Genomic DNA, 68,037 nt, shown 5'->3' on the forward strand with positions numbered 1-68,037 from the left:
ATTTGTCAGCCTGTGAAGCACGATGACAACTTAAGGTCTCAGCGAAACAGAGACTGTGAAAGCTAAGAAAGACCGAATGAGATACCACAAAGACATTGAATTAAAAAAAAGGAAGGTACAAAATCTTATATAAAGATGCATCTATCAAACAAGCTAAACTTAAGTGTAGTAGTCAGCATTGTGAAAGTCAATATAAATCCAATACTGAGTTTCAAAAATACAAGCGTGCATTTGGTTTTGCAAAATCCCACACAAACGCTAAATATCAACAGCAACATGACACGTCGAAGATAACATATGCAAACAATCCATCTTTTCATGCAAGAGTACGTGACTATTCTAAAGCCGAATACAACATAAAGAAGGATTTTCAGAGTGCTGTGCGGGAGTACTCGAAAGCCAAAAATAAAACAAATGCTACATTTCAGAATCATGTCCATAATTATTCAAAAGCTAAATATAAAGAACGTCTTTCAGCTCAGCAGATTTGAGATGGCCTGAAATGCTTAACTCTATTCTAAGACATGTGTTGATGACCTGGACTGGTCAGAGAAATGTGGACTTTTATGTCGCAACCCTATCACAGCAGCCAGACTGTTTGACCATAGATGGCACTGTTTCTTAAGGGATGTGATTTTGTCAAAAAGTCAGCCTACTGGAAAAGTAATAGACTTTCATCGTGTTGAATTTTAACAACGTGTTTCTCCTCATGTCCATTGTTTATTTTGGGTTAAAAACGCACCTGGGATTGACAGAGACACTTGTGAGACGCCACCGGAAGCTGATGCAGAGCTGTGTGAGGTTGTGAACAGCGTGCAGAAACACAGCACAAGACACTCCAAGACTTGCCAGAAGAAAAACACAGTGTGCAGGTTTAATTTCCCACGTCCACCGTCAAGCTGTACTTACATCACAAGAAATGTAAATACTGAGGATTCAAATGTTGAGGATGAAAATGCAAATGCAAGTGACATAATAAAGAAAGTGAAATCTGCATTCACTAACTGACATGCATTTTGATTCAACAGAAATATTCTTTAAGTCTCTTGGGATAAATCAAAGCATGTTTGAAAAAGCTTGTAATGGGTTATGGGTAGAGGTAGGTTGGAAGCTCCACCCCTGCCTGATCCACCTGGATTGAGTGCACCTGCACTCGTTGCACAGCTGCAGCCCATCAGCCTGCTTGGGTTATAAAAGCAGGCTGGGTCCAGCAGCTCAGTTGTGTGAGTGACACCAGAGGGTAAACACCATCAGTTTGCTCTTGGTTGTGTGTGGCATCTTTATTTTGTTAAGGAGGTTTATTTTCTAGTGATGGGTCTGACGACTGTGAAACCTCGGCGCATGCGCCGAGCAAACAAGGCGAAGCCCCGTGTCGGTGCGCGTATCTCTTTAAGGAAAACCACGTGACCGATACAGTTCCTGTGTCGTTTGGTTGTGAACGCGCCAAATTGTATTTATAAACAGAAAATGTATCGACACGTTTGTGGGTTTTGTTGGATGGAGATAGTTTGTGTTGTTTGCTTTGCATTGGTTTTTGGCTCGTCATCGAAAACTATGGATCAACCAAGGAAGAGGAAGTTTTCTCCCGTGTGGGATCATTTTGATCTTATCACGGAGAATAAGGTAAATTATTATTCCGTTCTCGTTTCCACTATTGATCATTCTTCTGTCGGGTTATTCCAATTTCTTTCTGAAGAATATTTTAATTAGTTTACATGGATTAACTTTTATTTCTATTGTAGGTGAAATGTAGGATTTGCTCCCAGGTGCTGTCTTACTGTAACCGGAGCACTTCCACAATGCTGAGGCATTACCGTGGCCGGCGTGAGAAGGAAGAACGAGCTAATACTCCCGTGATCAGCCCTGGTGTTTCCAGAAAGCAGGCGATTGATGAGGCTATAATGAATATGATCATTACAGACTGTCAGCCGCTTAGCCTTGTGGAAGACGAGGGGTTCCGAGAGCTGGTCCAACTCCTTGAGCCCTCATGTGTTCTGCCAAGCAGAAAGGTACGTGAAACAAACTGATGAATGGGTGTTATACATGTTAACAAAGTATATGCATGTTATGTGATTTCATTCATTAATCTACTCCACTTGTGTTATTAATTTTAGGCTATCAAGACCATGATTAGCCAGAGGTATGAGAAGAAAAAGGAGCAAGTTAAAAAAGAACTGAAGAGTGCAGTTGCAGTCAGCCTAACAGCTGACATGTGGACATCCATGAACATGGAGGCTTACCTGGCTGTGACCTGTCACTATGTCGACAGTGAGAACCATACACTGTGTACATCAATGTTGGGAGTGGAACACTTCCCTCAGCAGCACACTGCTGAAAATATGGCCCAAGTAAAGAAAAACTTAATGCAGGAGTGGGCCATAGCAGAGAAAGTGACATGTCTTGTCACAGATGCGGCTGCAAACATGGTTGCATGTGTCAAAAAGCTCCAAATCAGGCACACGATTTGCATAGCGCATTCTTTAAATTTAACAGTTCGAAAATCATGTGACCAAATTGAGACACTCACTGATATCCGAAATAAAACAAGGCATATTGTAACATACTTTAGAACCAGTACTACAGCCAAAGAGAAACTGGCACAAGTCCAGAAATTAATGAATGAGGTGTCAACTAGATGGAACAGCACGTATTTAATGCTGGAACGCATGGCGGAACAGAAGGAGTCGGTGTTGGTATCCCTAGCCTCTTTAAAAAGTGATATACCTCAGCTCACTACAAATGATTATAAAATCATAGAGGAGACACTCCGTGTGCTTGCTCCATTTAATCAAGCGACAGTGGAGCTGTCTGTCTGATCAAAAGTAATCCCAATGCTCAAAATGTTGCACCACTCACTGCAACGCAATGCATTAAATGTAACCACGGAAACCGCAATTAATCTTGTGGAAAACCTGAAAAGAAGACTGCTAGAAACTCTGTGCAACCTGGAGTCATTAAGTGTAATGACAATACCAACACTGCTGGACCCTCGGTTCAAGACGATGGCATTCTTAAGTGCGTCAAAAGCCAATGATGCAGTGAAAAGACTAAAATCAGAGTGTGCGGCAGAAATGGAAGATGCCCAAGCTGGACCTTCAACTCAACCATCTGCTTCCAGTCCAGGTATGTCATGATTCTTAATTGTGTTCATTTGTATTTTAATGTTCATGCAAATCACTCTATGTGAATACAATGAATTAGGAACACAGATGCATTTTATTTTTTCCTCAGGTGACAACCTGTGGCACCAGCTGGACATGGAAGTCAAGGAGAGCAAGGCCAATTCAAATGTCACCACCGATGCCATTATCGAGGTACAAAGATACATCTCCGAGGAGAACACACCAAGATCACAGGATCCACTACAATACTGGAAATCGCAAAGACTAAATTACCCTACCTTGTACGCCGTCATCATCAGTGCCCTGTGAAAAGGGTGTTCTCAAAAGCAGGAGAAATGGTTTGTAAGCGGCGCAATCGCCTTGGCCCAAAGATGTTAACGCAGCTGATGTTTCTAAATAAAAATGTGTGAATGAACCTTGTTCAGTCTGTTTCCAGTTTTTATTGAAGTTGCCTGCAATTACTTTTTAAATCCAGCAGATGTCGCCATTGAGTGATACAGCAACAGTGTCGACACAGTTTGGGAAATGTGCCATACACCCAATGAGGCCTCATCTGCCCATCACTAGTTGTGTGAGTGACACCAGAGGGTAAACACCATCAGTTTGCTCTCTTGGTTGTGTGTGTGTTGGTGTGGCATCTTTATTTTGTTAAGGTTTATTTTCCCCTGACATCAAAACAGAAATTCCTTCTCCCAATGACTCCTTGTTTTTGGACCTTTCTTTGTTCATCCATCCTTTTGATAGATTTAATGGGCGTTTAAGTTTGACTCCATTGCCTTTTAAACCCCAAAAGACCTAGTTCCATTATTTCTTAGTTTCCCCTTTGCAACCTCAGTTTGTGATTTTGTTTGGGAGGGAAACGTAACATGTTCTAAAAAGAAAAGCATTGTTCTAAAACAAAACGCTACATACACCTGAGATGTCCTTTAAGGTTCTCCCTTCACGCCGTAGAAACGCGAGTAATCCGTCTTCAAATGTATCAAGCTGAGGCTCTGTAGTAGACAGCTTTCCAACCACTTCCACCACTAACAGGCATTTTTATAGGGGTCTATCTCTTCACGACAGACACATAGCACCATCAGCAATTGCTGTTAAGGGTGAAATATTTTTCCCCTAACTGTAACTTTTCCCTAAGATTTGATAGTCCTTGCTTCTATAGCTCCATATAACAGGAGGCCATGTTTTACATACGCTGACTCTTCTTTACACCAGTTGATCAGCTCAAGCTGTGACAGACTGCTTGTTTCACCTTTTTTAGAAAATGCTTACTTCAAACTATATATACGTTTTTAAACTGATAGGCCAAGTAATACTAGACTTAATAGAAATAATGTACCACGCACTTTTTCCCGAAATTTGCCATCATGCTGATGCGCGTCTTGTGCACAGTGAAATGGTGAAAGGGAAAGCACTAGCGGAGATCGCTAGCCAGTTTCAATATTATATATACTATATTCAGTCTATGGAGTGACTGCAGCCAAAGATTTGGGACTTTTAGACATTACTTACTCAGTGCGTTTACATGCAGAGCTTAATTTTGAGTTATGCTCAATATTCAACTTTCTCACTACAGTCCTTGTCCCAGTTTACATGCAGCGCAAGAAAATCGAATAATTGTTCTCCTCCTCCACACTAGGTGGCGATGCGTGTCTTTTCAGTGAGTAGTGAATAATACCATTAACTGATATTAAACCCGTTGCAGGCCTGTTTATCGATGCTGGGGTACGGTGGGGCCTAAAAACGGTGTTTTTGGCCGCTTCACTCATAACTGAGCATTGGAAAACAAAACACATGCATGTTAGTACTCACGAATCCAAAAGGGAGATTAGTTTGTGTCAGGGAACAAGCGATGGTAGTCTCACGAGGGTAGTGGCAATGGCAGTTCAATCACCACGCGGGCAATGGCTGACTGAAGTCACTGGGAAGAAGTCAAACAGCAGGGCGGGCCGTCCGTCGGAAAGCGTCTCAACTTCTCTCCTTCTCCAACGTCGGTCTCCTTAAGGCACATTGTTCCAACTGAGCCACAATATCACACGCTATCTTTTGTCGAATTAGCATTAGCTTAGTTTAGATTCGAGAATACATGAATGCATTAACACCGAACTAGCATGTAGCTAACCGCGTTAAACCATCCAGTCTCATCACACTATAACAGGCATACACTTCATATTCACCTCTTGTAGGTCACATAGAAGTTTATATTAAACCAACGAGTAGTCGACCTCCATGAATAAATGCTCCGCACGCCACAATGCTTCCATCTGAGCTGTCTAGTCCATAGCGTCCGCACACCTGCGCCACAAAGTCCCGCTCCTCACACAGCGACTTTACTCTGATTGGCTCGTGACTTTGAACAACCAAAAGGCAACACAGGTGATGTAATCAATGAAATGATTGACAGGTAACGGGTTAGGTCGCACGCTTCTTAAGATCCCCTTTTCTCCTACAACACAGATATTTTATAAACTTAATGAACATAAAGACCTATATTTATATCTTTATCTTTTAACTCTAAATAGTTTATCTTATTTATTAACTGTATATATTATATTTACACTTTTATCTGACATATTTTAACCATTTTTTTTAATATTCTAAACATCCGTTGTTTTAGATCATGAGATAACATTTTATTGTAGTGTGAAATTAATTTTAGGCACTGTATCTTGAATGATTTTTTTATGCAGGGCTATATATATCTATACAGATATAGATATGAACAAGCAATAATAATGTGTTTTGGTTTAAACATAAAATAACAACTACTTAGGAACAATACACTGAAACACTTGACTTAAATTGTGCATAAGCAGTCTTGAAATGTTGATTGTTATTGCGTTGTTTTGTTTGTCTTCAGCAAAATTAATTATGTATGTGTGGATGTATGTATGTATGTGTGTGCGTGTGTGTGTATATATTGCTCTATATTTAATGCATATCTAAATGAAATAATATTGCTGTTTTGTTAATTGTATGTTGATGTTATGTTAATATACCTCTGATACGTTGCTCAGTTATTTATGTCTTAGGTAATTAACAATTTTGTATAAAGTTGCACCTTTTAATTGTATAACAACGTTTTTTTGGTCTTTCCGGTGGCACTGTTGCGTCGTTTATTATTGTCCCCGGGGCAACAACACAGAGAGCACCTCTGCAGTTCCACAACACGCGTGTAGTGCCACTTGGGCTAAAAGCTGTCAGCAAACATCAGTGACATGAGTGCCGACAATTGTAGTGGGGATGTGACCGTGTCTTTGCAGAATCTATTGAACTCCCTCCAGTGCATCAGAGATCGAGTCAGAGGTAAATAAATACGAGCACTATTAGCACCGCCGCTAACCACCGAGGCACATGCTCGCTAAAGGTGCTAACATTAGCATCGACTTTGTTTTTGAGTTTAACGTTAACGATTTAACGAGACAGTTTCATTTCTGTACGCTAACTGAAGGTGTTTAACGTTAACGTTAAATATGTTCAACCAAACTAATACTAAAGAGGGCTGATAAAACATTGGAAACACCCTCGGTATCACTACTGACACCTTTCATAATTTGTACTAGAATAACTGATGATTGAATTTATGTACAAAATGACCGAGCTTGAAGTTTGCTCAAGTTTATTTTTGAACGATTTGTTTAATAAATTATGAATATGACACACATTACGCTATAGCTAGCCATAACTATAACTATAGCTAGCTAGAGTTTAATTATTTTACTCTTATTTTATCTTTCTTTTTCTTTTTACTCGTGTTTTTTAAGAGTGTTTCTTATATGTGCAACTAAGCTACTATATACCTACAAAAATAATATTTCATTGCATCACCCCCTGCATTTATTTCTTTAAATATGAAATACTTAAATTTGTCAAGTCATTACAATCACCAAAAGCGCTACGCAGAGCAGCTGCTAACTGCTAACTACGTGGTTCAAGGTCTAAAGACCAAGGTCCAAGGGTTTTTCATGGCCAGAAGCATACATACACAAAGAATATAAAAATAAATAAATATGTGGCAAATGCAGTGCATGGAGCAGTAGATGGCGGGGCCATGTCAGATCTTTAGCATATTGTTCTGATGGAGTCTGATGGAGCCTTGATATTTTGGCTCTGATGCATCTGAGTCTTTTGCCTGAGGGGAGGAGGCTGAATAGTCTATTTGCTGGGTGGCGAAGTCACGCACGGTGCGGGCTGCTCTGATCCTGCACCAGCTGGTGTAAATGTCCTCTGTGGAGTGGGTAGTGAGTGATTTTCTGTGCTGTTCAAACCACCCGCTGCAGGGCCTTCCTGTCCACAGCAGAGCAGTTCCTGTACCAGGAGGTGATGGAGGAGGTCGGAGTATTCTCCACCACACACCTGTAGGAGGCTGCGAGGACAGCAGGGCTCAATTGAGCCTGCCTCAGGAAATAGAGGTGGACCTTCTTGACCACGCTCTCTGTGTTTGTGGTCCACTTGAAGTCCCTTGACATGTAGACCCCCAGGTACTTGATGCTGTGGACCATCTCTACAGGTTCTCCCTTGATGTAAAGGGGGGAGTGAACGTGGTCACCTCTCCTGAAGTCCACCACCATCTCCTTTGTTTTCGCCACATTAACTCAGAGGTTGTTATCCCTGCACGAATCTATCAGGTCCTCCACCTCCTGTCTTTACGCTGACTCGTCGCATCATCCTCAAACTTCACTATACGACTGCCTGGGCGGAGCAGTCATATGTGAGCAGAGTGTAGAGGAGGGGGCTGAGGACGCCTTGGGGAGAGCCGGTGTTGAGGGTGGTGGTGGAAGAGGTGAAGCCGTGGATTCTTATGGTCTGTGGCCTGTGTCTTAGAAAATCCAGTGCCTAGTTGCGCAGGGACAGTGGTAATCCAAGCAGCAGCAGTTTGTTGACTAAAGTCTGAGGTTCAGTTGTATTAAACAACTGGCTGGAGCAGCCTGACGTAGGTGTCTCTACTCACCAGGTTAGTGAGAGCAGAATGGACGTCTGATTAAAGCGGCAATGACATCCGGCCTCTGGAAGGAATGGGTCCTGAGTAGTGATGTCCAATAATATCGGCTAACCGATAATATGGGCTGATATTAGCCTATTTTTGTAATATCTGTTCATATCGTTATCGGTTTTTCCACTGATGGTGAAAACATATAACATAATGCCCGGGTTGTGCTGCTGCGCGCTTCTGCTGCTGCTTGTGGGGTCCTGAGACATTTCCTGGCACGCGATTGATGACCTTATCAAACTGCACCCGGAGCCAGTCGTTAGATACAAAATGACCCTGGATTTGTAATAGTGATAAGAAGAAGAATTTTGAGCAGTTGCCTTTCAGTAGGAGAGGCTATTTAGTGTTTTCCTCTACCTTTATTTAATTTATTCAAAAAAAAAAACTCAAACTAGAAAATACTTTTGTCATCATTAGATGTTGAGTTGATAAATATCCAGAAATTTAAAAAAGGAATTTATGACTTTTTCTTTTTTTTTTTTTTCGGTAAAGTGCACATTGCACGACAGATAACATCAAAAGGTTTGTGTAGAGCTTAAAAGGGAATGGAATAAAAGAACTTGTACAATTAATTTGTCTTTAAAGAAACAAAAAATGATTAATAATGAAATGAAACCTGTATCTTTTCCTAACTGAATGCTTATTTTCCACTGTAGATGGAGAATCAAATGAGTCCGATGGGGCGTTCAACCTCTCAAACTTCTGGGACACTCTGAGTTGAGTATATGAGATAGACTTTTTTTAATGACTTCTTTTTGTGTATTCAGCAAGTGTACGCATTAATTTAACAATAGATCATGTCAGTTAAAAAGCATCAGCAGCAGTCATTTAGATGTGCTTATTTCAAAGAGATCATAATGTTATAAAAATTAAATTGCCATCTTTTATTTAGACCTCTAATATGATGTACATAACTGTCTCGTTTGTCCTCAGACCAGGCAGTGAAGCCAGTGTCTCAGGAAGCCACCAAACTCAGCCTGGCCTTCTCCAAACCACCTCTGCCTTCACAACAGGTCAGATCATTACTCTAATCATTGTGCTGCTTTATTGAACTGAAAATACAAAACAGTTTAAGGTCAGTTTGGGCCACCTATAGAAAGGCTCGCACTCTCGGCCAAGTTTCCTGATCGTGACGTTACAGAGCTTCTAGATGTGTTTTAAAGCTAAATAATAAGTCAGTGTGTCGGTTTTTCCTCCACTCTCTGCAGGATACAGAGAAGTTGTCGGAGTCCATGATGAAGAGCATCCTCACTCTGTCTACAGTGTATTACTGGCTACCTAAGAGCCAAGGTAACAACCTGTAACCAACACAGTTTCTGAAAAAGCTTTCATCAGTCTACCAGAAGCTAAATGTGTCAACTCATTGGGATATTCTGGGCAGAAATCATATTATGAATGGCAAATGTGAATTTAAGTTTTTGGAATAAATAAATTGCTTTTTCAGGCCACTAGATGGTGCTCCAGAGTTTTTGAGATCAGTGTTTGGCTAGTTGAAGGGCGGCTACATTTTATTTTCGAGGGAGCGGCATCGTACCTGAGAAAGTAAAATGATTCAGGCGTGTTTCAGTTCAGTTGCATTAAACGGTACATTGCGTGCAATGGTTGCAACAAAGAGATGCATTAGATAAAAGTTAATAGGGTTGTCTCGTTCCTGGAAAACAAACACACACACACACATACACACTGGTAGAACCGTAGAGATGTTCAAAACATCCAAGTTTGTATTGAATTTGGATTCAGTCTTGCAAAAGTTTTTCTTCTATTAGATTTCAAGTTTTCGAACATTGTCAAGGTATAATATTTGTCCTTTAAAGTCTTGCCAGCATTAAAAATAAAATGACTGAAGTGAGACTTAAATTATTAGATTACAACAGATTTATACAAAGTTTTTTCTCCTAAACTTCAGCTTGTCTCATTGTCCTCTCTGTGTCTCAGGGATGAGTCTTCGCCGGCAGGTCAGAAATGCTACAGTGGAGGTGCTGGAGGAAGTCTGTCAGTTGGTGGAGGTTATCCTGAACTCGCCGCTACAAAGGTGAAAATCGATGTTCTGATCCAGAGCCACAGGAGAATAGAAAATAATAAATATGTCTGATTTTTTTTTTTTTTTTTTTTTTTAGTCAGCTGTTGTGTTGAATCACTCAAATCAATTTGTTTTATGCCTGGGAAGGTTCTCAGTCTTCCATGTTATGATATATACAAACAAAAGTAGAGTTACTTGAAGACATTCTGCCACTCATCCAAGCAGCTTCCTCAGAGGCCTGAAGACTGTTTGACTTAGTTTCAGCAGTTTTTTTTTTTTGCTTTATTTATATATATATGTATAAGTAAGTACACTGTACTTATTTTTATTATTCTGTTTCTATAACGTCGAATAACTAACTAAAACAAAACTTAAACAAAAGTTAAAAATTATATTAGATACCTAAAATGTCAGAAACCACTCTTAAAAAAAAAAAGTATTTGACTGTATTTTAGCGTTTTAATTTAAAGTCCCATCTACTAACGTCGAGGGGGTGGAGCTTATGACCTGTACTGCAGCCAGCCACCAGGGGGAGCTCTACTTGCTTTAGCTTCACTTTTGAGGAGCTGTTCCATATTTATACAGTCTATGGGTCGACATACTGCTATCACAGAATTCTGCCCACCCTCTTTAAAGTTTTTGTGTATTAATTGAGTAACTCTGAGTTAAAGTCAGTTTTCCTTTCACAAATCGCAAATTATTATAAGTTGTCCCGTGAACAATAACATTATCACAGTCAGTCGAGTTTTCATTGAGCCTTCTACTTCCTTCCTCGCGTATTTTAAATCTTACGTATTTGCATCCAATGCGACTTGATTGGACTTGTCTTTTTAAATGATCGTATCTGGGTCGGGCTCCAAGTCTTTTTTCAACTTATTTATTTTAGTTCTTCCCTACACCGAAACCACATCCCTGTAACGTCAGAGCGTCATCCCCGTCTGTTGTACTGGAGGTTGCATCAACTTGCCAAGAAAAATAATGAGAGGAGATTGTGTAATGTGGATGTTTGGCAATGTCATGGAAAGAGATCATCTTGATTCCACACCTACTGAACGATCACAAAATGAAATACACGGAGTTCACTCAAGCGAAGGCTGCACCACATCAACAATAACAGGCACTGAACGTTTGAAAGATGAGAAATTTTTATATTAAATGACTGGTTTTGCATTATTAGTGCAAAAAACAGATTTGTTAGATTAATTTACTTATTTATTTTTCTCACATCTTGCAGCTCTACAGTAAACTTTCTGGCATGCTCAGACTTCTTTTTTCTGTCCTCTCGTTTCCTCTAGTCTGAGCCAGGAACAGCTGACGTCCACAGGAGGCGTGTGGTCAGCCTGCGAACGGTTCGCCCAGCTGCCTCGAGGTCAGTTTACCTGTGAAGACCAAAAGTTAGAAAATCAAGTTATAGAAGTAGAAATACTAATGTTAGAAGCCTACTTTCTTTCATCAAAACCACACAACGTTTAACAGTCACACAACAGAAAATACCCTGTAATTAAAACTGATTAAGACTTGTTTTAAGTGATAGTTAAGTGAAATGACAATGAATCATCACGTTTTCAACATTAGAAACCTCTAAAAGAGCCAGTGTAAAATGTGTTAAACTGACTTTCAGTAAAAAGTCAACGTTTACACCGACAATGGATAGATGACAAAACTGGAACAGTGTGCTCCAGTTTGTGCAGGTTTAAAAAGGGGAGGGTTGACCTGAGCTAAATATGTTCATGTACACATGCAGCAACAGCAACTGATTTATATCTTGACTTTGTAGCTTGAAGAAGTCTTCTCTGACAAGTATTTATCCCCCCTCCAAGATGAACAACATTCCCCAAACGAGACAGATCACACGTTTTCACACCCCATTTCACATCTGTCGCCTGTCACATAAAAATGTGTAAAAGGAAGCTCACTATGGGACCACATCATAACTTTGCTCATTTTAGGGGGATATTACCTTCTAGACATGACACTGACGATGTATTTGCATATAAGATAATAGCCTTAAAATCGTCATGTGCCGTCACAGAGCATTGCGTTATTGCATTTCACATGCACTCAAACGTGTCATTTGAGCAATGACTCCTGGAAATGATGGAGTTGGAATGATTCACCTTCTTGAAATCTCAGCCACCCGTTCGCCTTCTGTGAATGTCAGGTTTTATGTGAGGGGTTCGGTTTCAACGTCTTTTCCGCCGATTTCACAATCAGAAACATGCACGAAAGATTTTTTTAAATTCTCTTCTTTAAAATTTTGAACACAGATGTTTTTAGGTGCTGCTCTGACTCCTTCTTGTTTCTACATCTCTATCGATCAGTTTCTAATCCAGGGTTTTGTTGTGTGAACATTAGTTGTTTCTGATAATATATATTCAAATTGTGTCACCTTAAAATAAGCAGAATATATATAAAACAGATCAAATGTGATGTATGAAACCTTCCGGGGCGGTAGTGCCATATATCAGCAGCAATGATGGTGCGATGCACATGGACAGTAATCAGTTTTTAAAGCGCGCATGAGATGTTTTGAATAAAGTTTTCTAAAAACACAGATTAATTGATGAGAGACGTGTCTGTTCCGCAGATAATAAGGCAGCGGTCCTGGTGGTTCTGTCCTCTCAGACCGGTGTTGTAAAAGACGCTTTAGAGGAAATAGAGCAGGTACGTGTATTTGTGTTCTCATATCATGCATGTTAAATAAAATGTTGCAATTCCTAAACCTTTTCTGGCCGCTAATACCCACAAAGCCCAGATTTAACCGCAACTTCATGGTTTGATAAACAAAACCGCCAAAACAATAAAAAAATGTGACTGTGTTTCTTCCGGCAGTTGCTCGTATTTCCATGGGGTTTGTTAACAATGAATAAAATATATAAAAAAAAAAAAAATTACAGGCATTCTTGCAGAGACATGTCAGGTCTTATGAGATGCGCTGAATGTCGGATAACCTCCCGCCACCAGGCGCTGTCCGAGGCCCAGGATCCGTTCAACGACGTGCTGGACGACGACCTGGACGGGGACGATCCTCGGGGCAACCAGGACACGTACTGGTCGGAGAGGGACCGGGAGGTCATCGGCCCGTGCCAGGGCCTCATGAAAGCGTCCGCGGCGTGTCTCAGGAAGATGACGTCCGCCGTCAAAGCCAACGGGGACGTCGGCACGCCTCAGAACGTGGCCCAGCTCGACGACTTGGCCGACATCACGAAGGAAATCAGCCCCGGGTAGGAGACCGGCTCAGCTTGCGTTGGCCCGGTGAAGATGGTTGTCGACGTGCGGTGCGACTCAACTGCAGCAGCTAGAATAAAAATCTGACAGATCTGTGTTTTCTCCTCAGTGTTGACGATCTAGCCCTCTGCCTCTACCCGCCTATGGACTACAGCGGCGTAGAAAACAACGTAAGACAAACGCACCCTCTCATGAAATATCATCAGGAAGTTGAGATGTTTGCTTTGATCAGACCTTCACAAAGTTAACTATCTTTAACTATTGCTCAAATCTACGCATTTTTGTGTTGTATTGTCTCATCTGTGGTATCTTTTTTTGACAGTTTACTCATATTACACTTAGATATCTCATCGAAATGTGCTGAATGTAAAGTGACAAAGAATCACAAAGTTTTTCCTTTTTATTGCACCACATAACTTAATATATTTTTATTTACTTAATGTATTCTTTTTTCTTCTTCTTCAACTAAAGACATTTGGCTGCGCAGTGAAATGTCTTCAAGAAAACTCAAAACTTTTTTACTTCATTTTTGTTATTCTCTGTCCCGATGAGACAAATACTGAATTGTTCCCATCTGATCTGATGGATCCTGACTGGGTTTGTCAGGATTAATGACACAAGCTGCCAGAAAGAATTAGAGCTGTAACGGCTGCTTAATCGTTTTCTAAACGACTACCGATTAAGGGTTTGAATACTTTTGTAAGCGAGAGATTCCAGTGTCTGATTTTTAACGCATTTTCAAACATTCACAAAAACAGGTTTTACCTCGCTGAATGTCGACGGATTAACGCTACCATAAAACAAAGTGGCTCGAATGCTTCCTTTTGATCACACCGTTTATTCTACAGGTGTCTAAACTGGCCGTGCTCCTGAAGAAGGTTCTGGAGATCGTCAGGTGAGTTGTCTTTTGTAACCGGGGGGAAACCGGTACAGACTTGAATTTGATGAACGCGATGGAAAACTGGGAAGCTGACGATGTGTGGGGTCAGCTGTGAAGCTGAAGAGCCAGTTTTTGACAAATCGCTGGGTGTGTTGGAGAAAGTTTGAGTAAAAAAGGGAGTGGAATTTCCTGGGGCCATGCCAAGTCATTTTTTTCTGTTGTCCCGGCTGTTTATCGGGAACAGGTTACATGGAAACTGACATTGCATCACCTACGACACATGTTGTTGGTGATGCAATAACACCGTGATTGACACTGATGTCTGATGTCTTCACCCGTAAGTGGGTTGGATATATCAGGCAGAAGGATGACAAACAGACAGGTGTAAGGATTTAAGCAACTTTGACAAGGGCCCAATTGGCTAGACAACAAATTAAAAAAAGGTCAAAAAAAAGGTGTTGACTTGGCCCTCAAATCTACAGAGACCCCCACCTCGTGACTTTTAAAGGCTCAAAGGATCTTCTGCTGACGTCTTAGAGTCATGTACCACAGATGCACCATCACAGACCTAGAGGAGTCCGCGCCTCGATGCTTCAGAATGAGGACCCGCGTAACATCTCCCGTTATAACGCTATAACCGAAACAGAAAACGCTCACCGGTTTATGTCACTGTTATCACACCCTTTCCGTCCTCCTCCTCCAGGTCCAGCCACGTGTGCGGAGAGTCGGAGTTGGCCTGGGTCCAGTTCTTAGACGGAGCCGTCGGACACAACCTGCAGAAAGCCAAAGAGCTGATTGAGCAGGGCAGCTAGCCTCCGGAGCGGCGCATCTGCTGTCTGGCTTTGTTTTCTTTTCTTTCTTTTTTTTTTTATGTGGAATGAATGGCTGCAGCGTGGACATACATGTGTGTGAACTATGTATATAAAAATTAAGACACATTGAACAAATAATTAGAGGCAGGTCTCGTGTCCTTCAGCGCGCTGCACCGCTGGAGGAAGCGTAGTAATGTCAGTGGAATGTCATTAACGTCCAATAACAACAACCGGCCGCCTGCTCTCCAAACACACGACACCTGCTACAGTGTTGCTACATAGACAGTTGGTTTATTAAAATACTGAAATAACACTTTTGCATTGTGTCCTGCTTTAATGTATTTTTTCTGATGTTTATATTGCCAGTTAACTAGTGAACACCGATGCATTTTTATTTAACGGCGCTGCACTAAGCGGAACTTTTGTATCGACACACGTTTCTATCATTTTCACGGTTTCAGTTTTAGCGGGTCAGGCTAAACGGCAGAAACGCTTTTAATTCAGTCCAGCTTAACAGCACAACAAACGCCTCCAAAACCGATCACCCAGATAAATTGCAACATTCTTGACGCTGTTTCAACATCAGCTGGAAAACAGAGCAGTTGTTTTAAGGAGGATGTTTTAGCAAAGGAGAACGCCTGGCAAGATGCTGTACGTCAACATCCAAGTCATTGTCGCCGAATTCAGTTTTCTTGACTCACGTTCACGGCTGAAGCGTTGTAAAGAAATCTGAGGAGGTGATTTTCCAAAAAAAAAACAAAAAAAACGAAGCAAGCATTGAAACGCCAGTAAAATTCAGCTCCTCGACGTCCAAGGGTGATCCAGTCCGCTCACACGTCCATGTTAAGTAGGGCAGAAATAAACATGTTTACAGCTTGGTATAAAAAAAATAAACCCATTGTCTCCGTAGCTTTGCGTCACCCAGACAACACTTACATTTTTGGCCTTTAGACAGGTGGGGTCAGACCAGACAGTGCCACAATGGTGACAATCTGAGTTGTCACATTGCGCTTTGAAACAATATGTATCACATATCCTCTCTGTTTTGTCACAGGGTTTGTCCATCTTGACACAACGCTCAAAGATAACAGGTTCATTGTAAAACTTGTGAAGTTAAAAAATAAAAAAATCTTCAAAACACCAGGACCGGACTGACCCCCGGTCTGCAACGCATCTCACTGCTGTTTGCCGCGGGGCGTTTACTGATGAGAAGGAAAGTGAACGACCTTTTTTTTTTCCGCCCCCCTCGTATGATTTCGAAAAAACGAACGAGTAGTGGCCTTCTCCATTAGGTGATAATTGTTGACACACCTGATGACACTGAAGAAGATTATCTCAGTCATTGTATCATTTTAAACTGTCATTTGTGTTGAAGGCGCGCGTGAGATGAGTGTGGGTGGAGGCTGTGAGTCAGGAATGTTTTGGTCTTGTGATCACCAGCCACAGCTGATGGGAAAAAAAAAGTAGCACAAGATTAATTAATTGTTTTTTTAATGATCACGCCACAACTCTAATAGTGTTTTGCTATGGATTGGCTGCAATTAATCCCCGTCACTTAAGCTAATTGGCATATCATTATGACCATCTTAATGGGTGCTGGACTTCCTTGTTCCTTGTGTGAATCAGACTTGTCCCATAGATACTTCATCAGTTTGGAAATTCAGAGGGAACTCAGAGGCTGGGCCAACACCCTGTGCTGTTTTTCTTTCCTTTTTGTTTAGTTGTTCCTAAACTGTTTTTGTGTGTGTGTGTGTGTGTGTGTCTGTGTCAGACTGCATCCTGCTGTGGGTGGCTGCTGACATCAAGGAGTGTCACTGATGGGATGGGCGCACCTGGTTTGGTCTAGGTGGGTGCTACATGCCTGAGTAACATCCACGCAAATGTCCAAAGGTTTCCCAGCGGAACATTGAATTGTCGCAAAATGGTCATAATGGGATTTACTTCTGTCAGTGGTTTTAATCTTGTGGCTGATTGGTTTATACAGTAAATACATTAAGGATAAATTAACAGGCTATATCAAGTCAATTGCTTATCGTATTGTAGATATTATCGCATTTTAGAAAAGCAACAACAACAACATATCTACATGAGATAAGTAATACAAAGATAAGTAGATAGAGGAGGCAGATATCCAGATACAGATAACTGTGGCCTCTGGCCAACAGGTGCTCCGGTGGAGCTCCTTCCTGACCTGTGGGAGCTGCAGTATCTGGCTGAAGGGTCTACCGAAGGTCCCAGCGGTCTCATACAGGGGCTGAGAGAGGTTGTGCAGGATGTTTGATGGTTTGGCCAACGTCCTCCTCTCACCCACGCTGAGTCCAGAGGACGAGATAGAGCTCTTTTATCAGATTGTCCAGAATTCAAAACACCTTAAAATGAGCTTCTTCTGCAAAAATGACATATTAGCTTAGATATTATTTGTCCACTTTTTTTTGAAGCACAAGAAGCAGAATCAGGATCAACATTTACGGTGACAATTAACCCGAGGAAACATCTGCACACGGAAATCAGTATCAGATTTTGACATGGTACACGTGTGAACATGTTTAATAAACTAGGAATGTTCACACAGTCTGAGAAAATTGATTTAATGTCACAGGATTTAATCCCCATTCTTTGTCAATGACGGCGGTTAACATTCCACTAAATGGTTAACCAGCATTACAGATCATTGTGAAATGGGCGTGACAAGCGTTTTAAAATCCATGAACTCTGCGCCAGTTGTCAGTGAGTTTCTGAGAGCACTGCAGAGCGTGAACTGTCTACACGTAAGGCGAAAACTTCTGGAAAAATGACGGCCAACGCGAAACCATCTTGTAAGTACACCATCTTTTACATATTTAACTTTATCACCTCGTTCCTTGAGGCTCTCTGGCTAAGTAACAATTAATGTTGTGCGTGGTTACGAAATGTGTTCTGACAACATCATTTTGGCACTTGTAAGTGATGGCAGTTCAAACACGTCAAATCATGTTTAAGGTCCTTTACAATTACTAAAATACATTTCATGATCTTAGATAACATGGTCCAAGTCACCCTTCCAGTTTTCTAGGAAAGCTGTTGAACAGCTTTTGTAGAATATTAATAGAATAAAATTTTTTGGCTCAAACGGCTGCCGTACATGATTAAACACATACATGACAAAAAAGAAAAGTGCTTGTACTTTTCATGTTGACTTTAAAGTGTATTCAAGATGTTTGTTATGGTATATTCAAAAACCATGAGCTGAAGTGTGGAGAGCCAGAGTTTCTTGAAGATGTCAGAGTTGCTTCCCCAGTTCCTATTTTATTCCTCTAATGAACGCTGCTTTAGCTGCACAGCATCAACCAGATACAGTGTTGTAGATTGATGATATTATATATTAGTCTGCCTCCAGTTTTCCAACAAGGGCTTTAGACGGCTTACTTTACTCCTCTGTCAAACCATCTGTCTTCTCCAGCTACGTCTCCAAGTAGCTGATCACCTCTTCACAGTTCGCCTGGTTCAAGAGTCGGAATAATATCTTTCACATAGTGTTTGTTAAATTTAAATCCGAAATTCACTGAAGCCAGACAACACTCAATGACACGCAACTGAGAGCATCTCTTAGCCTGACAAATTCAAGTTAAAATCAAATCGGAAGAAGTGACTTCCAAAGGGTTCGTCCATGGTCCTGTCGGCTGTGGCGAAAGGTCGCAGAGATGTTTCTCACCCGGACTGGTGACGACTGTGTCCGTCGTTGTTGGAACAGCATTCACTGAAACGGTGTCTGACTACGGTTTGTTTCACGCGAATCTAAAAAGTTAGCGCTAAAGCTGGTCGAATTTAGGTAATAAAACCAAAACAACAAAAGCCAATCTCTTAAGGATAGGGTCTTATCTTAGGTAAGACCTTATCCTTAAGAGATTGGCTGAAGTGTTTTACAAATGCTGTGACTGTCAGAGAGTGTGAGAATGCTACTGAAAAAGTGATAAAGACCTTATCTGATGATATAAGATTAACTGATGGTGATTTCAGGTGTGTGACGGGTCCTGTGTCACCTGTGTTGCGGGAAGCGGGGATCTTTTTGTTTGACTGCCGCATTCACACTGTTGAGCTCTCTTATTAACACAAGTTGTGTCTAATGTGTCGATATAAGGACTACACGTTTTATGATACTTTTAACACAAGTAGTGTGTGAGGGCTAGGTAGCTGCCTAGGCTTGGAAGCCTTTTTAGGTAGCGAAGACTCGATTCATTTCAGGGCTAAATGAGCCATAGTCATTTAACTGGACTGGGTCTGAGTCCTTTTCTTGGAACAAACAACGTTTAAAAGGAACTTAGCATTGTGTTAGCTCCCTATGCCAACTACACACATCTTTGGTGATTTAACAAACAAGCCTTACACTATTTTCAACCACAGTCTCTGCCTTAACTCTATGACAAAATACTGTTAGCCAGGTTTTGCTTTCTTGCACGTTTTACGATTTAATAGCTAAATAAAATGCTTATAAAGTTGCCATATTAAATTAGCCAGGCAAACTAAAACCAGTGAACAGGGAAAATGTATGTAGCTACTATTTAGCATTGTATAGTGACATAATAATTTACATAAAAAGCTATATCAAGACGATGGATAAATAGATTTTTTCAATACCTTTGCGTCTGTGCTTGACAATTGGTAGCACACATCACCTAGCATAAGGACGCTTCACACTCACTGAGCCTAGCCTAGTTAGCAGGAGAGTCGGAGTTACTTGTTAGTTTTAAGGAATTAGGCGCGAAGAAGAGATGATGAAATAGCCATGTGATTTAACACGTGTTGTGTGTGTCGAATCATCCTGATCAGGTTTCTACATCATGTGTAGAAAACACAATATGTGCCTGCTTAGTAAAAACTAACAAAGTGTGTCAGAAAACAACAGGTTTTTATTAAGAATGACACTTTCCCAGGTTTTTGTCTAGAGAATTTAAGGTGAAACACAGGTCACATTGGACTCTTGCAACATGGCTCAGTAACTCCATCATTTTATACTCTGCTCACGCATGTTTACATATGTAATCCCCATTCTGCCCTACCCATATTTTCTGCCTCTAAATTGCTTGACAGCAGTTGAGGTGCAAGTTCTCTATGAATAAGTTTAAGGACCAGGGCTCTGTAAATGAGTCTGAGCACGCTCTGGAATTAAAACATGGGGCTCGTGTAACCAGCAAATCAACATATGTGCACGCATTCAGGGTGAAAATGGTCTCATTTTGGCTGAAAAGTGAAAGCGGTCCCGCTGTTGTACCGCAATATGAGCATGACTTAGGAACAATGTGTAAATGACTGTGTAAATGTTTTCAGTTTTCTGTATTTCAGTATATTTAAAAGTTTATTCTTGACTTCGACAAATCTTAATCCCTTACTAGACCTTTCTAGAGATTTAAAGCATACGTCATACACCAGAGTTTGGTGTTATTGCCAAGTTGTCTGGGAGACAATTTCCATGACAAATGGGCAACAACTGAATACAGTAATTATGTTATGTTAAGCACCACTTGTACATCATTCTTACAACCACAAAGGAAATATAAATCACACTTTGGTGATTTATTTCATTCATACACGTTATATGTGCTTTTATACAAAACCAATGACCATGTAAATCTATGCATCATTTATAGTGTCATGAATAAAGACCTTTACGGAGATTCCTCCCCGTGAGGTTTTCTTTTTGTAATGGGGTGTTATAATAAATATTACTGCCTAATGTTATTGTCTTCTTTTAGTTTTTGTTGGTGTGGACCTCCACTGTGTGACCAACAACACTCAACACCGCACCAGCAAGCTGTCGCAGGATCAGCTGATTGTTAGGCGAGGACAATCCTTCATCCTGACCCTTAAACTGAAGGAGTCTTTCAACCCTGAACTCCACCTGTTCACCTTCACTGCATCAACAGGTTAGTTTCTTTCAGTCTTCTGCTTGTGATCTTTGAAGCCAAAACACCGTAAGTTAACCAAAGTTTTCAGCAGCTGGTGTTGACCTCTTTATGCACCAATGACGGCAACTAAATGTTTCAGGTAACTGCTGGTCACTCATCTTCTACAGCCGTGAGGGATTTTAGTCCATTAATCAAAACAGAACAGTTTCAGTTTCTGAGATGTTGGTGGGTTTCCTCACATGAACTGTTTGCTTCAGGTCCTTCTACAACAGGACCTGACTTTGACTTAGCTGCTCCTAAAATCAAACTCTTCTACTTTGGTCTCATCTGTCCACAAAACATTTTCCTCTGCCTTTGGGCTTGTTCACACGACATCTAGCAAACTGCAGACATAAATGTTCTCTTTGGAGAGCAGTGTCTATGTCCTTGTCACTCTGCCATGCACACCATGTTAGTTAGTTAGTTTTTAACCCATGTTTAACCTGTTTAGTCCCATGGAGATCCATGATTTATAAGGAAGACCTGGCCAACACAGTATGTCAAAGTATGTCTGACAGCGGATTCCAAACTGTTTAGAGACGGTTTGTAACCTTTTCCAGCCTGATGAGATTTCCTGTGGTCTTCAGAAAGCTCACACACAATTATAATATTTCAGTGTTGTTTGTTTGAATGAGTTCTTTTTGTCTACTTTCATGACTTGTGTGAAAATCCACTGATGTTTTGAGTATTTTATGAAGAAATGGAGAAAACTGTATATGGTTGACAAACTGACGGTATGGATATGAAGTTCATTACGGTCACTGCCCAATGAATGAAAGGTCCAGTAAATGAAAACTGAATATGTGGATGAAGATATAAATCACCACCTGACTAACTCATAAATCATCATCTTATCTTCATCTCTGCAGGAGAACACCCATCTGAGAACATTGGGACAATGTCACGCTTTGGCCTCCCCGACTTTGTGAGGCGTTCACAGTCAGCAAAGGCGGTGTGGAAGGCATCCTTTCAGACGAGCACACCCGGGAGGACGGGATCCGTGACTCTGTTGATCACCCCACCGGCTGATGCTCCCGTAGGAAAGTACGTCTTGTCTGTGAAACACAAGGATGACGAAATACTGCTGAAAAATATGGTGGTCCTCTTCAACCCCTGGTGTCCTGGTAGGTTCATCATCAATCTGCCCAACTTTTTACATATGTCAAGTCTATATTTAGGTATATTCATGTAGCTCTATTTGTGTTTGTTAACTTTCTTTGTAGATGACTGGGTGTCTCTGGCTGACGAGGAGCAGAGACAGGAGTATGTGATGAACGAACAGGGAATAATCTATAAAGGAAGTGGAAGCTACATCACTCCTATGAGCTGGGACTATGCACAGGTATGAACAATATATTTAAACCCCATTGACCAGATCAAAAGTACAAACACTTGCAGCAACTACTGCGTTTGAATACTGCCACATTGAGGAAGATACAGTTTAAGAGCAGCTTTGATCTTCCTGTCCAGTTTGAGAGTGACATGGTGGAGATTTGCCTGAAGTTGTTGGACCTCAACCACAAACACCTGAGAGACCCAGCTGATGACGTCTCTGCTCGCTGCAATCCCATCTATGTCAGCCGCGTGATCAGCGCCATGGTACGTCCCACTCTGAGTGTTCTGAATGCATTAATTCACAGGCCGTTGATAGCGGAAAGCAAGTCCACAAGCGTTTTACAAAAATATCTCAACAATTATTGGATGCATTGTCATGAAATTTGGTGGAGCCATTTGTAATTCCTTGAAGATGAACCCTACAAGATTTGGTATTCCGCTGGCTTTTTTTTTTTTTTTTTTAAAGGGCCACCATGAGGTTGATGTTTTGGGGTGAAACATCTAAACAGTTGTTATTGTCATTAAAGTGGATGCATGGCCTAGAAATTAACTTTACTTTTGCACCTCACAGATATGTAATATTGTATATATAGGAAAAATGTTACACAATACGAAAGTATAATAATTATGTTTATAATAAAATAATAAGTACATGTCCAATATGTTTATAATTTTGAGAACTTGAGAACAAGTCACAGATAAAGGTTATTCCCCTTCACCACGAATTATTAGATCCAAATATAAATTTTCTTTCTCTCTCTCTCTCCTTTTTTTTTCCTTCCTCCAGATAAATACCCAGGATGACAGCGGCGTCGTGGAGGGTCGCTGGTCAGGTTCATATTTCGGCGGAAAGCTTCCCTCACACTGGAGCGGCAGTCATGCCATCCTGAAGCGCTGGTACGACAGCGGCTGCCATCCAGTCAAATATGGACAGTGCTGGGTGTTCGCTGGCGTCATGTGCTCAGGTAACGCCAGACTCTGCAGCTCCTCACCTTACATCTGGAGTTACACCCGAAACAGGAACAATTAGTTTGGTTTAATCAGTGGTAAAATGGCAACTTTCATAAGAATAAAAAGCTAAATATTAGCTATAGAAGCATCCTACTTTAGTTTTAGTCTAAACTTATTCCCTCAAAATGACATGTTGAAATATTTTGAATTTGAATTGATTCCCATGGGTGATTTCTGGGTGTTGTAGTTTAAATCTGTTAATAACAGTCAAATTCTTGTGGTGTGAAATATAACTCGCTAGCTGGTCTGAGTGGTTGATGAGAAGCAGCAGCTCTCTGACGCAAAGCCGTGTTTGCTTGCAGTGATGCGTCTGCTGGGAATCCCTTGCCGTGTGGTCACCAACTACCACTCAGCTCACGACAACAACAAGAACCTGATCATCGACGTCTACCACGCTGACTACGGAGTCAGGGAGAAGGAGAGCAATGACAGCATTTGGTGAGACACGAACCATTCAGCTGCTGCTTTTACGTGGTCACAAGTGTTCACAAGTGTAAAATAACTTTAATCCAAGCAGTTTTAATTTACATGTCTTCATTTTTTTTTTAAATAAATATAAATATAAAAACTAAGGCACATAACAGATGGAACAGATTAAAATGGCATGTAGTGCACATACACAGTATTCATCATTGTTAAATAAAGCTTCCAGTGCTGTAGTAAGCATGTTGCTGTTTTTAAACTGATGAATATTAGAGGAAAGTAGAGGGTGACTCTGATCTACAGCGAGCAGATGAAGCTTTTGCTCCAGCGGTACAGAACATACAGAGCTTCTTTCTAAATCGGTTCTCCTCCGGAGCCTGACTTACTGTTGTGTTGTATTTAAGGAACTACCACGTCTGGGTGGAGGGCTGGATGAGGCGTCCAGACCTGGCGAAGGATGGCAAGTACGACGGCTGGCAAGTTGTGGATCCAACACCGCAGGAGAAGAGCGATGGTACAAAAGACCCCATGAATGTTTTCCTTACCTCTCCGATGACCTGCTTCTCGTCCTTCCAGTTCATGCTGACATTTGCCTGCATAGATTTACTTATCATAAATAGTAAAAGTTTGATTTCACTGCTAATATTTTAACTGGAGTGAACACAAAACGTGCTTTCGCAGCTAATTTAAATCAGTTGAAATTCATTCTGCATGTTTAGCGTCGTTGTTAGTGCAGATTTTTATTAACTGTTTTGCGTCTCGGCCTGCAGGTGTGTACTGCTGCGGCCCAGCTCCGGTCTCCGCCGTCCTCAACGGAGAAACCCATCTGAAGTACGACGTGCCGTTCGTCTTCGCTGAGGTCAACGCCGACTGCATTGACTGGATGGTGAGTGAATGGAGCTGGAGCCTTTAACTGAATCAATATTAGGAATTTTTTTTTAGAAAAGCGCTATAAATTATTGTCTTTTGGTTGTTGTGTGTCTTGTCAGATCAAAGCTGACGGGTCAAAGGTGAAAATTTACTCTGACACCACGAGAGTCGGACACAACATCTCCACCAAGGCTGTGGGCTCCAATCGGAGGGTGGACATCACTAACACCTACAAGTATGCAGAAGGTGAGGCACATAAACTTCAGGTGTCATTTAATTTAAAGACTTGTTGCCACTCTTCAGACTCTTCAGTTTATTTGACGTTACATGTAGTTGAGAACGATCCTGATCTACATCCACTCTTTATAGGTTTAATAACAGACCAGAGATAGTGGTTTATTCTTTTGGTGTCAACCATCGTTACAGGAACGGAGAAGGAGAGGACTGTGTTTAAATATGCCCTTACGAGAGTTCACACCAGTGACATGGTGGAAAGCATTAACAACGGAGAAGTGAATGGAAGCGCGGGCGCCGATGACCAGTACGGAGGAGAGGGCGTGAACAAGCTGACGGAAGACACAGAAGAAGTGGTTCCAGAGATCGTCGTTCCGCTGCCACCTGTGACCATACGGTTTCAAGAGGTACGTCACAGGGGCCACAAAAGGGATGATAAACCATAAATCATAACCAACCAACCAACCATAAACTATAAAAGTGATGGGGCGTATCCTCAGTAAAAAGGATGTTTTTGATTAGTGACACTACTGCAAAAGTCTTTCACAAACGCTGGTTTCTGCTATACAGTATATTATTAATATTACTTAATCATATCAGAAATGACTGAATGATTCACTTCTTGTCCTGTCGCTCTTCAGGTGTCCAAGCTGATAAACACAGAGGATGTGAAACTGAATCTGCTGCTGAGCAGCGAGAGCAAGGCTCCCAGGCCGGTGTCCGTCAACGTCAGCGTCCAGGCCATGAGGTACAACCGCTCCCCGGCAGCCAACATCCAGACCAATACAAGGGAGGAGACGCTGCAGCCTGGCAAAGGTGACCCTTCTTCTGGACCGAAACGCCGCTGTTGCTCAAATGCAGACATTGAACCTAAATTACCTGAACGTAGCCTTCACCACTAAATATCTCCGTCTCCACAGAGCTGTGCATCCCCATCCTGGTGCCATTCTCGGCCTACCACAAGCACATGGTGGAATGCGAGAGCATGACGATTTCAGCCCTGGTCACAGACAAGCAGAAGCCGAATAACACATACCTGGGTGTGAAGGACGTCGTGCTGAAGAATCCCTCGATGTCCATCAACGTCAGTGCAACCCACTCTCATGTCTTTCTCTGTCCTTCCGTCAACTGACTTTCTTAAAAGCAAAAGCTACAGCGCTTGGTGGTGGTATCTCCTTCCCACAGCCTCAAAGTCCAGTGTTTTTGTGAAGTAGTCGTAAAATCATGCTAAAGTCTGCATGCTAACTCACAATGGAGGTGTTAGCATGGTTATTAAAACCATCACAAAAACATCACAATATTAGTTTAGTGTGTTAGCATGCTAATGTTTGCAGATTAGCACTAAACATAACGTGCAAAACTGAACTCATGGGAAAGTTGTGTATTGATCAAATTAGAACTTGATGGAAGCGCTAAATGAAAAGTCAGCAATTTATCCTCCTCATATTTTGAAGTGTTTGCTCCTTGTTTTTCTGCAGAACATCTTTCTTAGTTGTTGTGTTGAGTGCGCAAACAGTAAAGTGTGTGTGTGTGTGTGTGTTACAGGTTTCCACTTGGAACAAAATATACTGCGAGTCAACCGTGGAGGTGGTTTTCACAAACCCTATCAACCAGGTCCTGAAGGAGTGCACTCTGACTCTCTCTGGAAGTGGTCTCTTCCAAGATGAGATGCAATACACGTGAGTTGCTTCTAACGTAACCAGGAGGGAACTTAGAATTTAACGTTTTTTAAGGTTATTTAAAAGTGGCAACAATAGTCACAAGTTACGAGAGTGCAGAACATTATTCCTTAATATTTTGTGTACATTCTTGACTTTATGTTAAAATTAATAAAACTACTGTATGTGTATTGAGCATTTTCCATCGGACTTATTGATTTTGATTAGTGCTGGATATCCAGAAATGTTTCCATAATGGAAAACACAAAATCAAATTTTTCAGTTTCAATTGTGCTTATGTACCCTGAGGGTTTCTAAACTCCCACACCATGTATGTTATCATTATGCCGAGGTATCGTAGGGGGTATTAAATTATATGTGTATTCTAAATTGTATTTTAGAGTTTCTAATTGGAAAATGAATTTAACATCTTGATGACTCGTCCTGCATTCAGGGGGACATGTACTAATTTTGCGCACAAAGCAAAGCGTGACTGCGAATGGTAAAGTGTAACCAAAATTTGCTTTACCTGCAGACTTCCGGACCTGAAGCCAAACACCAGGGTGCGGATCCAGTTGCCTTTTACTCCCTACAAGAGCGGAGAGAGGACGCTGCTGGCCGACTTTGACTGCTCCGCCTTCAGAGACATCAAGGCCAGCTGCGTTGTCAATGTCAGAATATAAGTACTCGCGAAACAAGATGTTGGATGCTTAACATTCCACAAATGAATACACTATATATGGTAAATGAAGAAACCTTTATTGTCAGCCTTTACTCAGTGTGAGATATCCTATATGCTTTGGGTACACTCCCAGAATCATTTCTCTACTGTGACCACTATAACATGTGTACTTTTAATTTACTTTACTCCACTTTGACTTTATTGAGGGATTTCGAGTATAAACTTGGTAGAAACAGGGTTTAGAAAAGCTCCGAGCACTATGAACTTGAATCAGAACTAGCAGCTTTCTTGCTAAAGTGTCATTTTTTTTTTTGCTGCTGCCACTTTTATGATGTTTGTCCATGTATGTTGGCAAATATTAGTCTTAAATTGGCGTTGAAGTGTGTCTGAATGTATTGCACTGTTACCTACAAAATATGTAATATATATTTGCTCCAACCTTGACGTTGAATTGTTCTGTATTTATTCTTACACGTATTTTACAGTTTGTCATTAACCAGAAAATTATTTTGAAAGGTTGACGACCTTCTCAACAAATTTTTGTGTAACGCCTCATGTTCATGCAACTTTCTCTCAAATAATGCCCCTAGTGTTCAACTCAAGGAAATGCAACAACCCAACCATGGGAGCAAGGCTAGCCTTCTTCCTCTGATTTTAGCTTGTGTGTTAACTTGTTCAAAACAAATAAAGAAAATGACACCAGAACTTCTCAAACTGCTTGCAGTTCAGGTTTGTTAAACAGAACATACATCACTAAATTAAGTACCGATCACTCACCTGGAAAGCTGCTTCATTTTTACAACTACATACCAAATTTCCAATGAACGCACTGGCTAAACTAGTTTCTTTTTGTCAGCACTGTCAAGCACCAATGATTTTCAACTCAGTGCAGGATGTACTGGATAAATGAGGTTGGTTATAGATAAAGGGCAACTTGTCAAATGTCAATCTGGCAAAACCGACGCAGATTAAACAAATAATACCATAATTAAAACCACCAGAATTAGTCAGCAGTACATTTAATGTGTTGGTAACACTTCATGGACAAACTATTCCCAGAATCTCCTGTCAAAGTAATAACACGGAAGAATGCAGCTGAACCTGGTGTAGACAAAACAAAAAACAAAAAAAACCTGAACGCACATTTGATTTGTCTTGACATTATCTTATTCCTGGGGATAGGCGGAGGAATGACTGACATGACTGAGTATGCAGCCGCCTACAAAAAAATGTCATACCTAGACGTCTGTGTAATGCTCTTAAGTGGAGTGACATAAGTGCAAAAATACAGCTTTTGATTTGGTGTTGAAGTGCCTCCTTGTGGCTGTAAAGTGAACTGAATCAATTCAGGCTTATTAAGACCATTTATGCAAAGTTCATGAATCCACTAGTAAAGCACAGTCACGTTTTCATTTTCATTAGCAAGTGGATGTATAGTGAGCATAAACACAGTCTAATATCACTGTCCTGCACTAAATTCTCCTGCAGGACTGTTCTAATGTGCAGGGGATGTTGAAAGATTAAACTGGATAAACTGTGGACTGTTAAACTAGATCACTTAAGTATTTCTGTTTTTAGCCGAGCCCACTGACTAAAATGTAGTTGTCAAAGTAACAGGAACACGTTCAATAGTACTACTACGACCGGTGATGGGAATAACGGCGTCAAAATAAACGGCGTTACTAATATATTCTTTTCAGTAACGGGTAATCTAACTAATTATTACTACCATCGTTATAACGAAGTTTCCGTTACTGAAAATTAAATGGGCCGCGTTACAAACTAAACCCGTCTGTTATCATCCGACTTGGTTCTCAAGAATCTACTAAGAAAAGAAAAAACAAATTCGTAGAAATATTTAAACTTAAATTTAAAAAAAAAAGAAAAAAAAGAAGAAGAGTAACGCAATAGTTACTTTCCCTGGTAACTAGTTACTTTTATAGTGGAGTAATTCAGTCACTAACTGAGTTACTTTTTGTGAGAAGTAACTATAACTGAATGCCACTGGATGCCACACTACTCACACTCATAGTTGTAACCATAGACATATATACGCTGTCTAAGTCTATGGTTGTAGCGTCCAACAAAAATACTGAACTCCCACAGTGCATTGCAGCACCTATAGTATACTCCTTTTTTTATCGAGTATTTAATTCAAATTTACTTTTATTTACTTCGTTAGTTTTTAAAATATAATTCTGAATTTGAATTTATGGTGATCTTGTAACATTAAAATAAAATGTGTTTCATTTTTTGTCGCTCAAAATATACGTCACAACTGCCGATGTGCGTCGACTGCATCAAGTCTTTATTAGCCAAAGATCCTTCTGTAGTATTTTTTCCATCTTAAATCCCATTGTCACCACACACAAAAAAATGTTTCTATAACAAAACTATGATGATTTTTACAGATTAGAATAGCCTAATTTCTGCTAATTATTTAAATTGAGATACTTCCACGCAAACACCTTAAATATAGCAGAGTATAGCAGTGTGTAAACTGAAAGTGAAAACAATATGGGATGGGACAATTTGTTTGTTTGTTTGGGAGGTTTTTGTACTACGTTTCCTTTTAAACGCAAGAAAACTCGATAAAAATAAAAGCAGATTCAAACGTATATGGAATGTGGCTGCACAAATACAGATATCAAAGTTCAGTAGAAAGAAAGAAAAAAAGAAAGAAAGAAGAGGCGATATTTGTTTTAAGTGCGGAAGCCCCATTTGCTTTCAAATATCCAAAATAGAAACCAAACACTTGGCGTGCTCTGTCTAATGGGCCATTCCAATGACTACGGAAAATATGCCTCTCATCAACTTTCATCTCGAAAATAAAGTAAAATGTAATAGTTGGTCAAAGCTCGGGAGACGAAAAGACGAAAACAGAACTAATCAGCAATAGGGTAACTGAATTACTCTCTTAAATCATATCAATCCCAATACTTTTTTTTAACAGTGGCATATCCGCAAATGGGTCAGCGCGGGCCATGATAGGCGTAAGTCCTACACTTTCGTTACGACCTGAACGCGTCGTGAGAACGAAGGGAAACCGATACAGTATAGAAGGGAACCCCCCACCACCACCACCACCACCTCCCTCCAGAAGTTACTGGAGCCAGCCGGCAAGTTCCTCACTTCCCCCTCCCCATAAAGCCCCGCAGCCAGTGTGCGAAGAGAGCAGCGTGGGGTTTGAACGAGCAGGACAACACAAGTAAACCGAGTAATGTCCGTGTTTCCAACATCCAGTGCGGGTTCAGATATTACCAGGTGCCGGTAACGTAGGTGTATAAAACGTTGAGAAGGACCTGGGACCAGGGTCTGTTGTATTGAGAAGAGGGGACGTCCTCGCCGTGTGTGTAGCCATCTCTCTCAGAGACCAAGGAGCCGGTAAGAACATAGGGCTAACACCTGCTAGCAGTTAGCAGTTAGAGCTAGCCTGTGGGGTTCGTTATCATCAACAGCAACCTGGGCTTCCCTTAGCACGTGAGCTAACTCAGCTAGTAAGCGATACAGTGTGGGGAGTAAATGTGGTTTAAACTAAATACAAGTTGGATTATGAAACCACGAGTGTCTCAACTTTTTTTTAGTTCCGACGAACTGTCATTAGCGGTTACAACTATTAGCAGTTAGCTTTGCAACTGTTAGCTGCGGCTAGCTGAGCAACTGTTAGCTGGTAGCTCAGCAACTGTTAGCAGGTAGCTAACACAGTTAGATAGATGGGTAGTTGGATAAATGGTTAGATAGATGGATAGATAGACAGATGGCTGGGTGGATAGACAGACAGATAGACAGACAGATAGAGACAGACAGATAGATAGATAGATAGATAGATAGATAGATACATACATACATACATACATAGATACATACATAGACAGATAGTGAGATAGATAGACAGATAGTGAGATGACAGAGTTGTCTGAGACTCTTGGAGAAGGTGATATGTTGTCTGTGTATTGTGTGGTGGAAAGGGTGGGCAGGGTAATCTGTGATCGTTTTAGTTTTAGTGTCCTCCTCTCCGCCACCACTTGAAAAGTTTCCCGATGACAGAGCCAGCCTTCCTGGTCAGTTTATAAGAACTTCATTTGCAATTTATTTTACATTTCTTCTTCTTTCGTCTTTTACATTTCTCAGGTTGGCAAGTTAACAAGAAGACATGCCTCAGAAACAGAAGTCCAAGTCCTGGACGGAGCTGAAACAAGCTGGAAATGATAGTTTCAAGACGGGCCAGTACGGGGAGGCCACCAATTTTTACAGCCAGGCAATCAAAGAGCTGGAGAAGTCCAGTAAGTATTATTTGACTATAGCCAGTTATCTACACAGGGCAGCGTATGTATCCGTATCTGCCTGAAACCTAGAAGAAGTCAGCTATAGCTGCCTCTCACTTACTGTAACTGTTATTGAAAATAAGGTAATAACTGATGTGAGATCTTAACAAGTTATTGAAACTGACAAAGATTTGATTCAAGTCAGATCATTTCCACTCTCGTTTTTTCCACCTGAGTAGGTCTCGCTTCCCGTGTTCATCTTGCCAGATGGTTTTGTCTTTGTATGTCAGCTCAACAGACAGCTCAGGGTGTTTTTACTGCTTTTAAAAGAGACTCTTTTTCCCTGTTAAGGTAAAAAAAACCCAGAAGACTTGGGCATTTTGTACTCAAACCGTGCAGCCAGCTACCTGAAGGATGGCAACTGTGGGGAGTGTGTGAAAGACTGTAACATGTAAGTGTTTTATTGCTAATTTATATTTGAACTCTCTTACGTTTCATACCTGTTTTTGTTTGTATTTCTACGTTCAGATGTGGCGTAAATATCCTAAGAATACCAGAAAACTGAGAATGTGTAAAAGGCCCTCTTTAATGGAAACTTCAGCCATAACATTATGAATACTTACACGTGAAATGAATAACACAAATGATCATAACACCTGTTAGTTGATGCGATATATTAGGCAGCCAACGATCATTTTGTCCTCAAACTTGATGTGAGAAGACAAAGATGTTGGATATTAAACCAGTTAGGGTGCCTACGCTGACTGATCTATGGAGGCCCCAGTTTGCAACTTGCAATAAGGATCTGATCCTAACGTCTTGGTGCCAGATACCACAGCACACCTTCAGAGGTCTAGTAGATGCCACGCCGCCAAGGCTGGGTCAAGGCTGCTTTAGTGGCACAAAAGGGACTTAAACACTGACAAAATGTCAAACGTGTAATGTTTATTTGGCTTTGTTTTGTTTTTTTTTGTTTTTTTGTCTCAGGTCTTTAGAGCTGTTCCCGTTCTATGTGAAGTCTCTACTCCGTCGCGCCGCTGCTTATGAAGCTCTGGAGCGTTACAGGCAGGCTTACGTAGACTACAAAACCTCTCTACTGATTGACTGCAACATAGCAGCTGCTCATGACGGCACCAACAGGTAAAAGTTTCAGCTTAATTTGGTGCTGGCGGTATGTTGTCTTTAAACACTCATTTGCCAGTTCATAAGGTACCTGAGTAAAAACAAATGCATTCCAATGTAATGATCCTATACGAAAGTTAATGTTGAAACAGCATCAGAAAGGTGGTATTTCAAATGTGTGATAGTTTTGGAGGTTGTATCTCGCTGTCAGACTGGATTGAATATGGATGGATGTAAAGCACCGCGTGACATGTTTCAGTTTCTTTTCTGTTAACGTCCTTTTCACTGTCTTCCGTTTCTCAGGATGACGAAGGCCCTCACAGAGGCCGACGGTCCGTCATGGAGAGAAAAGCTTCCTCCCATCCCCACGGTGCCTCTGGCCGTGAGGGAGAAACTTGCCCAGACAGCTGCAAGCAGCGCAACCACACAACCGAAACCTACACCGCAACAGAACGGCACCAAACAAACGAGCAAGCCTGGTATACACATTTATGTCACTAGCGCATAAAGAAATAATATAATTCAGAAGCCCTGTTTGCACAGTGCTCGTTTTATCCTCTGAACTATAGCAAAGTATGTAATATCATTTTCTGTGATCTTAATCCTGTGCAAATTGGTTATGTCTGTGACGTGGGAAGTAAAAACCACAAATTACCTACTAGGTCATTTCTGCCTCTTTTCACTTAAGAATTTTGAAGGCTGTGTTGTAAATCATAGCTTGGACAGATGTTTTGGTGCAAAGTCAAGATGTCGCTGGGTGCAGACACATTCGAAGCTCAAAACCATCAAACAAAACCGTGAAGGATGCGCAGATGGATGACACGTGTGGCAGGAGATTTACATGTGTTGCACAGGATTGGTACATGTTTGGGCAGCTTTAGTAACTTAATAAATAACTAAAACATGGTTTAATGAGACTCTGTTGATGCCGGGGGTAGAATTTACACAATATCTGTCAATATTTAAATCAGATTCACCTTTACTGATGTGATGAACACGTTAATGCACCACTGAATAAAATCCAACACTTGAAATCTGCTGCCATCCAAGTCATCCAGTTCATCATCTTTCACAATTCTGTTCTTCTGAGGAAACAAAACTGTGAGAAAATAAAAATGAAGAGTTGCCTGTTTGTACTGGATTAGTTTTGTCACAGGACCTCTGTTTTAGGAGTAATATGGTTGATAGTTTGCAGTGTAATTTTTACTTGTGGTATTATGGCCGTGGCAGATTCACACAGGAACACGCAGTTATCACAAATTACTGGAGGACCCCAGGTAAAAGTAGTGCTGTGCATTTGCACAGGATAAGCAGACATGGAGAGGGTTGTACTTTCTCAATCACATTTAATCTTCATAGTAATGGTAATCCCATTCCGAATAGTGTTCTTATGAATAATATGGGTTGTGTTAAATTTATTTAGCATAGAGACCAACTTTGTTTTGGTAAATTTACCCCTTGTATTTGTAACGGCATAATTTAAGGAGCGGGGCAGATTTAAATCCTTCTCTTTTCTGCCCGCCTTCTGACCAGCTCCCAGTGATAAAGACTTAAAGAAAGGCCAGGCCCTGAAAGAAGAAGGCAACGCCCTGGTGAAGAAAGGAGAGCACAAGAAGGCCATAGAGAAGTACAGCCAGAGCCTAAAGCTCAACCCCACGGAGGTGACGACCTACACCAACCGGTGAGACACATCTTCACATGCATACATATTCCACATATTTATCAGTGTATTATTACAGGTGTAATGAGTCAGCTGAGATTATGAGTTGATAATTGAGTAGTGATGCACCGATACATCGGCTGAACATCGGTATCGGCCGATATTCTCCTCATTAATTACCGTCGTGCATTTTCCTTGATCAGCTGAAACAAGGTGTCAGTTGTGTGGTGGAACTTCAGTCTCTGAGAAAGACTATTGAGTGAGACTCAAGGCTTTGACAGTACTGTGGGACATGGACGCAGTGACCTACGCATGTAGCCACCCAAACACTAGTTAGCGCCTGCAGAAATAAACATCCTGCAGAAGCATCAAAGCAAATGACTGATTTTTTTTCATTCTGTGCGAAAAAAAAACAGGAGGTTAAAGATAAACCTGATTGAATTTGTGCTCACTGGGATGAAGAGATGATGAGATGAAGAGAGGAATCGGCCAAACTGTTATTTTAAACATCGGTGCATCCCTGTAATTAACGTATCTCATCAACACGACTGACATCCAGTGAAGTATTACATAAATATACATCAAAACCTCCTGAAAGTAGACAAAAGAGAACACAATTAAGCAAATGAGACAGAAATATTATACTTTGATATTTGTTTCATTTAAGAAAACAACAATATAACTTATCTCTGAGGGTGAAATTAGAGTCTATCCAGTTAATGTTAATGATGACACGGTGACTACGATGCAGTAACAGGGCTTTAATTTAAGTGTAAATATCAGAGTTCAAACCTATGGAAGTGACATTAGTATTCGTTTTAAACAAGATGATAACTAACATATCACAGCAACACTCCTGACATCCAGTGACGTATTAAATGAATAAAAACACTTCCACACTGGTTTCACTGTGATAGTTGCTGGAGCCCTTGAGTTCAAGCTGAAAGCCGTTCACTAACGAGCTCGTCTTTAAGACGGAGGCTCTCAGACGTTTGATTTGGGCTGTACTCTGCCATCAGGGCGCTGTGCTACCTGTCGGTGAAGCAGTACAGAGACGCCATCAGAGACTGCGACGAGGCCCTGGTGATTGACGGCAGCAACGTCAAGGCGCTCTACAGGAGGGCTCAGGCTCACAAGGAACTCAAGGTAAGAGCTCGACTCTTCATCTCCGCCTCGGCCTGTCGCTCCCGCGTGGACCGATCAGGTTTCCAAAAGTGTGGAGAGGTTTTCATGGTGGGCGAAAAATAAATAAAAAATAATAATAATAATAATAATAAAAAAAGCATTTCCTGCATTGATAATTTCTTATGTTTCCCAAGGCAGCTTTTCCTCATCAGTATTGTACACACAGAGGACACAGTCGGCTCAGCACTCTAGGGAAACAGTGAATTGTGAACAGTGTAAAATAAGGAGCCACGAACACGAGTAGCTAACGTAGCCACGCAGCCACTAGACACGGATCAACAAGCTGATTTTCTACCTCATTAACATCGGGTTTTTTTTAGCTGGACGTCTAGTGTGGATAACAGCGAAGTCAAGAGTCGGGTTTATAACACACAATTGTGATCAGAAGAGAAATAACTGCTGCTGGGAAAATTGTAAAATCCCATCGCAAACAAAAGAGAAAACATGTAAAGCTCAAAAGAAAAGTCCAAGACACTCCCCTAGCTCTAAAAAACAAACAAATAAATAAAAAGCCTTTATTAAGACGGCTACTGAATGAATGACAGAAATCACACCCTGAAGAAGGCTGGAGCGTGGGTTGTATCCCAGTGTCCGTTTTTTTTTTACTACTTATATGTTAAACCTTTTCTTTATGAAGTAGCCATCTATTAAAGGCTTCTTATATATTTTTTCCAGCTAGAGGAGTGCCTTGGACTTTTCATTTTGAGCTTTTCTATTTATGTCCCTTTCCAAAGAGCACATGCATTAAAAAAAAAAAGCTTCCTGAGCACACTGGACTGTTTGTTTGTTTTTCTCTCAAAAGAAAAAATGTATTTGCATGATGACGTTACAGTGGCTGTGTTTTACATAGAATTTTTCAACGGAAGAAATATTTCTCATTAAAGATCCCAACCTAACTGTTTAAGCCTCGGACCAGATTTTAAATTTGTCACGTTTTTACCGTTAAGGGACAAAAGTGTCCTCTTCAAAAACGCCCTAAAAGTAGCACATGTTAATATTTTTATATTTTTTTACATAAATCTTTTAATCTACTTCAGTACTAATAATAAGTTCGATTTTTTTTCCTGACTTTTAAACCTTAATATGCCTGGGTTTATTTTTATTAGAGCCTTGGACATGTCAGTGATTAGTAGCAACATTTATTTTCAAAACACTAATTAAAACCCATTGAAATTCCAGTTAGAAATATCAAAATCTGCTAGGAAATGTGCAGGAAATGCAGGAAATCTTAAAGAAGAAGAAGAATGTTTTGTTCCTCTGAATTTACATTTATAACACTGAATCCATCGAGTAGAAGAAAATGACCGGGATGATTCTAAAGTTTAAACTCCTTTTCAAACGCTCTACCTCCGCGTTTCTGTCCCTGCTGGAAACTCTTCACCTGATGTTTACCCCACGTAGAGCAAACATGCCGAGAAATAATGGATTTGTTCCAACCAGCAGATCAACAGTTTACATGATGGTGCTGAATGGATTATCAGAGGTTTACACCACCTCTCTAAATCAGATTAAAAAGTGCTTCTGTTCAGGCCGGTCTTATCTGATTGAGGTGGTTACATGAAGTTTTTGTGTTCCAAAAAATAATTCATCTTAAGGTATAAATACACAGGTTGTGTTAACTCGTATGTGTTTCTTAGCTCTTAGTGGAAAATTTAATTATATATTGATAGATTCTGTATATTGTACAGCAGCTATAGATCAAAATGTGTTACTAGTCGTGAAACAACAACCATAGGACTCGGTCGGCAGCATTTTCCAGCTTGAACGCCGACCGTTTCTCGTCGTGCTGCATTCGATTTTTAATTAAAAATGTTCCGTGTGACCCGTCCAGGACGTGAAAGCCTGCGTGGAGGACCTGAACACTCTACTGAAAGTGGAACCAAAGAACTCGGCCGCCGTCAAGCTGCTGCAGGAAGTGCAGAAGAAAAAGTGAAGCGGGCACCGGGGGACTCTGGAGGCGGCGGTAAGGATCTGTCGCTGCACTGCGTTCTGAAAAGAAAGAGCCAGACGGGCCGACTGCTTTTGTAAGAGCGGCGGAAGAAGCAGCTGAGCACATAGACTGTACGGAAGTAGTGGACGTTGCCTCTAGGTCTGAAACGTGCAGCCAGTTCCTTGTGACGGCCAGCAGGGGGTGCCTTCACTGAAGTCAGACTGTGTGTCTATGAGAAAATGATATTGTTCCCTCACTAAAAATTTTCCTGGTGAGTTTATGGTCTCAACTAAGCAGAGTATGTCTTAGGGTGCAGCCACCTCCTGATGGACCATTTGCATTCACCTGTTCATAAGTATGTAGACATAGCAGCACGTATTATGACACCCTTACATGGTTTTTTCATTGTTGTCCATGTCTTAGAGAGTCAGTCTTTTACTATCTCTGTTAATTTAACTAGTTATTGTAACCAAGGTAGTTAGGGATAAGTTTTTTAGTCAAAGCCAGATAATAAAATAAAGTAAAATGTTTTATTGCTAAACTAATGCACTTCTAGTTCAAAAGCAACGTGCTGCTTTAAGGTCCAGTAAATTCTTATATCTATACATGAGGATGTGTCAGTCCACCCCTCACCTAAAAACAGCAACGAAAGAAAAGGAATGAAAATATTTGTCCAAAAAGCCACCATGTGACATCAGCATCGCAGCGTCCACTTCTTCAGTTCAGTCTATGTCCAGGCAGTGACACGATCCGACCCGCTTCGTCTCAAACCACCGGGCCTGTGTTTCCCAAAAAGCTCCTCGACTCCGAACACGCGTTTGATCTGTTCACGATCGCGTCAACAAACACGAGCTCGGCCTCGAGGAGCTTCCAGAAAACGCAGCTCTGGTCGTTCGGGTGAAGAACTTGTGGCGTGTTTTTTATTAAAAAAAACGAAGACGCGTCGCCATTTTCAGCCTCGGAAATGTTTGTATCTGATCTGTTTTAGTTTGTCGGCTTTAAGTCATCCAGTATTTATGTTTATTTATATGAACCGAAATTACTGACATGTCATCCTGAGATTAAACCGTGACACCGTCATTATTAGTAATAATGAAGTTTAGCAGGTTGCAAGAGGCCATCGACCAAAGGCACTGTCAGATCCAACTAATGTTATGTACAAAATCACCTGTAAAGTCATTAGTTGCTAATGTGTAAAAATATTGGACTTAAAAGCGTAAATATCATGGAATCCCAAGAAACAAAGAAATGAAGCTCAGACAGAGAATTAAACAAACTTCATACAATCATTGCAGTTCTCTTTATCTCTCTTTAAAACCGAGACAAAACGTGACTTTTGTCCATATGGTCGCTCATTTATGAGCTAAATGAATCAACTCACTGAAACATTGGTGATCGTTAAGGTTTATTCTGTCCTATATTTACAAGTTAATGGTCATTTTCACATATTCTACACTCAGGTAGTCTACCTATCTACCTTACATTTGCTTTCCTGATGTTTTATGTATATGTGTGTGTGAGCTTGTTTTTACCAATGGATAGATATTTAATGGTCATGACATGTGGGGTGGATATGTTTTCCGGATGGCCGTACGTTTGCAGAGCAGAGGCCTGTACTACGAAGCAGCGTTTGAGACGTCGGTTCCCTTTTTTACCCGAGTAAACCGCCTACGCTGCAGACCGAGCCCGCTTCAGATCCAATTCGGTGGCTGTGATGCGGCTCAAAGAAAGAAGCTAAACCGGTCACTTTATCTCCAGTGAGAACGGTTTGAAGCTGGAGCTGCTTTTAACGTATACTATGCTTCCACTTCTTTGTAATTTTCAACTATTATATCTTGCTCTTAATGTGTAAAATATGCTGCTGCTTAACATTGACGCTCCCATGTCTGGATTTTTAAAACTTACTGGGCTCATAACTGCTGAATAAATGAATGAGTTTCGTAGTACAGACCTCTGTTTTTGTGAGCGTTAGAAATACCGTCATAGTATACATCACTGTGCACATTTGGGTTGAATGAATTCGGTAAAGTGCTCTGTCCAACATGTCATCCATATCTCCTCACTATGTCTTGCACTTTTCCATTATTTTAGAGTGTTAAGTTTTTGTGAACATCAGCTCCTGGTTGAAAGGTCGAACACGTGAACCTCAGCTCCTGGTTGAAAGGTCGAACAAGCGAACCAAGTACTACTCTCCTTAAACGGGTCCTTAGAACGTACTGTCTCTTTACACCACCTGATTGTTTTTCCTGTTACTGTGGGGGAGAAGAAGCGAACTCTCTCATTATTGAACCTGCTGTAGCTCGGCATGTCCCTCCTGCCTGAAGTGCCTGTCTTCATCTTCGCTCTGTTGCACTGGACTAGTTTCTCCTGATCCGCTAAAATAATTCAAATTCGAATGCGTCGTCGCCTCTCCGCGTATCTGAAGTTGTTCCTTCGGGGAAGGGTTTGAGGCACGTCACGCTTTTTCCACGTTTGCACAGTCGAGCCGGAGACTGCGTGGCCACGGTCCACAGCACTGCTGCTGGTCGCTAAGAATGTTTTAGCTCACCTTTGTTGTGTTTTATTTTAAGGTTTTGTCAATCTGCTTCTGTTTTAACCGCAAATAAAGTTAAGAAATAAACATAACTAGAATGAGCGTGTCTGTTTCTTTAAAACGAGACTTAACCTCAATGTTTACCAGAAGGAGACCCCTCCATAACGTTGGCCCCCCACCACCAAATTCACCATGGTGATCACAGACCTCAGGTTGTCTGGTGACCCCGGATGGAGCAGTGACGTTGTGTTCCTTTCAAAATCCAAGAAGAGCTAGCTCCATTGGTACGTTAGCAGCGTTTTAAATTCTGATCGATTCACTCGGAAATATTGGGGTGAGGAAATGTACAGGTGGGTTACCTAGGCAACCAGAGTACCTGTGATGCGCACTAGTGACCAACTGTGGACGGTGGGGGAAGGCCTTTATATTTGAACAAAGCTGGTTGCTAGTCAGGAACAATAAATGTTAGATGTCCATTAGAAGTAGCGGCCACTACCTTTGATCATTGTCGTCCGAATGTTGAGGATGAGTTAACCTTGGTCTCTTGCTATTCCAGGTCATTAAAGGTCTTTTTTTTTTATGATCTCTCTACAAATGGCTGAATTTTACGAACGTTTCGTGTTTGCTTGATGCCACGTCTCCACACGCCTCTGGAATATGAGAGGCAGGCTAGGCTAACTATTAGCCCCTGTTTCTTGTCTGCATGTTAACAGAACTAGCTGTCTTCCCTATTAGCAAGTAAATAGTGTATTTCCTCAAATGCATCTTTGGGAGAAAATAAAATAAAAAATAAGCTGCCGGTATCTTTTACATCCTAGCGCAATAAACAAAACTATTGAAAATCAATCTTTCAAGGTATAAAAGGAAAAAAAAGTCAATTAGTGCACGAGAAAAACCAAGGTACTAGATCTCTGAGATCACTCTGCTGATCTCTGTCCTTCTTGGCTGCCTGAAATCGAAAGTGCAACTAAAGAGGCCGAGATGAGAGAGATTTATTTTGGCAGAGCACTCAGACGTGACTCAGATCCGGTCTGGTACAGGTCTCCAATGCGTCTCCATTTGGGGAAGCAGATGAAGAAGTAAAGAAATACGACGTTTAAAGCAAAGCAGCCGCGTGCTGCGTTTGATGTAGACGGTTTATCTGGAGGCCGTTCAAAATGAAACGGAGCCCAGTCTGATTTATGCTCAGCATTGTTCTAAAATGACCTTTTACCCAGACACGCTCCCCTCTGGTATGTCCTGTGTGTTCATCCGGATTTGGAAAAAAATAAATAAATAAAAAATAATGCACAACAAATTTTCTATTCCAACCTACAGGGACACACACACACACACACACACACAAGCCACCTGATCAGATCCTTGTGCGTGAATCTAAATCAAGCAGTTGGGCAACCTCTCAAACGTACACTCCCTCGGACCCCTCCCTGTTGACTGTGCGCGCCAGAAAGACAATTCATCAAAAGGTGACTCACCAGTGAGTCTGGATGTGAGACGAGCGCAGTGACAGAAAAAACAAGTTCAAACAGCTCCAATAAAACTATGAAGAACAGAACCTGACAAATTCAGGGTGTGTTCCGCTTTGTGGAGGTAGGAGCTCAAGTCCCCGCCGAGAATGGACACGCACAAACGTTTCGTAAGAGACCAATGTGGTCATAGGTCCTAAAACAAACGACTTAAGCCATAAAGATAAAGCCCCAACTTTCTCTCAGTGCAAGTTCCAAGTACATGGGCGTGTTGCGATATACAGTCAGCGGTGGCTATTCTCCAGACCGACGTTGGGAACGCGGAGGCGTCATTGTCTTCCTCGACTGAATCAATTGTGGGTTGTTAATAAAGTTTGTAAAAAAAAAACAAAAAACTGCTTCTTTTTTTGTTGTACGCTCCTGTGCCAGTTCATTAGGCGCGCTAAGGTAACAGTCCTGCTCTAAATCCTACCTCCATGACTCATCTAATCTTCAGTCAATGTCGAAACGGCATCAGAAAGGAGGTAGTTCAACTGAATAGGTGAATTGGATTGTATTTAATTATTGCTATAATTTAACTTCGCCCAATACAATTCAACAGATCTGCCTCCACAATGAACTCAGTTGAGTCAACACTTGACTAGTGTTTTCACTAGTGCGCCTAACGAAATGACAAACGAGTAAACTTTTGGCAGATTTGGCGCTCGTCAGTTCTCGAGAGGTCTCTGTACCGACCAACATTTGGGGGCATGTAAACACATCAGAGATAGTTCAAGAGGACGAGACGAATCCATGTTGAGCGCAACACTGAAGACGTGGACGGATCCTGGTCAACTTCTTCTGAATCAATTCAGCCGTTTTAATCAATAAAGTTTGGTTGACAACGTTCAGTTTTATTTCTTCTACATACATGCTGATGTTTAGATGTCGGATTATTTTTATTTTAGTGTCCATGTTGAATCTTTGATGAGATCTTCAGGGCGAGGTAGTCATCCAGCCAAATTTTTCTTCCGTGCATAAGCTATTGAACGTTTATCTTTTCTCTGCAAGTCGTTGGTGCAGTCATTCAGCTACTTTCTTCTGACGCAAATTAAAAAGACTGTCAAACCGACATTTTTTTCCATGTTCTCTCCAGATACTCCGGCTTCCTCCAAACACACGCTAGTTAGGTGCATTGGTGATTCTAAATAGGCCGTAGGTGTGGGCGTCTCTGTCTTAGCCTGGTTAGATTTGTGACCTGTCCTTTCACCCAGTGACAGCTGGGATGGGCTCCAGTCCCCCGCCATCCTCCGGAGGACAAACAGAAAATGAAAGGACCCATGACATTGCGCTCGCTACATAATAAAAGTGATCGCACACGCACCAGTTCGCCAAAGCAAGGTGGCGTCTACAACGGTCGATGTGAAGACTTTGGTCCCTTTGTCTCCTCTAACAGAAGTAAACTCCTGTTGTGTCGGAGATTTACATTTTGTTCCAACGTCTTAAATGGTTTGAATGTCTCAGTTTGAATCAATCCAGTGTCGTCAACAAAGTGGATAAAAATAATAAAAGTTTTATGTCTTGCAGATATGACGCAACCTTGACTCTAGATTTATGTTTGGGGCCATGTGAACGCATGTGTCTGATCACAACATTTTATGAATCATTTTATTTTCCCAATTTCTGGTGTAGTCATTTCTCTTTTTTTAAAAATTGCAAATACGGTTTAACCATCATTTACATGTAGTGGAAAGGACTAAATGAAGTTTCTTTACCAGTACAACAAAGTTTATTCACGAGGTCTTGTTCTCTCGGTTCCTTTGTCTTCTCTGAAAGCCTAAGAAGAAGTCCTGTTGTGTTGACTGTTATTTGACTGTATTCCAAAGTTTTAAACGTTTTAAGGTCGGAAAAACTGGAATTTCCACAGTCGCCCGTCCTCATCAGATAAGACGTCCCCTCTTGCCGTGTATCTTGGGTGAGACCGGTCGGTGTGAGGTGAAACAACATTAACAGGCTAGTGGTGGTGATAAGAAACAGAGCAGGGCTGATTCGGAACTGATAAAACCTTTATTTCACTTTAAATTGTCTTTTACATTTTTGTCCTGTTTATAACATGTAAGGTGAAACTAGAGTTGGAATTTTTTTATTTATTTTTTTTTTAAAAGACATACACAAATCTAGTATTACGTCAATAACCAGGGTGAGGGGGTGGGGGGTGGTATCGAAGAGGGGAGGTTTCTTTTTTTTTGTCATTTTTTTTTCCTCATTTTTATTGGCGTCCTTAAGCTAACTCTAAATTTTCACAACCACGTGCGCGCTAAGCAATAAAACCGTCACAGAAGCAAACTTGTTTTTTTTTTTTTTGTTATTTTTGGGTCTTTTTTTCCATTTTTTTTTTATTTTAAGCAGAATACTGGTCAGTAAAAACAAAATGATTTCAGATACCAGATATACAGACAGGCTCGGTGCCACATTCACTACTGCATGGGATCATTTTTTTCCTTACAAAGCGAAGAATAACTGCCTTTTTTTTGTTGTTGTTGTTGTTGAGCTAACGAGAAAAAGAGCGGCAGGGAGGATTTTTTTTTTTTTCTTTTTAAAACCTTTTAAACGTCAGTGCATGAAAACATTTGTCCCCAGCGAAAAAGAAAAGAAAACAAACATTGAGACACATGACTTTTCTACAGCTACAGAGTGGAATGTCGATGGTTGTTGACAAGGTTATTGTGACACTGAGTGGAGAAACGCCCACCGGTAAATTACAGTTTCGGATTCGGGCGCAATTTTCGTCTTTAAATACAAGAAACCCGCGATCTGACTCATTTCTATAGACGCGAAAAAATAACGAGCTGGAAAATGTACCATTGACTTGCCGATCATGATGCCCACTGATTTTACTGCAGCTGAAAGTTTAAGGTCGCCTCTACACGTACGCTTGTTTCACCGCATGAACCAAACTACGGGTTCTCACTTCCACGACTGGCTGATCGGCTGCGATTTGGCTCCTTCAACGCACGTACCTGTTGTGGACTCCACTTAAAACGATAAGAATAATAGCAAACCACTGCTTCGGTTAGTTTTCAAACTTAATTTTGGCTTCAAACCACTTGACTATTCAGATTTTTTTGCTGGGGCGTGTCCATGATTTAAGAATGCACTTTCTGTTGCAGTGAGCCAATTCTCCTAATCCCGACAGGCGTAGCTGGAATGATAACAGGATCAATAAGTGTAGTAAAGTTTGGAAACGAGGGAGCAGCGAGCTCAGGTGTTAAATCCACAGAGTGCACAATCTCCCACTCGAAAGGCTGCAGCAGATTTGCGCGGCGATTAACGAAGGCATGCATTCTTGCGGGCAGATCACACCATTCAGAGTGGAAACTGTGGGGGGTGGGGCTTGTCTAAACTCGCCAGTACACGCAGCACAGGAGGGCACGGAGAGGGCGAAGGAGAGGGGAGAAGAGGAGGTACCGAGGGAGGAGTGATGTGCCAAGGCAGAAAAAGAGCGGCGCGCCGTAACGGCCGGCCTCCGGGCTTCGAACGAACGGACCAACCGTTTTGATTCCCGAAAGACGGGTTTTACAGTTCACAATTTTTACAGTTTCCCCCAAAAAAAAAAAAAAAAAAAAAAAAAAAAAAAAAAAAAAAGCCAGAGAGAAGTTTGTGTTACAAATACAATTAAAAAAGCAGCGGCGAAGGGAAATGAGGGATGTTTATAAAGGAGTTAACTTCAAGGTCCCATTTGGAAATTGTCTCAAACGTGGAGAAGGAATGTTTAGTTTTTAATCGTTTTCCAAATCAATATATATTCTTTTTCTCCTCTGTCGCTCCGAACTGGAAATACTGTGTTAAATAAAACTGCGGAGAGAGAAGAAAGTGTCCGATGAACACAGCAGGTTAAAGGCTTCCGTTTTTTAGATTTTTTTTTTGTCAGTGTCACAATACAGCCTTGTGGGAGGACCCTTCTGTATGAACCTCAGCAGAATCGCAGCTGCTGCCCAAACACGACCCCACCAGCCCCCCCCCCACCGCCCGCCCCCTCCACACCCCTCCACACCCCCCACCCCGGTCCCAGCTTTAGGAGTCTGATTAGCCGTCAGGTCGAGGATTCTGGTGGAGGAAAAACTAAGCATCACAGTGTTTGTTGAAAATAAACGGACAGTTTAATAACCTTTTTTTGTTTTTCGTTTAAAGTGGAATAAAACCAGCCATTTTTTTTTTTTTTGCCAGTACACTAAGAAAAGCCAAAAATAGAAGGAATGGACAACTATATAAATGCATTAACTCGCTACAGAGAGGAGTTGGAGGGGGGAGGAGGGTGAGAGAACGTACTGAGATGTTAGGAAGGAGGGAGGAACGGAAGGAGTGGGGAGAAAAAAAAAAGATTAAACAAAAGAGGGTAAAAAAAAACAAAACAAAAAGAAAAAACAGCAAAGAAATAAAAACAGAAGGAGGTGGGCTCTTCATTTGATTTGTGTTTTTTTTCGGATAAAAACCCTCCCTGCGTTAAAGACTGGGCTGGCCAGTGTTTTATTTTAGTCTGCTGGCCTGCACTGGAGTGCCATGATTGAGGGAAGGTGGGAGGGATGGAGGGAAGGAGTAATGGCGGGGTGATGGAGTCGTTTCTTTCTTTTTTTCCCCCCTCGTTTCCATTATTTATTTATTTAGTTATTTATTTTTTTGTCCCCAATAATTTGTCTGTGAAGGTTCAGGTACTATTCATGCTGTTGGTTATACAGAAGGGAAGTCGGGAAGGCTGGGCTTTGAAAAAGTGGGACGAGGGAATGAACGGGCTTGTTTATGTGTACGAAGAGAGGAAGAACAAGAGAAGAAAGAGGAGGAGAGATTAAAAGGAGGAAGAGGAGGAGGAGGAGGAAGAGGAAGAGTGTGGGGATGGGTTAACAGTGAAGTGCGCTCTAGTTCTCTCCTTCGCCGGTTTCACCCTCGTCTCCCTGGTTTTCTGATGTCCACAGCTGCAGGAAGAAAAGGAAACATCCGTTAGTTCATTTAAACTCGTAGCCTGCTTTAATTTGATTTTATTTTTTTTATTACTAAAAGAAAACATATATATAAAAATAATCCGTAACAATGGAATAAAATGGAAAGAAACCATGAACCAATCGAGACCAGTGGTTTAAAATCCCATTTAGAGGGATGATGTGAACATCAAATAATCCGCTCAGGAGGAAAATATCAGCTCCTTTTAACCGTGGAAACATTTGATCTGATCATTTCTCTCCCGTCGGAATAAATTCTCTCTTTGCTCCACGTGAGTTTAACATCAGGCGACGAGTTTCCAGGAGGGACAGAAACATTGTCAGTGTTAATCTATTTATATTAGTTAAATATATAAAATAATTTAAGTTGCTCGTCACGATGCCTCATGAATAAAAAAGCACCATTTTTGGACAAAGTTTGTATGTTTTCCATTCTTTAAGCACCAGCGCCGCTTCAAAGGTGCCGTGGTTTTGGCACCGTATCATAACGATACCCATCCCTAGTCTTCTGCTGTTTTGTGTTGTTTTTTTCTTCTTCTTTTAGTGATTTCTAAACGGTTCTTGTGTCTGTGTCAGGCTGCATCCTGCTGGGGGTGGCTGCCTCCATCAAAGACTGTCACTGGGGGGTGGGGGTTCCTGCTCCGGTCTAGGTGGGTGCTACATGTCTAAGTAACATCCACATTAATGCCAGGTACAAAAGTTTCCCAGCAGAACATTGTATTGTCACTAGTTGATAAATGTTGTGTACTTCTCTCGTCAGTGCTTCTAATCAGTGTATCAGCGTGAATCAAGAGGTGCTGCATAGCAATGAAGAATAATTCCAGCCCACATATTTTAATCATCAGTATCACGCTGGTATTAAATGAATGTAGCCGACATTGTTCTTCAGTGTCGGCGTCTGCACAACAACACACTAAAAACTAAACCTGGGCGAGTGGCTGCAAGCTGTGCACAGCTGCTGTTGGCAGACACATAAATAAATGTGAAACTGGATCTAATGTGCTACAGGTCGGAGGCTTTTTCGGGTGAAACGAGGATGTGAGCGAATTCGCAATCTTCAGTTTTGAGAGGAGTCGGCCCCGTCGGCATCACTGAACACGCGAGTCGTCATTTACGTTGCTTCAGGACACAAGCGAATAAACAACAAATGCGGACGTTTCCGGGGCGCAGATTTACGCGTCATACTCACAGTCAGGTTGTCCCTTAGTAGCTGCATGATCAGCGTGCTGTCTTTGTACGAGTCCTCGTTCAAGGTGTCGAGCTCAGCGATGGCCTCGTCGAAAGCCTGCACAGACAGAGACGTTCGCTGCTTTAAATCCTCTGGGGAAAAACTTCTATTTACGTCCACATCCATTTTCTTTCTGAGCTGTGATATTAACAAATCAGCCTCAAGCTCCGCTCATTTTTCTTTTCTTCTTCTCACATAGGAGTATCGTGAGGGCTCGAGTCTGTTTTTTTAAAAATCATCTGAACCTCCCCACTGACTGCGGGGAGGCCCACCCGTCTACAGCCCGCTCCAACCGCGTCACGTTTAAATCCGGAGAGCTTACGCCGAGCAAACAAAGCGCTGCTACCCACCTGCTTGGCCAGAGAGCAGGCCTGCTCAGGCGAGTTGAGGATTTCGTAGTAGAAGACGGAGAAGTTGAGGGCCAGGCCCAGCCGGATGGGGTGTGTTGGCTGCATGTCCTTCTTGCTGATGTCGAAGGCATCCTGGTAGGCCTGCTGAGAGTTCTCCACCGTGTCTTTGGAACATAAACAAGCGCCAGTCACTTTTGTTTCACTGCACGCTCGTGATCCTAAACAGCGGCACGTCTCGCGTCAACAGACACTGTGCAGGCGGCGTCTTCACACGAGGACCTGCACTGAACCCTGGCCTCCGATTACTGGTTTTATTGGTCTGCGAGGCTGAACTTTGAGCTGCGACGCGCTAACATGTTCTATTCTTGCAGGTTTTTGAGATGGAAAATAAATATAATTCACTGTGTGGTTATCTAATTTTTTACATGAGGAAACATTTTACACAAATCAGTCACTTTGACATGTGGATCTACGTTCTAAGAGGTCATCATTTAATAATAGTGTAATCATTCATTTACGATACTTTTATTCTGGACTAGAACTTTGCCAAATGAATGAAACAGTCTAACTGAAAAGCTGCTCCTCGTACAAAACCATCTTTGTTTTAAGACGATCCAGCGTCCTTTGAGAAATGTGTCACTTCCTCTACCAAAATGAATGTTATCACCATGACAATCAGATAACTGATAACCCTGGCAACAAACACCAGCGGCAACCGTCTCTTGGCAACAGGCCGAATGAGTCCGTCATTAACGAGAGGAGCTAAAGGATAGAAATAGATTGAAAGTAACTGCTTGGTCGCGTGATATCTGGCTGGTTTGTCCGTGACCCTTTAAAGGTGTGATGTTTGAACAGTGTTGTCGGTAACTTGCAAAACCTTGGTGTGGCTCACGTCGACGCACGGTATCTGACTGCATAAGGCTCCGTCTTTATCTCTGCTGAAGAGGAAACGTTTGTGTTTTCCTTCTGCAATACTGAAATACTGAATTTGGAGAACATGTGGAAAAGCCACTCTTAACTAATGCGCCACCAGAGAGTTGCTAATTAAAAAAGGAGCTTCTGTTTTTTATCCCTTTGAGCAACAAAATGGCGTCTGAACTGCAAACAATAAAAAGGTAACAGTGATTTGGTGATTAAAAACGGAATATTTGCTTTGACCTACATAAACTGTATCTGATTTTTGTTGGAGCAATAAAAAAAAAGGACTCTGACTCAACAGTGAGAGAAGAATCTTGATTTAAAGTGAGTGTTTAACTCACTCAGTCAACAATCATTATTTTGCTCAATTAAAAGCAAGACTGTAAAAACCCGGATACTCACCCTTCTTTGAGTCCCCAGAGGCCACCTCCGACAGGTATCTGAAGTAGTCTCCTTTCATTTTGAGGTAGAACACCTTGCTCTCCGCCTGAGATGCGTTGGGAATGAGGAATTTGTCGAGCAGATTCTGAAAGAGACGAGACGACCAGATGTTATTGTCGCTGCAATCAAGAAGAAACGCCAAAGCTAAATAAGAAGATGTCTACGGGGGGGGGGGGTTGCTCATTCAGAGCTGTTCTTTTTTTATTGGTTTTATTTGGCCCCTGATCAAATACCGATCTTTTAATATTCAGTATTAAAAGAATCCAAATCTAGATTCAATCTTAAATGAAGAAAATTTCCTCCCCTGGAGACGTATGAGGCTTTTCCTATCCTCCTAGATCATAAGTGAACCGTGCAACTGGATTAAGTCCAATAAATAGGTCTGTCCAAGCTAATGTAGCGAGGAGGGGTTAACTCGTAAGCTCCAATAGACTTCAATACTGTTCTGATTCAGAAACGTTCTGTCCATCCAAAACGCCATCAACTCCCGACCCTCTCTGTAACATTTGTCTCTTGTGTTTAGTGTTAGCTGTCCTGTGTACTTGGCCGTCCTTTTGGCGAATCAAGTTGGTAGTATTGAATGACAACGTCCTACTACCAACATCCACGCTGCACAAATTTCTGACGGAGTCCACACAGCGGACCCGTTTAGTTGTGCGACTTTTGTTGTTTCTTCTTAGATTTTTGGCGGCTTTGGCACTAGCCAACCACGGATAAAACGGAGCAGAATGAAGACATGTTGACGCTACGGGGACGTGTTTCTGATCTATGCCAGACCTCGAATAAATAACCGTAAAGGACTGGGGTAGGCCGAAGCCCTACACCGATCCGATCACACATCACTGTTTCAGGGTGACAGGTCTCTAATGATGTTTGGTTTCGTTGTGTTGAAGGCTCCTCTGACTGGATGTTGTGGGTTCATAGCAACAGTTTCCAAACGCAGATGCTGCACTTGGGATCAACTACAGAATATCCCACATACCGCAAAAGAGCTTTTGAGTCAACTGTTCAATTACTTTTGGTGCCTTGACAAAGAAGGGGCTACATATTAAAGAGTAGTAATTCCTAGACCACCTCAACGGGCTAATTTTGACACAAAGGAGCACTGGCTCTACGCCGAGGCTTAATCCTCATTTCAGCTGCTGGTTTATGGTGCTGTCATTCTTTCAGTTGCACCTAAAGTTTATTATATGTGGAGGCTGGAATGTAAATCAACTGGTAAACTGAAATCTAAGCTGCCCAAGATGTGGCGACTGGAGGTAAAATATCTCCAGAACCAATGACGCTGTTGTCGGTCCCAGTTTTGTCCTGCGCCACAGACGGGTTGAGGAGGACTTTACGAAAAAAACCTCCCTGTGAGGAACCAACTGGACTGTGGCCATTGAATAAATGAATAAGGGATCGGGATGAATAAACATCTATTCATCTATCTAAAACCGTAACATCTCTACAGGTAGAGGAGACATCTGATCTCCACGGGCTGGCCACAAAAGTCAATATCCGCTGACTTCCATGTTAAAACGTCCAATTTTACTGGTTGAGAAATAAATCTGTTTAAAGGCCTGATACACAAAACTAATTGTGTGGAGTTAAGTGGTTCAGGCACTGGTAAGATGATGAGGGCTTTCCAGATACTGAGCTTTAAAACTGCTCTTCAAAAAGATCATTATGTAACTGTAACTTTAATATGCTTTCATAAACAGTTTGATTAAAAAAAAGAATGGGTCAGTCTACAATTACATAGACTGATCTGTAGAATCTATATGTGATATGCACAAATGGATCTCACATACAAATAACACAACACAAACAAGGTCTAACAGTTGCATGGCTTCATTGCCCTGAGCTGCCTGAACAATTTGGTCTTTAACTACGTTTGTTCAAAAACATTTGCCGCCGGGTTTCGTTAACTTTAAGCGTGTGTGTCATTCTCCTTCTTACTGCCGATGTTCTCCTCATCTGATTTAAAGAAGGCTTTTACCCGGATCACGTGATCAGCTCTGACTTTACCCCTGAGCATCTCCTCACTGAGACCGGCTTTGTTTCAGTGATTACATTTAGACCTTTGAGCCACAGAGAAGCCCGTTTTAATCTGCTGACTCCAGTAACCTGGGTGGGGAATGTAGACATCTATAGTGGCAACAACTATCCAAGTTATAGAAACTCTGTGCTCAATACTTTGGTTTTAATATAGAATAATGTCAAGGTGTAATGTAAAAGTGGAGAAAAATACCTTTGGATCCACTGAGCTACGACTGACAGTGTTGAGTTGTATGGTTAAATCTTTGAGTGACTCAATCTGAAACTTAAACCATCAAAGAATCTTGGTTGCCATGGTTGCCATCCCTTTCTTTGTGACAACTCAACCTTTTGGAACCGAGCATTGGCGACATGTTGAAGGATGGAGTTTTTGAATTATCGTAACAATGGTTTGTGCAACTGCCAAAATTGGGAAGTTGTGCTTTTGTCTTGAAGACTTTCTGAAGAATATAACCAATTACGTTTTTACCAACTAATCCCTCTCTTCCTGGTCTCTCCCAAGTCTTGCGTCGTTCCCCAACCTGCTGCGCAACTTCCCAGTGTTCAGACACACTTTCTGTCCACTGGCGAGTTACGGTAATTCAAACATCACAAGCTTCTACGGCTTTAGTGTGGACAAGACTTAGCAAGCGACCAAAGTAGACTTAATTGTAAGCCATACTTGTAAGAAGAAGGTAAGGCCCATTGGCAAAAGGGTTGAACTTTAGCATCGCCTCTACCGTATCTAGCAGAAAACTAGCTCCTGAATAAGGGATGAACCGAAGTCTTCAAGATTGGGTATTTAAGAAGATCTTGTACCGTGGGAATCCTACTGCCAGGAAAATCCATTAAACCCAAAAACAGTAGATGCAAAAACAGTAAAAACTAAAACTGTTGGAGCTGCTAAATGCGTCTCACATTAAAACAACAAGACGGCAGCGGCAGTGAGTTAAGTCTGATTGTTGGTTGGTGACCATTGGGATGTCTCATTATGGGACAGGAAAAAAAATCTCTTTACGCAACTGGATGGTCCTAAAATCAGGATTCAGAAGACGTGTATGACTACTTTGCTGTTAAACTTCCGTCCATCACAGCATAAAGTTTGTCCAAATGACTTGATTGTAATCCCAGAAAGATCGGCCGAGTCAATCAGTTCCCAACGGAGTGACTCCAGACCAACTTGCTCCCACAAAACGTTTGTGGGCCGGGGGAAGTTAAGTCTGACTTGTGCAATTTAGTCCTTGTGTCCTCACTGAATAGTATCATGAGTTTAAAGATTCAAATGGGTTCTTCATTGGCAGGTGTTTGAATAAAAGCTTAATAGGCAGTAGTGCTTGGGAAATAATAGAGCTTATTCAGATGGAAAAAATATTTGCAGCCCTCGAACAAATGAAAATAAAAATAATTAATTATACTGTACCTTTCTTTATTTAGCTTGACTCTCACATTTAGCTACTAAATCTGATGGATGTGAAAGACCTCAATGGGGTGGGAGTTTAAATCAAGGATTAAAAGCAAATGTCAAAATCAACTTTGTAGAAGGCCCACGCAGTAAATATACCTCGATTTCAACTGTACAACAAAACACAGATCCCAGAGAGCTGATGCAATGGATACAGAGGAAGAAAATCTATTTATTTTTTCCTACTGGTCGGCTGATTGATTGGTACTCTCTACTAGGTCAAGGTGCCGGACACACGTTTCTGTCCCGTGGACGCATCGAAGCGCCCCCCCCCATCCAAGCATCCTACTGCTTTAAGGACAGCCCGTCTCCAGCCATCCCTTCCTCCCTTCATTCCTACAGCATCACATCACTGCAGAGGCTTTCAGTTTGACCTTGAAGATATTATTAGAACCCGGCTCATGCGCTAAAATATTGGAGTCTGCTTTGACCTTGAGCGATTTCTGCACCACCTTCGTCAGGAACTCGCAGGGCACGAGGGTTGCTCGTGAGGCCCGAGTCACATTTGGGGCGGAAGAAATTTAGCGACGACAGACTTTTAACAGTGGACTTGAAGTACGTATTAGTAGCTGGAGTAATTCGCATTAAGCTTCGTGGAGAATTACGGCGCTTTACTTCCGCCGAGGGTGCGTGTAAATAGAACTAGAGTCGACCATTTTAAAGGTGAAGTTTCAGTCCTTCTCAGGTTACCGAGATCAAACCTACAGCTGCAATCAACAACAATAAAACCACAGAAGCTTGCATCTCAGCTGCAACTCACTGCCGCTCTCATCACGGTACCTGACTTTCTCCAGCTTAAACGCCATTGACTGAGCACATAGGGGTTCTCACTGGGTCTCTAGGCCTTTTAAAACAAGGCTTTTGCAAATATTCATCCAGTTATTTGCTCATCTATTCACACCAAGCGCAAGTAGACCCCTGTACTAATAATAATTTGTGCAATACTAAAGCTTTAATCACAACTGCAGCATTGAAAACGAGTGGATCTCCAAGTGGACTCTCTCTGCCTCTGCCTCGCGTGCACCTGTAGAAGCGCACCCACACTAATGCAGTCCCGGTATTTTCTTTTTGAGGTGCCGCTATTTTTAATCCGAGCACCTTCCTCAGGCCTCGGCTGACAGACGCCACTTCAAGAGACAAGTCGTAACAGCATGTTACATGTTTTCATACACTCCGTCCGCCCTCCGCCTCTGCAGCGAGACGGAAAAATGAAGCGGAGATACCCAAGTGGGGCAAAAGCACGACGCAAAAACCGAGAGAAAATTAAACGCAGCTCTTTCAGCAGCTGCTAGCGGCATTATTACCGTCTCTGCACCATGTGATCGTTATTCTTATTCCTCAGCCAGGAGGGATCAGCTCCAGCGTGCTTTCTCTCTTACGCCGGCTTCCTCTATTGTGCCCTCCATTCTTTCTGCCCCATCGCCACCAACCATCTTGTCCATTTTCTCTCTCCTTCTTCACACCCCCTCCCCCTCCCTCCCCCTCCCCACACTCCCTGCCCCGTCCGTACCAGCACGTCGTGGCAGATTTCTTGGAGTTCAGCCTCGATCTTCACACGGTAATCGCGGGCCATCTGCTGCTTCTTCTCGTTCGCCTCCGTCTTCTGCTCGATGCTGGAGATGACGCGCCAGGATGAACGGCGGGCTCCCACCTACCGGCGGCGACGAGGGGAGGAAAAAAAAAAGAAGACAAAACTGACATTAAAAGACAAACATCTAAACATAAGTGACTGGACACATGCAGCTGAAATAATACACATCAGAAGGGATGTTTTTTTGTTTTTTATTGTAGCATAAAACCTCATGCCAAAACATATAATGATGTTCTAATATTTTATTTTACCTATATAGTATGCATGACAATAAAAGTCTTGTTTCCTCATCTCATGAGGGAGGTGTGACTTATTTCACTTCCTATCTATGGACTAAACCTAAACCGAGTTACTTAGAGCATCACCTCGGTTGCACCCAGTATTAGAGCACGAAATACTGCAAAGCTTTAAAAACTACAAACAGAGCAGCAGCACTGCTGGAAAACCAGAGGGTACTCTTACATAATTTGTGCTTCAGAGTTAAGACTATAAAATCTTCATGAAAAAAAAAAGAGAAGAAAACACACACAGATATCTAAACAGCAGAGCCAGCGACCGTCTCTGCACTGGATGAGACGCTATTTTAGCAAGTGCCGCTTGCCAAGACAGGACAAAATGCAGCGTACTGGCGAATGTTGCAGCCTGCACGTTATGTCCAACTACCCCCCCTCCCCCCAAACCTCTATGGTAAATGTTTCCTTAAAGATTTCAGATCTTTGGTTTAAGAAAGAGCAGAGGCCTTTAGGTTCAGACGTAGATGCTTGTGAAAAGACAAAGATGTAAATGAAATTCTAACAATGAGAACAAAGCGGTCCATTTTAAAGACCATAAAGAGTCCAGATTAGGTTCCTCTGACGACATTTGTTGTGATGACAAACAGAGACTTAATAGGTTAGGATGGTAAATTCCACACTTTCCAAGAACTATGTCCTCGACGCCCGTCTCTATTTATTTTCGGTGTCATAACACTAATCCTGGGCATGGTGTACCGTTGTATGCATTTCATTTCATTTCAGTAGACTTAACCTGTATCAGAAATACAGCTTCACATTGTTCATATTGTTAAAATGTAAAAAGAGCATTTGTTATTTATTAAAACATCTTTACGAGAACATTCTCATTAAGCCTTTCTTCTTCGTTTTGGCTTTACGGTGACGACTGCCTGTCTATTGATGGACAATCTGAAATGAACAAAACCAAGATGTGTGTATTTACACCGTGAGCCTCTGCAGGACTGCGGAGGCAAACAAGAGAAATATCTGACTTGATAGATAGATGCCGTACCACGTTCTTGTAGGCGACAGAGAGCAGGTTGCGCTCCTCGTTGCTCAGCTCCAGGCCCTGCTCCGTCACGGACTTCATGGCAGCCGCCATGTCGTCGTAGCGCTCGGCCTGCTCTGCCAGCTTGGCTTTCTGCACCAGGTCGTGCTTATCCATCTTTTAGGCTGTAAAGAGAAGGAGAAGCACAAGCAGCAGCAGCAGCAGCAGCGAAGCCCAAAGAAGAAAGAGTTAGTGTTTGGACTTGAGCTAAAAACGTCGAGAACGATGCAAGGACGAGTGTGAGAAACAGAGTGATGGAGAGTGATACACCCATGACGTAAGTAGAGCATGCGGAAAACATGGAAAGAAAAAAAACAGGGCTGCCACTAGAGGAGCACTGGGTAATGATCAAACCGCTGGGCTGTCACAGGCTAATCAATAAACCCCGTCACATATCACATCCTCACATCACACACAGAGGGAAAAAAAATATCAAATAAGTCTTAACTGTACTTTGTCAAATGTCAAACACTCAATTCCAGTGAAATGGCTGCTCAGTTGTTTCATCCCAGAGGGCTTTCCGCTCTCCAGATGAATCTGTAGGTCTAAGTAGGCCACAGCCTCCATCTCTTCCATCTACACATCACACTACTAAACTCTCCACAATGAACCGTAACGTCTTTAATCCCCTACATTTTTAATCTGCATAACCTTTTTTTTTTTGTTCTGTGCAAATCTTGCACGTTTAAATTTAAAAAGAACGAACGTCCACACAATCACAGGAGTAAAAACGTGAGTTCACACATTCAGAAGACTGGAAACCGACTTTACCCCAAATGTGTTAACGTGTCCAGAGTAGACTCTTTAGTTTTCGACGACCACACCCTGCCACCAGACGGAGATTCAACAACCACATCTTTTTTTTTTTTTTTTTAATTTCCTTGAACCTTACCTGACCTACCTGTGAACACAAGGCTGAGAATGGAGTTTCCCTATGGAGGGCAAGAGAGGTATAATCTATGAAAATGCTGTTTATTTTGTCAACTGCATTATGTGTTTCATGAGAAAGCACATTTTTCACTAACTGTCGATGCATATTTGATTTAATTCAACTAGGATAGTCTAAAATAAATAACAATTATCAAAACTTAAACCACACCAACCTGAAATCTAAATGACTATACTACGCTGCATTTTTTAAAACCAATTTCCGAGAATTAAAAAAATGGTGACTAACCAAAATGATAAATACCCAACATAGAGGCGTTCACCTTGTCTGACCCTTTTCATGTTCTGTTCTTCTGCAGTGACTCACAGCTGATGTTGTTAGGTTGTCGACAACATCTAATTTCTTTATTTGACACGTTTCTAGTCAACTCTTCGCAGACACACCTTTGGCAAGCCTCGTCCTGCTTCATGGAAGCTTCGTAAGACTAATAATTTTAAAGCTACTGCCACAAATACTTGGGAACCTGGGATGTTATTTATAACTGATTGAGGCCTGCATGTAGGTTTTCTTTTGCTTTAAATAAGTTAATAAATTAACTTCTGTTCTCTAAACACAAACCTGCCTGTTTTCTGTCATTTTATTTTACGTTAGTTCAGTAACCACTTAGCAAAGTGTCCTTATCTCATTTCATTTGGGCCAAGTGTCATTTTCTGGTCCACTCTGCTGCTTATTCTCTCTGTGTGAGCCAATGACCCACCGACGCAATTATTTGAAAATTTATTTTTATGACAGTACTGTGAATTGTGGCGACATTCTCGTGCACAGTTAGCTCATCTAGTGAATATCTTTTTTGCCGGAGAAGGGAGGCGAAGCCGAGATGACAGCCTCTTCCACTCACCTGAGCGTGAAGTGGCACAATGTATTTCTGTCCTGCGTTACAGTACCAAATCATCTCTGCTACGGCTAAGCAAACAAAAACGAAGGACAGACGTCTATCAGCGTATTCTCGTTGAGGCGTGGTCCAGGAGCCGACTGACTGACGGTATCACACAGGAATCGACGTTTGGATCTCTGGGATGCAAGGTTGGAAAACAAACCTGCACTTACCACTTCTCACCACAGGTGCCACCAAAGAGAAGAAAATGGATCTCTGAGATTGTTCTTAAGGTCTGTACTTGTGCATATATATTTCTGATCTAAAAAACAGACTCTTACACACATCCAACGCACATAATGGTGTTCACCTCAACACCACCAGATGGCACAGAGACAACCATAGCAACTAAGGCCCCTCCTCGCTGGATGGCGGCGTACTCAAGAATTACTCATTACATTTGAAAGAGGTTGTTAAGTTGAAGCTTTGACACCACCCTTGAATTTAATTAATGGTGCCCATCAGTGTGCAGATTTCCTTTCATGCTCCGTCAATCAACTATTTTTGCACACCAGCTACTGACAATTACTGACAAATTGATACCTTGTTCAGGCTCGTTTTAAAAACTTCCCTCAAGGAGGCCTTTATTGTTCCCTACAGCCGTCGTTTCGATATCCACAGTTGTAAATGAATGAAATCCGTTTTTGAATACATATGTTTATTTAATGAGCCCATTTACGGTTGTGATGACGTAAACTAGTGTTGCAAACCTCACGAGTGCAAAGATAAGGAGTTAAATCTAAAGAAAAAAAAAAAAAAAAAACCTCTGTCACACTGGCCAACTATGATCATGCTGCCACTCTTGGGCACTTCCTATGATTCTGCAGAGTAATTAATAGCCTCTCAGCTGGGTGTGCGGCGATATCGAGTGCTGATTCAAGGGCTGAAAAAAGTCAAATCAATTATCTGCTAATAATGAGCACTGTTGCATTGGGTTTCAAAATAATTTTAGAAAATGGCGTACCACTTAGATTAAAGGATAATTACATGTTAAGAAACCCATTCTGTCCACTACCGGGACACTAATTCAGAAGAAAAACCCTGATTACTCTCAATTTCTCATCACCATTTAATTTACATTTTTTTTTACCGTCAGTAAATCCATACAGTCAGAGTCACCGGTCACATGGAAACACTTATATTTTATGCTATGCCACACACCTGGTGTTACTCACATTATTAAATACTTAAATTTCAGATTTTCTCAACACTGACAAATATTTTAAATAAAGTGTAATTAATATTTATAGCTAATTTAGCTTTGAATATTGATCAATGATTATTAATCATTTCTTTCAGTTCCCCTCAAAATTATCTAAATTATAATTGAGTTTCTATTCCTTATATGACAGTACACTAAGTATTTTAAATAATTGGACTGAGCTTGACAAGTGGGACAATGCTAATTGTTAAAAAAAACAGGACAAAAGCAAGTATCTTCTGTTCTTGGCGTGGGAGAAATAAATGGATGCCTTTGATTGTGTGTGTGCAAATAACCTGCACAGGAAAGACAAGTAATGACTAATATATTATTGAGCTTTTTGTTATTTTTTTTGGAGGAGTGGCGTTAAAAATATAGGTCATCCATAATGTTACCGTCAGCCATTTACTGTATTTTTTTTTAAAGAACATTTACACCGCCGTGTTGTGACATATTAGCATCGCTTATCACGGCTACAAGCGCATTAATGAGGCGTTAGTAAGACATGGCGACCCACACACACACACACACACACACATCGGTTAAAATTGATCCAACTCGGCCTCGTTGGTCAGATTCAACCATCTAACGCAACACCGACACATCGTACATTTGCTAAGTTGTTGTTTAACCACATTGCGTCGCTAACTATTAACAGTTTATATGGTTTATTCGCGCCGTTAAAAAAAAAAAAAAAAAAAAAAAAAAGAGAAAGAAAAAAAAATGGAGGGGCACCATCTTCCAACAGCGGACAGACATACACCCAAAAATCAATCGCCTCTGAAAAACCTTTCTAACAATAACGTTAAAAAGAAAAAAGAAAAAAAATCTAAATATATATATATCTTAGAAGTGCCACAGGGCCAGAGTATGTAGGTTGAAGCGTAGAGTCGGCCTGCTAACAGCTACGCCCTCCTTGTCGCATTCCCCTGCGGAATTTTAAGATGGAGATAGATTAGCGCCAGCTAGCATGCTAGCATGTTAGCATGCTGCTACAGCGGTTAGCTCGGTTGCTAGCAGAACCTGACCCAGTTCAATCTCCGCGGGCGATGCGCCGACACAGAACCGACAGGCGCATTTTCTAACGGGTTATATGTGGTCTAAAATCACGGTTTCCCCTTCGTCCATTTTAAGCGGAATTCAAAAACGATTTTAATCGATGAAATTTAAGCCGCGTTTGAAGGGAAACTCCCGGGAAATATGGAGGGTGTGTTAGCTTCCATATCGCTGCGCTACGCCATGACGGAGCTCAGTTAGAGACAATCCACTTTCGGCCTGTGTTCAGCAACTAATGAGGCCACACATAGCGGGTGTCCCGTTATGGCCTACGGGTATTTGCTCGCCTCATTATTTTCGCCGCACCGCGTCCCGAGCACTGGTTGCTAAAATATCTAGGCTGCGCTCAACGACGGCCGGGGCACGGCTGCTAAGCTGTCAAAATGGCCAAACTTGGGTACTGCGTCTCACTCCCTTCATTGGCACTGGGCAGAGCGCACCACGCATGCAACGGCCACATTCTGGGCCTTTTTCGTTCAAGATCCCGTGGCGCATTGACTACACAACGAGAGCAGTTATCTTTATCCCAGGTGCTCCCGCGGGTTATTTCTCGCTATCTGGCCCCTTTCTCGGCCTAAATCCTCGCACCCAGCCCCAAACCACAATGGGCACCTTCCGCCGCAGTGCCAAGCAATGGGGCCACGGCTAGGACTGCTGTCCCCGCTGAAAGACACAGTTTAACCTGTATAAAAGACAATAATCGAGTGATATGTAAGTGAACTCACATTTTGAGCGTACTAGGGATCCCGATTTTATTCTCTGAACGATGGGAGTTTGTCAAGCCGTCCTCCGCTCGCTGCTCAGGGTATTCAGGGCAGTACCACTTCCGCCTGCTCTGACACTTCCGCTTCCTCTAAGCCCCACCCCTCCCCCCGCCAGTATCCACGGCAACCGCGCCAGGGGGTTTCCTAAGCATCTTCCGAGGGGCTTTGACGTCATGAGGGCCATGGCAACCGCTACAGGATGACGTGCGCCGGTCTCCGTGGCAACTGTCTCCATGAGGCTGCTGCTGTCGTATCTGAGTTCACCATCGTGTCAGCTGACACAGCTTTGTGTGGGTTACACTGATTTTATTACATATATTATTACTTTATTCATTTATTAATTTTACAAGCGCATTTTATACTTCAAGCAGGTCTGTTTCTTCTAACACACGCCCAACACAACTACTGCAAATCCTGAGGCATGCAGGCAGTCATTCAATTTTTAATTCATTTATAAATGTAATCATTACAACTGTAAAATAAAAGCAAAAAACGCATTCAAATCTGTTATTTATTCACTGCTCGCTATATAATAATTATGGCATGTGTTAGTTATCTAAATTGGCTATTTTCAGAAAGAATAAAAGTGCTTTTTAAATCTAACCCTGTCAACATGAATATATTTAGTTATTCACTGAAGTGCTCCCTACATATGAGACCCTTACACTAACTAGTTAGTCAGCATTAAACCTGTGAATCATCAATATTTCATCCATAACTGTATTTTTTTTACATGCATCAAATAGGGCTACAGTTTTGAGCATTAGTTGTTTTATTTTAGTATGTTTAAGTTAGTGCAGACTTCAGACACTTAAACATAAAGGTGGGGATCTTAATAAATACCCTAAAGGATAAGCTAATAAATAATTTCTATAATTTCTCTACTATTTTTTATTGTATTTATTATAATAATTTATGATAATATATTTATAATTTGAGAATTGAAGGCTGCAGACACTAAAACAAAAGGTGGAAACCTTAATAGATGTTCTACAGGGGGGAATGAATTCTGGACATTGTCTAAAACGACAACTATTACTGTACAATTGCTCCGCATCTATATTCTGCAAAACTGTCAACTTGCTGTTGCTGCCAGATGAAACTTAATAGCTGACCCAGTTGAATGAGATTCTCTGGGTTAAAGTCTGTACCAAACAGGAACATTTTTGACCTGCTGGTATCACCAGATGATAAGTCCGACTGGCTCGTCCTCTGGTTGCCCAGTTATTGTTGAGATGTTTCAGTTTGAAACAAAAACATTGTCTTATTCTTGCTAACAAAACACACACACACCATTGCATTTAAAATTAGGTGGTTTATTTAAAACATGAATTCAGTCGATGTATATCCAAATAAAGAGGCAAATGAACATGACTTCAAATAGCTCCATATCTTCTGTAACCTGGTTGAGAATTTACTTTATCTGGACATCTTCATTTCAACATTAAACCACATTTGATCTATTTAAAAAGTTCATCAGACTGTGAGACATCAAACCATCAAGTTCACACAATTAAAACATCTGGTTACCAGTAAAATACTTTAATTAAAAAATAAATAAATCTTCCTTCCGTGTTTGACATGCAACACGGCCACTGACAATCAATGGCCACATCAATAGCTCAACCAGCTATACGTAATCAAACGTGCAGCTTTTCAAGTGCATTGATTATGTCCTCATTTGCATTTGTTGCCACATCTCTGCTACTCACAGTTTGAACATGCTGAGTTTGTGGCGTCCTGCAACGTTTTAATGCACTATATTATTATTCAGCAATTGGCAGCTGTTCATGAGCACAGTCAGTCTAACATTTATTAAATTAGTTAACTGAAATAAACTGGGTATAACCTCTATAATAATATATTTTATCTTGAGAAGGAGGCAGGTAATATTTTATAATTTTCTTATCCCGACTCCTTAGTTGCAAGTCATTGCTTACATTTTGAATGATTAGACTAAACTAGCTTAGAACTATAACACTTAAGAACACTCTTAAAAAACACTATAAAGATAAAACTAAAATAAGATTAGATTCAAATGTACAGAATTAGGATTATAAGAGATAGGACTTATTATAAGTAAAATGAAATACAGCAGTTACTTCTCTGTGCTGTAGCTTACTATGGCAGCCACTAGATGGAAGTAAAGACAGTCTGTTCTGATGTTCTACACAGTGTGAGCAAATAAATAACAGGACACGCAGTTATCAAAAAATAGTCTCCATTCTATATGACTTAAATTAATGTTACTTGATGATAATTTTATCTCAGATTCAGGACGACAAGGGGGTTTAGTCCACATGTGTTAATGTACAAATGTAACACCAACACCAGTAACACAGGAATAAATAAAGATATAAAGAGGTAAAATACTTAAGAAAATCACATAAAACACACTGAATATTGAAAAACAAAAACTGAGGAAAATAAATAAAAATGTTTAATCCTAATTCTCATCGTTTCATCCAAAATCGTACAAGTATTGATCCTCCACATCTCTTTATAAATGTAGCTTTATGTCGACAATTTCTTTGCATGACACGTTTCTTTCAACTTTGGATTTAGGCTCAAGATAGTCAGGAAATGAACAGCTGTTTCAGGCTGTTCCTTTAATTAGAAAAAAAAAATGCAGCAGCTAAATTCATGTTGGTCGTCATCTTCTCCGACAGCTAAACCAGTTTCCCTGTGGCCTAGAAGCGTATTAAATTTAGATCCTCGTCGTCCTCCGCAGGAAGCATTTAATCTCAATGTGCTCTAAATCCATTTTGGAAAGAGAAAAAATGTATTCATCAGCAGTCTATTCTTCGAAAGGAAGCACTTCCTTCTCTAAAAGATGTTTCTCTAAAGATGTCGGTGAAGGTTTTAGGATGACTCACAACTAAAAGTACAACTTTCAATTAAACTTTTTTTTGTTTGTTTTTTTTTCAAACCAGAAATCTACTCCACTGTGTAAATGAATACTACATGAAACTATTCAGACATGATGTTCTCTGGTCCACTTTAATCAGAGCATCAGCTGAGATTTTGGCAGTGACTGGCACTAAAGGCCCTTCAGACCTCACATTAAGATCTGATCTGGGCAACTTCAAGTACGTGTGTTCGAACCCGACATTAACACTTTTGTGCTCTGCAATATGAAAATTAGCACCAACATCATCTAGGGCGCAGCAGAATATTTTAACAGCAGCTGTCTCTAATGGATCTCTGCTGCTGCTCCTGAGCTGAGAACAGTGCTGTTTTATGTCCTCCTTATACGTCAGCGTCACTGCATCAATAATTAACCACATGCTGATACATTATGTAAAGACAGAATCAAATGTGCATATTAAATACTTTTATTCGTTCATTCTTGTTTGGATTTTTTTTTTCCTAGGTAGTTAACAGCAACAGAATATTTTAAAAGGCTCTGGTTAGTTTGGGATTAATAATGACAATACACCGCTAGTCCAGCCTTAACTATGGTGGGGGACATTTGAATGAAAATACTTCCACTTCCACTTGGTTTGTTCTTGTTCTTGATGACTAACATTAGGGAACTGAGCTAACAGAGCACCATGTGCACCTCTGTTGTTTGTCTCTACCTAGTTCCCCCATAGATTTGAGAATCACCTCTGCATCAAGGCTTGGGTGTCCCTAAAACAAGGCTAAAACTTGCCTTTCTCGGTCAGCCACAAGTGTCTGTCTTCGTTTCCTTCCTTTTGAGACGATACTTGCATCTGAAACTGGTAAGCTAACTGTTGCTAACTAGACATCGTCACACCACATTGACCATTTTATATGTCATTTGGTGTTTAACTAAAGTAGCAATCTCATCTGTCACCACCAGGTGTCAGGCATTTATCAGTTCTGCACCTTTAAATGAGAACGCAGCTCCTTTAATATTAGCAAAAAATAAATGTTCTCCCTTCAACCATGATCCCATTTCACTTAACGTGCAGCAGATGCAGAGTAAAAAGCAGGTTCGCCAGGGTTAATGAAGGGCTATGAACTTAAATGTTTACAATTCAACCAATGCATGTGTTGTACTATAGGTTAAATCACAGATTCTATTGCAGTGTCTGCAACGTGAAAACACAAGAGGCTATGAGAAGGGTGATTGTGTTGAGGATGAAGACCTGAAATAAGACTCCTCTTCATGTAACCTTGGAGACGTGAAATAAGGACAGCTATGCTTAGCTTTCTTTTCAGGCCACTTACGTACTTCAATCATCACCAACAGAAGCAATTCAGTAACTTAACACAGAGACAGTACAATGAACGAGGGAGCAGAGTGGAGCGATATAATCAAAGCTCACTTCAGCACATGACACAGAGAGGGCATCGTATTTGTTGTAGCGAGACGTAAAAAGTAGGTCAGACACGGTCATTTCACCTGTGGCTAGTTTTGATGCAACAATTAAATCTCATTTTGTAAGCAGACGTAAAAAGGACGATTGCTCACCGTTTAGTCCAAATTGGGCTCATTAGGGTCCCACAGTGGTTTCATGATTATGTGCAGAAAACAGCGTGTGTCACATTCTGGCTGACACTGGCAGACATGCAACTTCATATTAAAGCCTTTATTTTCATCTTTATTTTCTTTACAACACGAGATCATGCTAAATGTCGGTCTATTACAAAAACAACATGACTGAAATTGCCTAATTAAGATGCCGCCTGATCTGTCATCTGGTTGTGTTGTCACGTTGCACTGAACCATTGGTGTTTGCTCATTAACTCCAGTGATAACACCACCGGCAGCCACTAGAGAGCAACACAACAAAATGAAAGGACAAGCAAAGACCTGTCCTTACCATGGTTGTTACATAAAGAGTAGTGGCACTTGGCTTGATGTTGTGCTTTCGATTAAAACATTTACGATTCATTCTTTAATCTAGTGAGAGTCACAGTGTCTGCTGCACATTTCCTTTTCCTCTTTTCATTATCAGACTGCAGAGTTGCTTTTGAGTTTCTGTAAGAGGAGTTCCTGAAACATTGCACACTACTGTATGCAGAAACGATTAAAGTGTATAAACCCAATTTACTTTATATCCAATCTCCCCATTAATGAAAATCAGTTCCTGGTTGAGTTCAATAACAATTCAGGAGTGTTAATTTGTGGTTTTAAGTTTCTATATTGCATAGTTTTGTTCTAAATATCACTTACAATATTTTACATTGTTGTTTAACACACATTTTAATAAACCGATTTGGAAAAATACTGATGTTGTTTTTATCGAGGAGTTTAAAATACGGTGCTGTAGTGAGTGGTTGGTCAAAGTGAACCAACGAGTGGATGGTAAGACGTGACATCAAGAGGGTGAACGCTGAATGCGGTTTGGTCGGTTCGGCCCAGAAAGAGTGCCTGACACTGATGCAGTTCTCTCCTGTCGTCAATCAGTCTGACAGACTTTTAATCAATATGTTATGAAGTCCTATAACTCAGGACTAGCTGTGGGGCTCGGAGCTGAAGAAAGATCTACTGAAAATCAATGGAGTCACAGTTTGCCATCACAGCCATTTGGTCCAAAGGTGATAGCTTCTAAAAATAACAGGAACAAGATTGGTTGGATGAGAGAAAGAGAGAGAAACTGGTGGACAGCGGAGAGTGGAATTAAGACACATCAAGACACCGATAAAGAGACAATTATTCACTCATGTCAATTCAGCTTTTATGTACAAGATAGGACACTGTGTGAACAGAAAACAATAAAAGCAAATATTAAAAAAATCAATCAAGAACATATACATATACAAACCATTAAATTAAACACAATTAAGTTTCAGGCCTGGCTTTAAGACCAAGAAACACCCTGCCGACGGTTGGTGTTTGTTAGTGTTGGGCTGATTGAGAGCATCTGTGGCCCTAGTTTTCTCATTGACCTATTCATCCTTATCAGCACACTAAATGCTAAACGTGACGAGTCGTTCAGACAGAACGACACACGACACAAAGTGAACGACACGAAGACAAAACCCAGAAGTGAAAAAAATAGACAAAAAGACAAAGCTGAGAACATAAAGGACTTTCTTCTTTTCTATCTTTTTACCTGAGTATTCAAATCCACATTCCGATTAGGACTGTCACAATATTAGGTTTTCACTTCACGATTATCGTCACGACAATGATATTATCATGATATCAACACAAATGTAAAAATTAAAGGTAAAATCCAGGAAATGCATCTTTATGTTGTTTTCTGTAGTATGGGAGATGAATTACACTCAGAATAACAGCAGAACGGAAGAAAACAGACAGATGTGTGTACACACTGTGTTAAAGTGGCATTGGAATACTTACATGATATTATCATACGCAGATTTTTAGCACAATATTGAAATTCAAATTTTTGACACCACGATTATCGTTAACACCTGAATACTGCCACAGCCCTTCTTCAGATAATCATCTAGAAGGAATAAACTGTAGAGCAACAACTTCACCAAACATCCTGCTCTCACAGAGATGAGTTAACACTGCATCATTGTGAACCCAGTTACACCATCCCATCTTCCAACATGCCGTGGATAACTGTTAAATGCTGTTGGTGGTGCTGAGTTGCAGCCTGTTTTTATACAGGCTATACATATCTGCAGCACACAATATGTAGCACATGGGCTATGTGTTCTCAGTATATGTATTCAGGTCAAGAATATAGATTTCATTGTTGCAAAGGATTACTTTCTACTGTGTTTTCATCAGTGACGTTAGCAGCTAATCAACTAATCGGTGTCGACTTTGTCCACCTTAAAAAGTTGTGTAACATCTAAACATCTAGGATTGGTAGTTCTTTGATGTCAGTTTGGTGTGTCTGTACATTTACTCTGTCTTGATGGAGTTTAATATTTAAAGGAGTTGTTCAACTGGCTCTTACAGTTACTGAAAGCAGGGGAAAACATAGCCATAGTCCCCGTTCGAACCTATAAAAATCCATACTGTATCTTCCAAAAAAGCGTTGAATAAGGTCAGCTGGACTTGTAGAATTTCTTGAAGACGTTTCGCCACTCATCCGAGTAGCTTCTTCAGTTCTGATGAACTAGTGGGAAATTGAGGTTTAAATAGGAAAAAACTCTGTGGGTAGCACCCACCAGAAACTAGCTTGACCAGAAGACTGGGGTCACTAATTACCATAATGGCTGATACTTACCTGTCCTTGAATGGGGGGAAACTGTGTGCCTAGGCTAACTTACCCTATGAATAGAGCTCTAACGAGGCTATTGTCCATGGGAACCTGGAGGCTCAGTGTGTGAATGTTGTTGAAACTTCTTGGGGACAGAAGTCAAAACTGAATTATAAATAGTTGGTAAATGAAATCTCAGTCCACCTCCTCTGTTTAGAGAAGGTTTCTCCATTTTGACATAGATGGCTTCCTTAACTCCTCTCTCAAACCATCTGTCCTCTCTGGCCAGGACTTTGACGTTGTTATCCTCAAAGGAGTGTCCTTTGTCCTTCAGGTGGAGGTGGACTGCTGATTCGTTTCCTGATGAGCTGGCTCTCCTGTGTTGGGCCATGCGCTTGTGTATGGGTTGTTTGGTTTCCCCAATGTACAGGTCTGTACATTCCTCGC

At 41.2% G+C, this 68,037-nt stretch overlaps 4 protein-coding genes and 1 long non-coding RNA gene across 5 annotated transcripts; 3 read left to right on the forward strand and 2 right to left on the reverse strand.

Moving 5' to 3' along the window:
• Positions 1–6,235: 6,235 nt before the first annotated feature.
• ccndbp1 (cyclin D-type binding-protein 1) lies at positions 6,236–15,362 on the forward strand. The gene is made up of 11 exons (XM_047584219.1): positions 6,236–6,425; positions 8,766–8,825; positions 9,043–9,122; positions 9,318–9,399; positions 10,045–10,141; positions 11,425–11,498; positions 12,717–12,793; positions 13,094–13,353; positions 13,467–13,527; positions 14,206–14,252; positions 14,941–15,362. The coding sequence occupies exons 1-11, from the start codon at positions 6,338–6,340 to the stop codon at positions 15,047–15,049; spliced, it is 1,035 nt and encodes a 344-aa protein (XP_047440175.1). The 5' UTR covers positions 6,236–6,337; the 3' UTR covers positions 15,050–15,362.
• On the reverse strand, positions 11,320–13,160 carry LOC125007398. The gene is made up of 2 exons (XR_007112680.1): positions 13,025–13,160; positions 11,320–11,508 (listed from the first exon to the last, which is right to left on the reverse strand). It is a non-coding gene; the product is annotated as an uncharacterized LOC125007398 (long non-coding RNA).
• Positions 15,363–17,757: 2,395 nt separating the features above from the next.
• On the forward strand, positions 17,758–27,627 carry tgm8 (transglutaminase 8). Its single transcript, XM_047582375.1, has 15 exons — positions 17,758–17,865; positions 20,779–20,949; positions 21,840–22,094; positions 22,194–22,312; positions 22,441–22,569; positions 23,093–23,270; positions 23,619–23,754; positions 24,144–24,253; positions 24,510–24,625; positions 24,729–24,855; positions 25,036–25,250; positions 25,485–25,659; positions 25,764–25,927; positions 26,389–26,522; positions 27,037–27,627. Exons 1-15 carry the CDS (start codon positions 17,841–17,843, stop codon positions 27,182–27,184), a joined length of 2,202 nt encoding a protein of 733 aa, XP_047438331.1. The 5' UTR covers positions 17,758–17,840; the 3' UTR covers positions 27,185–27,627.
• Positions 27,628–30,237: 2,610 nt separating this feature from the next.
• Positions 30,238–44,928, forward strand: tomm34 (translocase of outer mitochondrial membrane 34). Its single transcript, XM_047582376.1, has 8 exons — positions 30,238–30,567; positions 31,315–31,466; positions 31,800–31,899; positions 32,436–32,588; positions 32,874–33,049; positions 34,104–34,251; positions 35,250–35,376; positions 37,247–44,928. The coding sequence occupies exons 2-8, from the start codon at positions 31,337–31,339 to the stop codon at positions 37,346–37,348; spliced, it is 936 nt and encodes a 311-aa protein (XP_047438332.1). The 5' UTR covers positions 30,238–30,567; positions 31,315–31,336; the 3' UTR covers positions 37,349–44,928.
• Positions 44,929–45,460: 532 nt separating this feature from the next.
• ywhaba (tyrosine 3-monooxygenase/tryptophan 5-monooxygenase activation protein, beta polypeptide a) lies at positions 45,461–60,594 on the reverse strand. The gene is made up of 7 exons (XM_047582377.1): positions 60,452–60,594; positions 55,611–55,771; positions 54,246–54,386; positions 49,216–49,339; positions 47,896–48,059; positions 47,507–47,602; positions 45,461–46,293 (listed from the first exon to the last, which is right to left on the reverse strand). Exons 2-7 carry the CDS (start codon positions 55,761–55,763, stop codon positions 46,237–46,239), a joined length of 735 nt encoding a protein of 244 aa, XP_047438333.1. The 5' UTR covers positions 55,764–55,771; positions 60,452–60,594; the 3' UTR covers positions 45,461–46,236.
• Between the last annotated feature and the right edge of the window lie 7,443 nt (positions 60,595–68,037).

This window comes from Mugil cephalus, chromosome 4, assembly GCF_022458985.1.
Source record: "Mugil cephalus isolate CIBA_MC_2020 chromosome 4, CIBA_Mcephalus_1.1, whole genome shotgun sequence".
NCBI classification, from domain to species: Eukaryota; Metazoa; Chordata; class Actinopteri; order Mugiliformes; family Mugilidae; genus Mugil; species Mugil cephalus.

Excerpts from the sequence above, each read along its gene's own strand:
- tomm34 (XM_047582376.1), top strand. The coding sequence starts at position 31,337 with ATGCCTCAGAAACAGAAGTCCAAGTCCTGGACGGAGCTGAAACAAGCT. Across the intron at positions 31,900-32,435 it reads TGTGTGAAAGACTGTAACAT|GTCTTTAGAGCTGTTCCCGT; the intron begins GTAAGTGTTTTA and ends TTTTTGTCTCAG. Across the intron at positions 32,589-32,873 it reads GCTCATGACGGCACCAACAG|GATGACGAAGGCCCTCACAG; the intron begins GTAAAAGTTTCA and ends TCCGTTTCTCAG.
- ywhaba (XM_047582377.1), bottom strand. The coding sequence starts at position 55,763 with ATGGATAAGCACGACCTGGTGCAGAAAGCCAAGCTGGCAGAGCAGGCC. Across the intron at positions 49,340-54,245 it reads AAATCTGCCACGACGTGCTG|AATCTGCTCGACAAATTCCT; the intron begins GTACGGACGGGG and ends CGTCTCTTTCAG. Across the intron at positions 47,603-47,895 it reads CCTGCTCTCTGGCCAAGCAG|GCTTTCGACGAGGCCATCGC; the intron begins GTGGGTAGCAGC and ends CTGTCTGTGCAG.
- ccndbp1 (XM_047584219.1), top strand. The coding sequence starts at position 6,338 with ATGAGTGCCGACAATTGTAGTGGGGATGTGACCGTGTCTTTGCAGAAT. Across the intron at positions 6,426-8,765 it reads CATCAGAGATCGAGTCAGAG|ATGGAGAATCAAATGAGTCC; the intron begins GTAAATAAATAC and ends TTTCCACTGTAG. Across the intron at positions 8,826-9,042 it reads AAACTTCTGGGACACTCTGA|ACCAGGCAGTGAAGCCAGTG; the intron begins GTTGAGTATATG and ends GTTTGTCCTCAG.
- tgm8 (XM_047582375.1), top strand. The coding sequence starts at position 17,841 with ATGACGGCCAACGCGAAACCATCTT. Across the intron at positions 22,313-22,440 it reads TGAGCTGGGACTATGCACAG|TTTGAGAGTGACATGGTGGA; the intron begins GTATGAACAATA and ends CTTCCTGTCCAG. Across the intron at positions 23,271-23,618 it reads CGCTGGCGTCATGTGCTCAG|TGATGCGTCTGCTGGGAATC; the intron begins GTAACGCCAGAC and ends GTTTGCTTGCAG.